This window comes from Lissotriton vulgaris, chromosome 6, assembly GCF_964263255.1.
Source record: "Lissotriton vulgaris chromosome 6, aLisVul1.2, whole genome shotgun sequence".
Classification (NCBI taxonomy): domain Eukaryota; kingdom Metazoa; phylum Chordata; class Amphibia; order Caudata; family Salamandridae; genus Lissotriton; species Lissotriton vulgaris.
The window spans coordinates 249,962,505-250,034,593 of NC_141694.1; positions in this window are offsets into that span (position 1 = coordinate 249,962,505).

Consider the following 72,089-nt stretch of genomic DNA (forward strand, 5'->3'; position numbering starts at 1 on the left):
CGGATGCGTGGCGGTCGGAATTTCCAACAGGCACGGTACTGCACGCCATTATATTATGGCAAGCAGGAAATGGCCTCACAATGGCGGTGAACCGGCCACTGATAGTGGCGCGTTCACCGCCATTTTATTTACCCCCAATGTTTCAAAATGATTCCTTCAAGACCACTTTCTTGTTGTGCAGCATGTCCTAATGCATATTGTGAAATATTCAATGAGTAAGAAACAAAAACATGGCATTCACTCAGCTTTCTTGATTAACGCAGAAAATATCAAAAGGAGTGACCCCACACCATTCTCAAAAGTTAGAGTCTCTACTAAAATTAGTATTGAGATCTTCAATTACTATTTTCCTTCGGTGGTACTGGTAGTTGATATACACATCTTAAGGTCTCGCATCCCCCAGGAGGTAGAGTCTCTTGATTTAGAGACAGTGGGATCTGTGAAAAAGTTCAAATAAAATTGTCTATGACCCCCTTTTATTACAGACTGTGGTGAGGGCAAGGATAAAATCTGTGAGATGTGTTCACATCTATTTGGTGATCAAAACCGTCGACATGTTTCAGCCTACTTGCACCGAGGAAGGTCGTCAGCTTACTTCAGGACCATGAAATATCAGATCCCAGTGATACCTGGTGGGACACTATCCCCCTGGAACTTTGGTAATAAGTGCAATGACTGAGTCAACTGGGACATCTGTTGCTATCCCCTAAAGACATAAATAAAGACAGAACATGAAAACACATTTTATAACAGCTACAGTAATAGTAATATCATAATTACTATATAAGTGAATCCCCAGGTGAATTCCGCATTTTGTGAAATACAAAAAATATAATAATTTTGTAGTGGCTTCATATGGCACATATGAAGCCACTACAAAATTATTATATTTCAAGTGAACGTTTCACACCCTTTGGGTGTATCATACTAGGTTGAAAGAGGTAATTGAAAATAGTAGATACTGCAGTGCTTAAAAGTGAAGAGATAATGAAAAGCAATTTTAATGTTTATTAATGAGGTGCTTGTTAAAGGAAGCTATATGTGTGAGGGGTTCAAGAATAGAACCAATTCCTGATACGATGGGGCGGCCAAGAGGGGAGATCAATTTCAATGCATTTTTGGGAGGGAGTGAAAATACAGTGGTTTTGGATCGCTTATGCATAGGAATCCGGTTTCCTTTTTGGAAACCTGCCCATTTATTTCTGCTACTTCTGCCATTTTCATTCAATAGATCTGTGCATTGTCTCTCATAGTCAGATGTTTTCAGCAAGACAATCCCTCCACCTTTTTTCTGTTGGTTTTATGACAATTTCGATGTTCTCAGTGAGTTCTTAAAGAGCTTGCTGTTCTTTGCCGGTGGGGTTATTGAATGTTTTCTATGTTGAGGCATCTAATTATTCAGTCTCTTTAAAAATGGCTTGTTCAAAAGTCAAATTTGTTACTGGGACCATGGTCTGATGCGAACAACGGTAGGTAGATTTTCTTATCAAGTGCATGTCACCTTCTTCTGTAACCTTCTCTTTTCCAGTGAAAAAGGCTTCACGTTTTAATTTTCTACAAAATTCTGCCATCTCACTATGGAGGTGAAATATGTCCAATGTAGGAGTCGGTGCGAATCCAAGTCCTTTGTTGAGAATTGATATCTGCTTGTTCCTGGGATTTGGTGTTTCGTCTTGCTCCTGGTCAGCATTCACAGATCCCTGTCTTCCCATCTGACCTCTTTTTTCTTCCTTCCTTCTCTGATTTTGGTCTCTCCCTAAACTGGGAGCCTAAACAATAATGCTTCCTTTGCCATTCTGTCAACCCTCAATAAAATAAATTTTAGAACCAAAACCTTTTTGTTGCTTATACAGTTAAAAGAAATTCTGACATTATCACTTTTACCAGGTTAAAGAATGTGAGACGAGGAGAGTGGCCAACTTGGCGGACTAGCATAACACTCTCTGTGATTGTTACTGTTCTTTCGCCAACAGATGCGGGTGGCATTGGAGACCACCTGGAGATCTCAGTTGGCCCACCTCAATGATTTTGGCCCTCGGAGTTGGCAGCTAGTACTCGGCATACTCTGGACGAGGGCGTCAAATGACGCAGGGTGACATGGTGGGGATTCAGCTGGAGCTGGAGCTTCTGCGCTAACTCCTGGCCTGGCAGCAGGGTGAAGTGGAGGAGCAACCACGGGGCCTTACCAGTGATCCCAGGAAATAAGGAAGGCAGCTCCGCTCTTGACAAGCTGTGAAGTGGCTGGCTGAGAGGAACTTCTTCGCCAGGGCGCATTGGCAGGCTACTGATAGAGGATTACAGACCACTGTGAGCCAGGGATGTGAGCACACGAACTCCCACAAGGCCAGTGGAGAAAAACTAGAGACATAATGAGTAGGGAGAGGTGGCCAGTGCCCCTTGGAGTGAGTTAGGACATGATCAGGGTACCCTGAATCAATGGATAGAAGCCTCGGCCTCCTGAAGATACGTCAGCAATTGGAGCCTAAAGATGCTGCTGTGAGTGATGACGGCAACTTCATGAGCCCCATCTGCTTTTCACAATTCAAGACACACTGCTGTTCTGCTGGGGCTCATAGATTTGCTGCTGTCACTGAGTTGGTGGCAGGGGGGCCATTTACCCTAATACAACCATGGCCCTTTAAGGCCTTTAGAATGCATGTACCCAGGAGGACCAGCCCCTAGAGGAAACGATTCCTGCATACCTGTTGTAGAGGCCTCATGTGGAACCATTGGTTTCTGCTATGAGTGGCTGTTCAAGTGGAGACACTTCCATGGGAGTGGCCACTGGAGTTCCTGGTGCCCCGGGTATTACAGGTTCTCCCTTATGCCCCTTAAAATGAATGCTGGCCATGGCGGCTTCCTGGCCTACATTGGTCCCAGCAAAGGCTGGCAACCTCCAACATTTTAGAGGCCCTACCTCCTCAGGCTCAGACCACTAAATTGGACCTGCTGGAGAGCCTACATATCCTAAAGGCCGAACTTCATGATGAACTTAGGCAAGACCTCAGACTTCGACTAAAACCTTGCAGAATTATGCTCTGACAAGGGGACAAAATCCAGGGGCTATGCTTGGATATTGATTTGGTGGTCCAGAGAGTTCTTTTTTGTGGGCTTTTTTTGTCCTCTTTTGCCTTATCCCCACTAACAAAAGAAAAAGAAGAGTAGCCTCCATCTTTCATTTCATGTCCTGGTATTTTCGTTGTATACTGCCCTCAACCAAAGACACTCGATTACTCAAAGGAGGGTCGTGGGAAGAAGATTTATACTCCATCTAGGTTTTCTAAAAACCTGTCGGACAATATAACTGGGAGACCTTTTAGGAAGTCCGAAGAGCATTACAGGCATAATCATAGGACCCGGAAAAATAAATAAATAAAATAAAAAAAAGGTCCAGAGAGTTCTTGACATGGAAACTAGACTAGATGGATTAGAGTGGGGGAATGCTGCCATTACAACCAGAAAAGACATCCTAGAGGGGCAGGTAAAGGAAGCACTTAACAACTGGAGGACCTTGAAAACAGCTCACTCTTGGCCCACGTCATGGGCATACCAGCAACAGAAATACACCAGGATCACCACAGTGAGAGAGGTTACCTGGGTTGACCTCATGGAGGTCGAACTCGATGGGCTGGAGCTATTCAAAGGGCCAGACTCCATTCAAAGGGACTGACCATAACCCCGCAATGAACAGAAGATCAAGAGTGGCTCCCGTACAAAGTCCTAAGGACTCATGGACTTTACTAGGCAGGAGGATGGTGAAAGGTAAAGAGTGACCAGGAGTCTGTTGGATCCCCAAGCCCTCTGAGAGGCAGTCTATGCAACAATGCACTGGGGCCTCTGGTGGGTCCAAGATTTTCGGCACAGCGAGGAGACAAAGGGGGCAGTGGGGAGACAATTCTTACACTACAGTATGGAGGGGCGAGTGGATGCTAAACTATGGGAGTTTTATTCAGGTTAGACGTGGGCAGAGGGGTCCAGCTCAATCACACTCCGCAGGCCAGCTAACCTGGGACATGGCAGGTCCTGCCCGGGGACTGCTTTTTATGTTGAAAGCAGATTTCCTTGCCTCCCTGCGGTTGGCAACAAAGGTACATAGATCCATCATGAGTTGTCCTTTTGAGGGGATATTTATCCCCTAGGTATTTCAGGATATTGCTCATCTAGCGTTTGTGCTGACTGTCCATGCTACTCATGTTTCACTACATTTTGATTTTTTGGGGGGGGGTTCCATCACACAATGAAACAAAACCACTTGATCAACTGCACGCTTATTAAAGGCTTTTCCAATCTTTGGTCTCAACTGGTTAATGTAGCCAGGCTCCATACAAAGGACCTAAAGTCACACAACAAAAGGGGGGCTATATGGAAGTACCTTGGGACATGCACCTGATATAGTATGATTTCAAGAAACGTATTCTTACCAGGAACTAAAGTGCTGCATGGGATCCCCAGAAAGACAGGGAGGGAGCCCATATGGGGGCCATTCTCCAATTGATTAAAGAAATGCCTAGCAGACGTGGGCTTGCGGTATGTCCGTCGGGAACTGAATGCTATTGATGCAGGATATACAAACATTTCTTATACAGATTTATCTCAATTATGCGGTAAGTGCACGTATTTACTCAAATTATAGGCATAAATGGCACAGCTTTCATATTATTTATTTTTTTCAAAAGATAAGGTGCTCCTGTAGAGTGATTATCAGAGTCTGGGACAAGCGTGTTACTTTAAATGCAACTAGTAAGGATGAATGGTGTTTGTAAATAGCGCCATTGCATGAGTCTTTTCTATTCAAGCAGTGGGTATTTATTGTGCTTCCTTGAAGGCCATTGTTATCTCCAACATTCACGGGAAGACTATCAAGATAGATTGTTTCACTGCTAATACTTTCGAAGCCTGCTGCCCTTGCACAAATTGAGTGCAGAACTATATTTTATTGCATACAAAGGTCTTCTCCTGTGACAACATGGAGACTTTGGTACTGAATGAGCCTAATATTCATTTTCTGAGCCTCCATTCAGAACATGAGTGCAGACCAGTGCAGACACGGAATACAGTACAGTAATTTGTTACTTTAATGCAGTTTGCTGAGATTTGCCTACGGACTGCTTGTGACACATCTACGGTTGGGGGTGCTTTTAGCCCAGACTACTTGGTGTCTCCCGTTCTTATTCTGTCCTGATGATGACCCTGTTCTAAGTAATTGTATAAGGGGTAGAAACGTACAACAGAAATTCTATATGGACCGTTTAAAAAAAAAATATATTGTGTCTATTGTACGAGTGCCATTTGTAGAAACATATTGTAACAATCATTCAATTCAATTCAATTCAGTTAATTTATATAGCGCGCTACATACCCAGAGGGTCTCAAGGCGCTTGAAGAAGGGTGGGGAATTACTTGTCGAATATCCAGGTTTTAAGTTGCTTTCTGAATGCTAGGTGGTTCTGAGTGAGGCGAAGGTGGATGGGAAGTGAGTTCCAGGTTTTAGCCGCCAGGTAGGAGAAGGATCTTCCTCCCATGGTGGTTTTGTTGATGCGAGGTACAGCAGCAAGGGCTTGGTTGGAAGAGCGTAGCTGGCGGGAGGGGGTGTAGAAGGAAAGTCGTGTGTTGAGGCATTCGGGTCCAAGTTCGTAAAGTGCTTTGTGTGCGTGGGTTAGGAGGCGGAATGTTATCCTCTTATCGACGGGGAGCCAGTGGAGGTTTTTCAGGTGATCAGAGATGTGGTCTTTACGCGGGATGTCTAGTATGAGTCTGGCTGATGCGTTCTGGATGCGTTGGAGTTTTTTCTGAAGTTTTGCGGTGGTACCGGCGTATAGGGTGTTTCCGTAGTCCAGGCGGCTTGTAACCAATGCGTGGGTGACCGTTTTTCTAGTTTCGGTGGGGATCCAGCGGAATGTTTTTTTGAGCATGCGAAGAGTGTTGAAGCAAGATGATGAAACGGCGTTGACTTGTCTGGTCATCGAGAGAGAGGAGTCTAGAATGACGCCCAGGTTCCGTGCGTGGTCCGTCGGGATGGGTGCTTTTCCAAGGGCCTCTGGCCACCAAGAGTCGTCCCAGGCGGAGGGGGAGGTACCTAAGATAAGGACTTCTGTTTTGTCTGAATTCAGTTTCAGACGACTGAGCTTCATCCAATCATCTACTTCTTTCATTCCTTCATGTAGGTTGGTTTTGGCGGTGTTAGGGTCTTTGGTGAGAGAGAGGATCAGTTGAGTGTCGTCTGCGTAGGAGATGATGTTGAGGTTGTGTTGGCGTGCTATGGCCGCGAGGGGGCTCATGTATACGTTGAAGAGGGTGGGGCTGAGTGAAGATCCTTGTGGCACGCCGCAAATGACTTCAGTGGCCTCTGACTTGAATGGTCGAAGGCGGACTCTCTGAGTTCTTCCGGCAAGGAACGAGGTGATCCATTCCAGTGCTTTTCCTTGGATTCCAATGCTTCTGAGGCGTTGTAACAGGGTGCTATGACAGACTGTGTCGAAGGCTGCGGAGAGGTCGAGGAGGATGAGGGCGACTGTGTCTCCATTGTCCAGTAGAGTTCGGATGTCGTCCGTTGCTGCGATGAGTGCGGTCTCAGTGCTGTGTTTGGCTCGGAAGCCGGACTGTGAGGAGTCGAGGGATTTGTTGGTTTCGAGGAAGGCGGCTAGCTGGTTGTTGACAGCTTTCTCAATGACTTTGGCCGGGAATGGAAGGAGCGAGATGGGGCAGTAGTTTTTGAGTTCGGTGGGGTCAGCTGTGGGTTTTTTAAGAAGGGCGCTGAGTTTGGCATGTTTCCAGCTTTCCGGGAAGGTGGCGGAGTTGAGGGAGCAGTTGATGACGTCTCGGAGGTGTGGTGCTATGATGGAATCTGCTTTGTTGAAGATGTGGTGAGGGCATGGGTCTGTGGGGGATCCTGAATGGATGGAGTTCATCAGGCGGATGGTGTCCTCAGTGGAGATTGGGTTCCAGTTATTAAGGATGTTCAAGGGGGGTGAAGGTGCGGCAGAAGGTTGGGTGGGTTGGTCTCCAGGTTGGTTGTCAAAGCTGTTGTGGATGTCTGCGATTTTGTCGTGGAAGAACGAAGCTAGGGAGTCGCAGAGGGCTTGAGAGGGAGTGATGTCCTTGGAGTTGGCAGTGGGGTTGGTAAACTCTTTGATGAGTTTGAATAGTTCCTTGCTGTTGTGGGCGTTGTTGTCTAGTCGGTCTTTGAATGCGGCTTTCTTGGCGGACCGGATCAGTTGGTGGTGTATGCGGGTGGCGTTTTTGAAGGCGTCCCTGGTGCTGGTGTTTGGGTCTTTCTTCCAGGCCTTCTCAAGGGAGCGACAGAGTTTCTTGGATTTCTTAAGATCATCGTTGAACCAGGGGGCGTTTTTGCTGCCTTGTTTGATTTGACGTTTTTTCAGAGGTGCTAGGTTGTCGGCGCTGTTGGTTAGCCATTGAGTGAGGTTAATGGCTGCTTGGTTGGGGTTCGAAGAGTGGGCAGGGGGGTTTTGAAGAAGCGATGAGGAGATCTGGTCGATGGTGATTTTGTTCCAATTTCTTCGCAGAGTAGGTTGAGGATGGTTGTGGGTTGTGGTCTTTTTGTAGATAAAGTGAACGCAGCTGTGGTCCGTCCAGTGGAGAACTGTGGTGTGACTGAAGGAGATATGTTTGCTGGAGGTGAAGATAGGGTCGAGTGTGTGACCTGCGTAGTGAGTGGGGGTATTAACAAGTTGTTTGAGTCCGAGGTTGGCGAGATTGTCCAGAAGGGTGGTGGTGTTGCTGTCGTTGCTTTTTTCCAGGTGAAAGTTGAGGTCTCCCAGTAGAATGTAGTTCTCCGAGGGGAGGGCGTGTGGGGTGATAAAGTCAGTGATGTCTTCACTGAATTGTGCACGGGGTCCAGGTGGCCTGTAGAGGAGGGTGCCTCTGAGTGTGGTTTTGGGGTCGGTGTGGATCTGGAAGTGAAGGTGTTCGGCGCTAGCGAGGTTGACGTCTGAGCTGGTTGAGATGCGGATGGAATTCTTATGGACGATAGCGATGCCTCCTCCTGTCTGGTTGGTACGGTCTTTTCGGATGATTTTGTAGCCTTCCGGGATGGCAATGGTGATGTCTGGGGCAGAAGAGGTGTTCATCCATGTTTCTGTTAGGAAGGCGACGTCCGGAGAGATGGTGTCTAGTAGATTCCAAAGGTCGATGGCGTGTCTGTGGACCGAACGGGTGTTGAGCAGGATGCATTTTAGGTGGTTGGTGTCAGATCTCTGTTTGGTGTTAGTGGATGAGGAGTTGGTCTTGGTGCCGTCATACTTGCAGGAGTTGCATGTGAAGGACCCATGGGTGTGTCCAGGAGCGGCTTGGACGCAGTTGGGGAGTCGACCGGGGTTAAGGGCTGTGAGGGTGGATGCGTCGTATGTAATGCGGGTGGGGTGGGTGGTACGGGGGCCAGGGGGTCTGGCGCTGGGCGCGGGCTTGGCGCGGACGGGCGTACACGGGCTTACCTTTGGCGCACCTTCGGCGTGAATGGGGCTCGACCGCTGCGCGTGAACGCTGCGCGAAAAGGCGTCAATCATATGTGGAAAGTGGGAGGGGGAGGGGCGAGGGGGGGGTCAGCTGGGAGGCGGGATCGGGGTGGGGCTCAGGTCAGGGAGGCAAAACAACAACACAAATACTATTAAAATGGCCGCAAGGGTTCTAGTCTCAGGGTTGGGGCTCAATGCACGTGAGTAGCGCTATGCTGAAGGTAATGGCGCTGGCACAATCAGGCACGAATTAACATGCAGCAGAGAAATATATTAAAATTGAAGCGCACCTTGGCAGACAAGCGCTACGGATAATTTCTCAGCACTGATATGCAAATGTGGAGCAATGCGAAGCCGTCAAGCGCAAGCGGTAATAAATAAATGGAAATGGAAAATCAGGTAAAGCAGTCTAGCGCTACGATCTGTTAGCAAGAAAATACAATTATTTCGGTACAATCGAGCAAGGCAGGTAAAGCACTTATCAGTCTGGCGGTATGGGCAGCAGGGAGCAGCGTTTGGAGCGACCTCTTCCGCGAAGAGCAGGGCGGTTCACATATTTTGTATATAACACATGCACACTACTTAGTCACTTTACTCACTTTCACTGTGCCGTTACTCTGCAGGAGCACCTTTTCATGTGAAAAAAGTTGAAAATATGAACACTGTGCCATTTATGCATATAATTTGAGTAGATATATTCAATTATCTCATAATTGAGATAAATTTGTCTGAGAATTGTTTTACATCGCTATTGCCAAGGAAGTCCAAGGCTACAGTTAACCCATAGGGACCATCTTTTTAGGTCTCGTCTAGCTATTGCGTAAGCGATGCTTTGTGAGATATTTAGAGGGGCTTCTGATAGTGCTCCCAAAGAGGAAGGCGGATCGGGTACAGTGCATGTGCGCCGGGCGCGCGCACCATTTTCCAGCCTGCGTGATCACTTTCGCGGCCGCTTTGATGTTCTCCGTGAGCTGCGCGGCCACTGAGAACATCAAAGCGGCTGCGAAAGGGATCACCATTTGCGCGCGCACCACTCGCGTGCTCCCCCCCATCACTTTCCCTGCTGGCATTCCCCCCTCCCTTCTCGCCCAGTCCTTGTCACCTCAGCGTGCACTCACCCCTCCTTTCTCCCCTTTTGGCCACTTTGATGCTCTTGAGCTTGTTCTTGTTTATTCTTTACATTTTTATGTTTGTTATGGGTCTATTCCTGATAAGCATGAAACACCAATACAAAGAATTAGGGCTCCCACGCACCACTCGCGTGCTTTCCCCCGCGATCACTTTCCCTGCTGGCATTCCCCTCTCCCTTCTCACCCAGTCCTTCTTGTTTGAGTCTGTCTTGCCCTTTGCCTTCTTCCTTCCTCCTCCATTTGTCCCGGCGCCTCCATTTCTCACCCCGCTTGGCTGCACCTCTTGACACCTCCCGGCTTCTGCTCATATATCAGCTGTGACGACGTTACACTTATGATGGGTATTCGCTGATTCATCGCTTTCCTGTCTCTTAGACTTCCAATTCCAGTGCTTAAAAGCCTCTTTTTCCACCAACACCATCTTGTCGGGCCTCCATCGCGTTCTTTTTATTGTCACTGTTATGACTCCATGGCGTCTTTCCACAGAGGTGTCCTTTCAGCCAGAATCTCTGCCTCCAGTTTTTCCCCATCCTCAGAGTCTATTTTACGGATTGCACAAACTCATCAAAATTAGCTTTTTTCTTCAGCCAAATGGAGAATGCTATGCAGAAAGCATGTCATGCCAGCTTTGCTGGCTTCTGAGCCCTATCATTCCAATATCAAACTGTGGAACCCTGAGCTTTGAATGTGTTGTTTCTCGTTTGCTTCCTTTCGTCTTTGTTTCGCTTATTTGTGAGCTCGGGCACTGCTTTTGGCTGACCCCGAATGACAATGTAAATGTGGTGCCGGTAAGGTGACAACCTCACTCCAGAACACCACAGACACTGTCTTCCTACAAATCATTGATTTCCGGTTTGCTAGTCTAATTAGTTGAAGACAGCACACGTTCCTGGATGAAAGGTCAACTCGGCACTTCATCCTTCCGAGGTCTAGTATTTACGGTTTTTGGTAAGAACAAAAACGGAATATATGCAAGCAACAGCCATAAAAGTAATTAGGGTTCTCTGAACCGACGTCTACTTTTTGTTGTTTATTCTTTACATTGTTATGTTTGCTATGGGCCTATTCCTGATAAGCATGAAATACCAATACAAAGAATTATTATTTTTTTTTTTAAATGAAAGAACAAAAACCGTCACACACCCACACACACAACCACTTACACCCACACACACAACCACACACACTACCACACACACAATCCCACACAGAACCACACACAGAACCACACGCAACCACACCCAAAAACACACACACACAATCACACCCAAGCACACCCAAACACACATCCACACACACACCCACAACCACACACACACACAACCACACCCACACACAACCACATATACAACCACACTTACACACACAACCACACAACCACAACCACACACAACCACGCACACAACCACACACACACCACGCTCACAACCAAACACACACACACACAACCACCCACACACACAACCACACACACACACACAACCACACACACACAACCACACCCACACAACCACACACACAACCACACACACACAACCTCACACACACAACCACACACACACAACCACACACACAACCACGCCAATAATTGGCATAGCCAATAGGTCTTGCCTTTGAGACCTTATATGTGTTTAGTCACGCAACAGTTGATGTTGTTGCACCAAGATATTGTGCTGCATAACTAAATACTTAGAAGGTCCCAAAAGCGAGACCTATTGGCGTAAGGTAAAATCTGTGATCAAGGAAATGCTGTTTTTAATTTGTGTCAGCAAAATATTTCTATGTAACTGCTGCTCTTTTTACTTCACATCACAAGATGTTTTGCATGTGTGAATTTTGGCACATGTAAGAACAAAGAATGCTGGGCTGTTCCTTGAGGTTAAGGATTGTGCATATCACTGTGGTGTGTAGGATGTTGTAGGGTCTCGTGGAGTCCTACGGTTGGGCATCCATTTTGTTGGATGTAATGCCCTCACACACCCTTTCAGGTGTCATGCTTCATCATCTGGGCTGCTCCTCGTTGGGTTGGCGGTGCAATACCCAACGGGCGACACCTCAAAGAGGGAATCTTTGGCGGAGATCTTTTATCCAACTGCCATTTAGGGGAAGTGCGGGTGTGGGGCCAGAATAGCGGAGATGTGTTAGTGTGGGTTAAAATAAAGCTAGGAGTACCAGGAATGAATTTATTTTGGGGGTCCCCTGCTCTAATTAAAAATAGGACTGACCGGTATTCGCTGGAATATTATGCTTCCAAATACGAATCACGGTTCAGTGTGTGCTATGCTCGGTCGACATGATTCTCGCTTTTTTGGCTAGCGATTCTTCAGGACCTTAAAATAAAGAATACATCTAAGGTTTCAACTGTCTACGTCAGTATGATTAGCTAACAGAAAAAAAATGTTTCCTGTATTATACCTGTGTTGAGCTGCATCTACCTGGATTGGGAGAAAAGGAGCAAATCACAACAGGTTTGAAATAAAACATCGGGTGATTATGTGCATTCCTTGTGTCATGCTAGAACAAGTGCAGCTAGCATGTGAGTTAAAAACTAATGAACAAGTGTTCGTGCAATTCCTCAGTGAGCGACATTGTGGGCATGCTCCTGTGGAAAACTTTACAAAGTTCATGGTTAAAAATCACAAATGTAGCCACAAAAACTTAGGTGATAGGGCATCTAACTCACCTAATTGGTTTAGTTTACAGACAACAACAGGATCCGGCGGGAAAAGGTCCTTCAAAAGGGTCTCGGATTTGTCCCGACCCCCAGAATAGACAGCTTCCAACAAACAGTTGAACTACAACAGTTCTTTCGTAAAATTAGACTAAAGGCTTTCTTTGAGGGGAAACCGAAGGTAACCAGTGAAGACTCAGGCTTCCGCAATGCCTCAACCTTCACACCGCACAGAGGGTCAGTCCCCAATGAGGTACTGACCTATGAACAGGCAGTATTGAAGGACATCGGAAGTCTCACTGGTCGCAACAACCACACCAACATCTCCAAGAAAGAAATGGAGTTACTGGAGTCTTTGGCCAGTGACTCTAAAATCACAATAAAACAGGCGGACAAGAGGGGTGCCACGGTGTTAACGAACACAACAGACTATGACGCAGAATGTCATAGACAACTGAGTGACACAAGTTATTATACACCCATTCCCCATAACCCGACTGAACAACTTAAGAACACCATATCAGGGATGGTTGAGTCAGCTGAATGCCAGTGTTGGATCAGCAAAAAGAGGCAGAATTCTTGGTAAAAAAAGACCCAAGGGTCCCTTATTTACACGTTCTCTCGACCAGCCACGCCCTCGCTGTCTCATCATCGTGTTTCAACATCCTACGCATGCTTCGAAAGATCTTCCGATGGATCCCCACCGAAACCAGGAAGACGGTCACCCAAGCACTTGTCACCAGCCAACTGGACTACGGAAACACCCTCTACACCGGAACCACAGCCAAACTACAGAAAAGACTCCAACGCATCCAGAACGCCTCCGCATGACTCATCCTGGACATCCCCAAACATAGCCACATCTCCGGACACCTGAGAGACCTGCACTGGTTCCCCGTCAGCAAGAGAATCACGTTCCGTCTCCTCACCCACGCACACAAGGCCCTCCACGACCTTGGCCCCAGGTACCTCAACAACCGCCTGACCTTCTACACTCCCACCCACCAACTACGATCGACCAGCCACGCCCTCGCCGCGGTTCCACGCATTCGAAGAGCCACCATGGGAGGAAGATCCTTCTCCTACCTGGCAGCCAAGACTTGGAACTCCCTCCCCATCCACCTCCGTCGTACCCAAGACCACCTCGCCTTCAGGAGACAACTCAAGACCTGGCTGTTCGAGCAGTAGCGGACCCCTCTCACCCAAGCGCCTTGAGACCCTCCGGGTGAGTAGCGTGCTATACAAATTCCTTGATTGATTGATTGATTGATCCACAAGGGGATAACACCAGTCCCAGGTCGCCTTATAGTCTCTGGGATCGACAGTGCTGGAACCCTTGTCGCAGTTTTGCGACCACTTCCTCCAACCGCTGGTGAGACATATCCCTTCCTACATTCAGGACACAACAGACATGTTGCGCCTATTACATGATTTTGAAGACTGTGCCCAAATAGACTTCCTCATTACTCTTGACGTGGCGGCCCTCTACACCAACATCCCCCAGAGGGCCACCCTTGACGTCATTGAGGAAGTACTCAATACAGGCCCATGGGAGTCATCTACACCTTCCACATTCATCATGGAGTGTGCAGAAAAGGCCCTCACTGAGAACTACTTTGAATTTAAGGGCCAGTACTTCCACCAGACACAGGGAACGATGGGGAGCACCTTCGCCCCAAGTGTGGCCTGCCTATACATGGCCGACTTTGAGGGTAAGCACATCTTCATACAGACAAATCCGTACCAGACTAACATAAAACTGTGGAAGCGCTTTATAGATGACATCTTGGTTTTCTGGGTGGGCAACAGAGAATCCTACACTGAGTTTTTCAGTTGGTTAAACACACTAAATCCATACCTTAAGTTCACCATGACGACATCTGCTTCGCAGATTGCATTTTTAGACCTCACCATCAAGATGGAAGGGGGGAGACTCAGCAGAACCATGTTCAGGAAGAGCACTGACCGCAATAGCCTCCAGCACTTCACAAGCCACCATCCCAGGGCAATTAGAGTCAATTTATCCTTTGGGCAGTTCCTAAGGGTCAGACGTAACTGCAGTAGTTTGGAGAACTACAAAGCAGAATCCACGATCCTCTCCAGGAACCTAACCGATAGGGGTTACCCCTCTAGGGAAATCACCAGAGCAAGGAAAAGGGCACAACATAACCACAGGGAGAGCTTGCTAGAACTAAATAAGGGAACCCTCAGACAACCAACCGAAGACATGCGTCACAACTTTCACACCAGCTTCCAATGAAGTGAGGGAAATTGTGAAACGACACTGGCAGATCCTGAACACAGGAACCCTTGAACTGGAACCACCGAGGTTAGCATTCAAAAGGTCCAAAAACATCAAGGATATTCTGGTACAGACGAGACCTAAGAAGAAAAAGACCACAGGAGTACGAACCACCTTGTGGCAATTACCCGCAGTCAAGGGACATTACCCCTGCGGCAGTTGTAGTGCATGCCCGTTTACTAAAACTCACAAGACAATCACTTTGTCAGACTCCTTCACTTGGGAGATGAGGGGACATACGAATTGTAATAGTGCCAATTGCATTTACCTCTTAATATGCCCATGCGAAGTGTACTACATTGGGATGACGACTCGCCCAATTAAGACACGAATTTCCGAACACCAGAGTAACTTCCGGTGTAAAAAGAGTAATACCAAGATGTGCAGACACTACATAGAATTGAACCACACACCTGATTCACTGCAATGTTTGGTCCTGGAAGCTAACACCAGAACATCCAAACAGACCTTGTTCTTCAAAGAACAAATGTGGATACATAGGCTTTCAACGGATAGCAGAGGCCTCAACGAAGAAATACCATGGAGTGCCTTGTAAATGAGACTCTCCACATGTTTACACAACTAGCTCATCATAGCAGACAACTCTTGTCAATAACGAATAATATGATTGAAACGATAACATGGGAGGGATAAGCAATGTGGCATTTTCCCACACTACAGCCACTACCTACACCATTTAGTGAACACCAGTTATGGATCACCTGCCCACACATGAGGGTTAAATCAAGGGTGCCTAACATGGTTCCACTTTAGAGCTCCACTCTGCTATGGCCGCCTGCTAAACGCCCATAGTCATTTGACCTGAGTAAGTCTAAGGCTATTCAATTCTATGTGAAGAAAAAAAACCCTACCAGTTAAAACCTTCGTGTTTCCCCTTTGGACACGAAACAAAACAACAGGCACCCAGTGCACTTTCTACTATGAAATTAACCATCATTAGCACACGAACCAAAGATAAGTCTCTTCTCGCCTATTTTCACCATTGTTCTTATTAGGATATGCAACACCATTAATTTACCATATCCTAACTACAATGGCCAGGTTATAACTTCATGTAGTCAAGATTACCACACGAGCCTTTAAACATTACCCCACTGTAACATGGCCGCTTTGGTTTTCCATTACGAACATGAGACACACATTTCCGCCGAGTAACGCGGCCACGTGACACGGGGCGCGCAATCAAAAGGCAAAGCCACCGGATCCCTAATCATCACCCGGATCCGGCGGTGAGGGGTAGGTGCCACAGGAAACTACACAGGAGCAAACAAGTAAGTGTACTACTCCGCTGTAACATGGTTGTTTTAGAGAAGGCATACACGCTTCCTAAATGGAGGACTCTCTAATATTTAGTTACCGGGCCATTCTGTTACATTGACCATGGAGACACATGCTACCTCCGGGGACTGCCCAGTCACATTCTCTTTACTGACATCGCTGGCCCCATAAACATTTAGCGACTTCACTTATGGACCTGGGACCGCAGTGACCTCACGGGCAGAGTACTTATAAGGGTTACGCTACCCTGAGATACCGTGGCGCCCGCCACACTCTACTGACATAACGGTCGGCAGTAAGAGTTAGCTAACTTCTCCCTTTGGTAACGCGAGCGAGTGTTTTTTTTTTATTATTATTTTTTTTTATAATAGCAATGTAAACGGGACAGATCTGCACAGGATTGTTACAACAGATACATGAATACTTTAGCGGGCCTTTCGCAATTACATTCAATTTTGGATCACAAATATTGGCCATGACATTGTAAACATATCGTTACCTCAACTGTACATCCTGACCAAGCAGTACTAGTCTGATTCCTCATCTTCCCCAGTGGTGCCTGGTGGTTCGCAGATGTTACCCCTAAACGTGTTCCACGCTCCCCATATCTTACCCCATTTTCTTGGGCAGCCACGGTGGATGTAGACTGTCCTCTCCGCCACCATCGCCCCATCCATATCCCTACACCAATTACGAAGTGTCGGTGGTACTGCCGAGCCCCACAGCTTGGCGATGTTGCGCTTTGCCATCAACATGCCCAACATTACCCAGTCCTGCTGCCGGTGGTTCAGGTCATTAGGTTCCCACACATTCAGCAAGCAGCGACGAGGCTCCGGCAGCAGGGAGATGCCTATTGTTTAAGAAATCGTGCGCATCACTGCCGTCCAATATGTCGTCATGAACCTGCAGTCCCAGATGGTGTGGAAAAATGTCCCCTCCTCCCCACATCCACGTAGGCAGAATTTATGCATGGCTCTTCCTATCTTGTGCAGGAGTGGTCTGCTGTAGTACGTACGGTGCAGTATTTTGAGTTGGACCAGTTTTAGTCTTGAGGGGATCGCGGCTTCACGGGGCGAGGCGAGGGCCTCCAGCCATTCAGAGTCTTCAAAGGGGCCCACCTCCTCAGACCAGTTTTGTTTCAGTGTGGCTGTCACGTCCGGGAGGTTATTAATGAGCTTCCTATATGTGAGGGAAGTGGCCTTGTCCTGCATGTGTTCGGTCAGAAGCCTATCTTCGAGAGGAGACGACTCCTCCAGGACGGTACCCGTCGGTATAACCGACTGTAGCGCATGCTTAATTTGCAAGTATCTAAACTTCTCCATCTGTGACATTTCATATTGTGCCTGTAGGTGGGCGAAATCTACCACCTTATCCTTCTTCCATAGATCACCTACCACCGAAATACCAATGTTGTCCCGGGCCTGGATTCCCTTACTATTTCGAAGGAAGCCCAACTTGCTTGAGTCCCACAGCGGTGTCATTTGGGTGATAGTTCTCAAGCATTTAAGACACCTGTTGGCCCTGTTCCATAACTGTACAGAGTGCTGTGTCGGGCCTATCAAGTCTGGAGGAGGACGAGGGCTGTAGAGATTACCTAACAGTCCCCTACCTTCCAAAGAGTGTCTATCAGCAAGGAATGCAGGCTCAGTTTGTGGGGTGTGTAACCAGAAATTAATCTGCTTTAGATGTGCCGCCCAATAGTATAGTTCTATATTTGGAAGTGCTATCCCTCCATCGTACCAGCTTCTAGTTAATTTATCTTGCGTGATTCGGGGCGGCTTCCCTCCCCACAGCAAATGGGATACCGTTGCAGCAACAGTTTTGAAATATTGTGCAGGGACCATTGACGGGGTATTTTCAAGCACGTAGAGGAAGCGGGGGAGCGCCATCATTTTATACAGTGCTGCCTTGCCTAAAAGTGTGATAGGGAGAGTCTGCCACACCTTTACATCGCGCGTGAACCGCTCCAGAAGGGGGCTGAGATTTAGGCTATAAAATTCGTCAGGGTCTGGCGTTATAAAGATACCCAGGTATTTGAATGCTGTTGTGGTAGCCCTTAGGGGCAGCTTAGTGGCAGAACAGGCGGCGGACCAGCAAGGACAAACAGGATTGACTTAGTCCAGTTAATCATATAAGCTGACACTCTACCGAACTTCTCGCACACATTTAGCAATTCGAGAATCGATTTTTTGGGGGAGGTGAGATACAGGAGGATATCGTCTGCGTATAGGGATATACGATCCTCCCATACATCAGTCCATCGGAGCCCCTTGATGGAGGGTTCCCATCTGATCCAGATCGCAAGTGGTTCCAGGATCAACGCAAAGAGCAACGGCGACAGTGGGCATCCCTGTCTCGTGTCTCGGCCAAGCGGGAAGTCTCGTGAGATGTGCCTATTTGCGACAACATGCGCTAGCGGTTTAGTGTATAGCAAACGAACCCAGGCACAAAATTTGGGACCAAATCCCATATGTTGGAGCACTGCGAATAAATAAGGCCATTCGACCATATCGAACGCCATAGTAGCGTCCAGCGAAAGGATGACAGTAGGGTCTTTAAGATAGGGGGCACGTGCTAGGACCGCATGAAGCCGACGGAGGTTGAGGGCAGTGCTCCGATGTGGCACGAAGCCAGATTGATCCGGATGAACTAGCGTCACGAGGTGAGGAGTAAGTCGTAACACCAGCAATTTGGTGAGTATCTTAGGCTCCACGTTGATGAGTGAGATTGGACGGTAGGAGGCACAGTCTGTCTTTGGCCTACCAGGCTTGTGGATCGCGACAATCGTGGCTAGTCGCTGGTCCCGTGGCAGCTCCCCCATTTCAAGACTGTCAGATAACATACTTAGGAAGAAGGGGGCTGTCGTTTGCACCAGTCCCTTGTGCATTTCAACTGGGAGCCCATTTGGCCCCAGCGCCTTGCCGGACGCTAACGCCTAGGTAGCCGTCTGCACCTCGTCGGTGGTAATGTCTGCCTCCAACAGAAGGGCTGCTTCCGGGGAGAGCTTAGGTATTGATAGATCCTTAATATATTCATATGCCTCTGCGACCGTATAGGCTGCCCGGGGAGCATAAATTTGTTCAAATTGGTCGGCTAGGAGATTGACTATACCATCAGGATCAGAGACCGGGGAACCTGCAGGTGATACTAGTTGTGCAATGACTTTATGCGCTCTTTCTTTCCTATCCAGCAGGGCTAACATTTTCCCTGCCTTATTTCCCAGCTCGTACACCCTATGCCTAGTGGCTTGTATCTTGTTTTGCGCCATTTCTCTCTGGTGGGCCAAAACTTCTGCTTGTTATAAGCGAACCGTACGGGCAGTTCCCGGAGAAGGGTAGGCCATCTGCTCTGCGATGGCCACGGCCAGTTCAGCTTCAAGTCTGTCCAACTCCGCCCGACGCTCCCGTTTATGACCCAGGATGGATGCCATTGCTTGTCCCCGGAGGACCACTTTATATACCTCCTATGGCATACTGGGTGAATCCACCAAGCCCTGGTTTTCTTGAAAAAAGTGTTTAGTGGTACGTATGAGGGTCGACTGAATGGGTGTGATCTGGAGGAAGCCAGCATGCACCGGGAACATGCGTCTTCGGCAGATCTGGTGATGGGTATATTTAAACAGTATTGGGGAATGGTCCGAGATGACCCTGGGGCGGATAGTGACCTTCTCTATACCCTGTAGGGCGTCCGCGGATACCAGGAAATAATCAATACATGTGAGACATTTGTGCACTGCTGAGTAGAAGGTGTAGCGTGTTTCATTCGGGTGCTTGAATCTCCAGCTGTCTGTAAGTCCCAGGGCATCTACTAGGCCAAGAAGACGTCGCCCACCCTGCGTTTCCAGCCTAACAGGGAGCCTGTCCTGTGAGCCATCAAGTACGTCGTTGAAGTCGCCCCCCATTAGGAGTGTCGCCTACGGCAGTGTCAATAGAAACCCCGTAAGGGCGGAATGGACTTGTGTATGGAGTGCAGGTGGTATATAGACAGAGACCAAATTGAATAATCGTCCTTCCCACTGACAGGTCAGTGCCGCGAAGCGACCATGTTCGTCAACTCGTGTTTGCTGCACCACCAGTGGGAAGTTTTTCCTAATAAGAATCCCCGTACCTCTGGAGCCCGAGGAAAAGTCTGCATGGGCCAACATCTGGTATCCCCATCTGTCCATAGCTCGCACCGCTGACCCAACCAGGTGCGTCTCTTGCAGAAAGACCACCGCAGGGCCACAACGTTTCAGGTATTGCAATACCAGGCCTTCTTCACTTTGTCTCCTAAGCCTCTAACATTCCAGGTAAGTAAGCATGGTCGAATTTTGCGAATCTCGTGTTCGAGAATTTTGCGGATTTGCGAACTCACAATCCGCAAAATCCACGAATTCTCGCGAATTTGCGGATTTCTTTTTTTTGTGTTCGTGCGGGTTTCTGCCAGTTCGCAAGGGTTTTGTACAATTTCGCAAACGCGAACTTACCTGTTGGGTCGCAAGTTTTGTGAACTTGTTGTTTCTACGTGTCCAGCCTGTTTGGGACACTCTTCTTCATCACTGCCACTCTCTGTCACCACTGCCACTCTCTGACTACTCATGCCACCCTCTGGCCCACCCATGCCACCCTCTGTTTCATCACAGCACCCTCTGGTTGTCCAGTCAGTGTACATTATTGTGGCAAAGCAAAGCACACCTTCCCTGCCTCAAGTGACCTGAATTAATTTGGGGCTGATTAATGTGTCACAGAATATTTTTTTAGCTGCCACCTGCTTCCTTAGTGCTTCCTGATTAGTGATCTTTTGCACTTGCTAAGTGCTTTCATTGTTGCAAAATTAGTTACAACACCTGCCCTGCCCCAACTGACAATAATGAATTAGGGGCTGATTAATGAATTTGAACTTCCAGCCTGGCTCCTGCTTGTCTCCCTTAGCTGTAATTCAGGACCTTTGTGGCATATGTGTAACTATTCTGAGGTTCAGAGCAGGGTCACATAATAGTTGCAACTGGCAACTGAACTCTGGAGGGGCCCCTCAGGAAGCACTACAGGAAATGGCTACTAATGATGAGCCTGAACTTTTGAACCTGGTAAGTAGTTTCAGTTTTGCTAAGATCGTATTTCTGCAATTTAGCGCTTATTCGCGGGGCGCGAAGTTGTTTTGGGAAGCCGCGAACTCACCCGAACAGTGCGAGCAAGCCATAAAATCCGCTGCTCGCGGATTTGCGGATTTTGCGGGAGATTCGCGAATCTCGCGGATTGCGAATTTACCGAAAATCCGCAAAATCCGGGAGCGAAACGGATTTTCCGCCCATGCTTACAGGTAAGTAGAGTGAGGGTTGTCCGTTGAGCCTGTAGCCCCTGCGAGGCAGTTTCAGCCATCATCTATAGTGAGGTGTATCAAGTATCTAGAATTGCATTTGGCCCGCCAGCCATCATCTACAGTGAGGTGTATCAAGAATCTAGAATTGCATGTGGCCCTTAGAGCTAAAGTATCGTCCCATAGTGCTGTCGCAACCAGATTGCATTGAACAAAACAAAAAGAAACAGTCATATACTTAACAAGAGCAGCAGACTTTAACACATAAGTTACCTTCCCATCCCATGTCCCACCCACCCTCCCTGCCTCCCTGCCAGGCGAACCTACAACTGCCCGTCACCCCAACTTTGCAGAGTGCTTTATTTTCCCTCCCAGAGCTGCAATACTTGCGTGTTGGGGGAAGAGTCCTACGAAGCAGCAGCCTTTTGGAGTCCCTCAGCCCCCCCCCAGTCCAAAACCTCAAGTCAGCTCGAATGTTAACGTCCTCAGTGCTGCATCATCAATTATGAAGAATTGTCTGCAATACGGCCAACCCTATTCTTCTTCAGGAGGTAATTCACGTTGGGGCTCCTGACTGCCGGGGCCCATATCTTCTGGGGAATCCTCCCCTTCTCGGCGGCGGTGCGGTCTTGGTCTCCGGTCCTGTTTGTTCACTGGATGCCAGCCCTCCAGCCATTCGAGTGTCGTCTCCGGCGAGTCGAAGAACCATGTCTTCCCTTCAGCTACCACGCTTAGCTTTGCAGGAAAGAGCATGGAATATGGGAACTCTTGCGCCCGTAGCAGTTTTTTAACTTCGAAGAAGCTACAACGTCTCCTTGAAACGGCTGCAGTGTAATCCGGAAAGAAGGAGAGGGTTGAGTTTAATATCCGGATAGGGGAGAGATCCTTGCCGCTTGTAGAATTGCGTCACAATCTCTAAAGTTGAAGAGACGTGCCAGTACTGGTCTCGGGGGCGCCCCCGGCTTCGGCCTTCCACCAGGCACTCTATGAGCGCGCTCGACCGAAAAGAAGTGTGAGAGTCCCTTAGGTTGCAACCTAGTTTTTATCAGCTCTTCCACATACAGGTCCATTGCCTGGGCCCCTTCCGTCTCCGGAATGCCTATAATTCTAACGTTGTTCCGTCTTGCGCGCCCTTCTTGGTCGTCCAGTTTGTCAGCAAGCATTTTGTTGTCTTTTTCCAGGCGGGCTACCAACACTTGGAGGTCTGATGTGTCCTGAACCAGGGATTTTGCCACTATCTCCACGTCCTTCACCCTATCCGCCATTTTGTGGAGGTCTGCTCGTAGCAGGGAAACATCCGCGGAGATCGTTCCAACCGTCGTCTGGACATTTGCAAGTGCCTTCATGATGTCCTCCAGAGTTACCTTCTTCCCTCCCTCGCCCTCCTGCGCTTTGCCATGAGGTGGCGTTGTATGAGATCCTTTCTCATAAGCATACTTGTCTAACTTGGCCTGGATAGGCTGATTCCTGGGCCCTCTGCCCGCCATTTTACCCTGGATTGTAGGGCATACCGCAGATGTAAACGCGGCGAAGCCACCAGGTAGGCCATTATTATGCTTCCAAACTGCTCCGCTCCCAGCGTCCCGGTCCCCAGGGTTTGTAGTTGGGTGGAGGCGAAAAGGTTCGCAGCAGCGTGAGTTGGTCGTCCAGGGGTGAGGGGGGAGGGGGGAGGCCGGACAGGCGGCGGAGTAGACACCTTCTTTATGACTGAGCAATCAATGGGTCTCACTGGCTGTCACCCCCAGGGTCCGCTTTCAGTCTAAATCCTCCGGGTGGCAGAGTAGCTCCGGACAAAACCGCGTTAATTGATAGGTGCACCCCCGAACTCCGATGTTCCCTGCAAACCAACCCCAGGTCCACTCGTGTTCGACATCCGGGTCCGAAGGCTCACTGCACAAGGAGTACCCCGAGTCCGTCAGTCCACTCATGGATCCAGCATGCCCCTGGGACCGGGCGCAGGGGGTGTATCAATGAGGAGCCAGCCCGCCACTACAGGTCATATGGTGGGGAGCAGGAAAGAGAAGTAGGTCACAAATATCACCGCTCCACATTCAGGCCCGCCTCCTCTGCCGTCCCGGAGGTCACGCCGGAGTTAGAAGCACATCCAAAGTGCCGGGGGGGGTTCTGTTACACGCAGCAAGGTCCTGCCGTCAGGGGAGGACACCACAGGGGGCAGCAAAGGCGGCGGGATCGCCGTTCAAAGTGCACAGGTGTCCGTGTGTCCGCCGCTGGCCGCCTCAACAAACTTAGTCCCCGGTCTTTCAGGCCCCACCAGGCCTTGCGCAGTCAGGCGGCGATATTTTCAGATGTTGGCTTTGGTTCGGAAGCTAGGAAGCACCGATGTGCGCCGCTTGAGGTCCGACATCAGGGGAACCTCTCGGTATACTCCAGTTCACCGGATTAATATGCGGATTTTGATTGCAGGGCTGCTACAACTCCGGAGCTCTCAGACTAGGCGGCCATTTCCTACGGCCGGTAGCCACGCCCCTCTCAAGCGTTTTTTTTTAAACGGGTAGATTACAGTGGCACTTTTAACACGAGGGACCCACAACCTTCCGCTGTTCTACCAGTGCTTTTATGCTAGTCCATCGTGTCTGAAAAAGACACGCACTAGGGATTCACTCTACCGGCATGAGTGGGGTCCCAATCACTGGGGACACCCCGACCATGAGGAGGGCTCTCACTCATTTTGTTATATCTATCTTGAGCCACAGAGCACATTACAGGGGTATTGAGCCACCTCCACCCACGATAAATACTTTCAGATAATCATAGCCTATTACACACACAACTAGTTGCAAACCTTTAACCACAGTTTCCTCCCATGACCAGCCAGATGTTGGATGAAATAAACCCGATGTATAACACGCCGTATACTGTTGTTGTCTGTAAACTAAACCAATTAGGTGAGTTAGATGCCCTATCACCTAAGTTTTTGCTGCTACATTTGTGATTTTTAACCATGAGCTTTGTAAAGTTTTCCACAGGAGCATGCCCGCAATGTCGCTCACTGAGGAATTGCACGAATACTTGTTCATTAGTTTTTAACTCACATGCTAGCTGCACTTGTTCTAGCATGACACAAGGAATGCACATAATCACCCGATGTTTTATTTCAAACCTGTTGTGATTTGCTCCTTTTCTCCCAATCCAGGTAGATGCAGCTCAACACAGGTATAATACAGGAAAACATGTTTTCTGTTAGCTTATCATACTGACGTAGACAGTTGAAACCTTGGATGTATTCTTTATTTTAAGGTCCTGAAGAATCGCTAGCCAGTGCATAAAAGCGAGAAACAGGTTGACCGAGCATAGCACGGCCCCACACCCGCACTTCACCTAAACGGCAGTTGGATGAAAGATCTCCGCCAAAGAGCCCCTCTTTGAGGTGTCGCCCGTTGGGTATTGCACCGCCGACCCAACGAGGAGCAGCCCAGATGATGAAGCATGACACCTGAAAGGGTGTGTGAGGGCATTATATCCAACAAAATGGATGCCCAACCGTAGGACTCCACAAGACCCTACAACATCCCACACACCACAGTGATACGCACATTCCTTAACCTCAAGGAACAGCCCAGCCTTCTTTGTTCTTACTGTTTACTTTAGGGCACAAGCTGAGGCTGGTTTCCTTCATAAAATGCACCTACCTCGATATTCAATTGGCCATCGTTTGTGTCTACATATCCGCCTACCAACAAATGTCAGTGCACACTTTTCCACCAGGCACACACACCACCAGCCTTCAGTGCACGCTTCCAGACACACACACCACCAGCCGTCAGTGCATGCTTTGCCACAAGGCGCACACACAACCAGCCGTCAGTGCACGCTTTCAACAGGCATACAGACCACCGGCCGTCAGTGCACACTCACCAGACACACACACCACCAGCCGTCAGTGCACGCTTTCACCCTTGCGTACACACCGCTGGCCGTCAGTGCACACTCACCAGGCACACACACCACCAGCCATCAGTGCACAATTTCTACAGGCACACACACACACCACCAGCCATCAGTGCAAGCTTTCACCACACACCACCAGCCATCAGTGCAGGCTTTCACCAGGCACACACACCACCAGCCATCAGTGCACGCTTCCACCAGGCACACACACCACCAGCCGTCAGTGCAGCTTCCACCACACACACACACCACCAGACGTCAGTGCACACTTTCACAAGGCACACACACCACCAGCTGTCAGTGCAAGCTTTCCCCAGGCACACACTACCAGCCGTTAGTGCACGCTTTCAACAGGCACACACACCACCAGCTGTCAGTGCACGCTTCCACCAGGCACACACACCACCAGCCTGCAGTAACACTTCCACCAGGCACATACACCACAAGTCATCAATGCACAGTTTCTACAGGCACACACACCACCAGCCATCAGTGCATGCATCACTTGTTAACGCATCCACAATTAACTATTGTAGCAATCGCAGTATGGCGCACTTTACTTTTAAACATGTCAGTGCACGGTTTTCCACCAGGCACACACACCACCAGCCTTCAGTGCACACTTCCAGACACACACACCACCAGCTGTCAGTGCATGCTTTGCCAACAGGCACACACACCACCAGCCATCAGTGCACGCTTTCACCAGGCACACACACCACCAGCCGTCAGTGCACGCTTCCACCAAGCACACATACCACCAGCCTTCAGTGCACGCTTTCAGACACACACCACCAGCCGTCAGTGGACTCTTTGCCATCATGCACACACACCACCAGCCGTCAGTGCACTCTTTCAACAGGCACACACACACCACCAGCCATCAGTGCACACTTTAACCAGGCATACACGCCACCGGCCGTCAGTGCACACTTTCAGCAGGCACACACACCACCAGCCATCAGTGCACGCTTCCACCAGGCACACACACCACCAGCCGTCAGTGCACGCTTCCACCAAGCACACATACCACCAGCCTTCAGTGCACGCTTTCAGACACACACCACCAGCCGTCAGTGGACTCTTTGCCATCATGCACACACACCACCAGCCGTCAGTGCACTCTTTCAACAGGCACCCACACACCACCAGCCATCAGTGCACACTTTAACCAGGCATACACACCACCGGCCGTCAGTGCACACTTTCAGCAGGCACACACACCACCAGCCATCAGTGCACGCTTCCACCAGGCACACACACCACCAGCCATCAGTGCACGCTTCCACCACACACACACCACCAGACATCAGTGCATGCTTTCACAAGGCACACACACATCACCAGCTGTCAGTGCATGCTTTCACCAGGTGCACACTACCAGCCATCAGTGCACGCTTTCACTAGGCACACACACCACCAGCCGTCAGTGCATTCTTCCACCAGGCACACACACCACCAGCCTGCAGTGCACACTTCCACCAGGCACATACACCACCAGCCATCAGTGCACAATTTCTAAAGGCACACACACCACAAGCCATCAGTGCACGCATCAATTGTTAACGCATCCACAATTAACTATTGTAGCAATCGCAGTATTGCGCACTTTACTTTTAAACATGTCAGTGTGCGCTTTTCCACCAGGCACACGGACCAACAGCAATCAATGCACACTTCCAGACACACACACCACCAGCCGTCAGTGCATGCTTTGCCACCAGGCACACACACCTACAGCCTTCAGTGCACGCTTTCAACAGGCACACACACAACACCAGCTGTCAGTGCATGCTTTCACCAGGCACACACACCACCATCCGTCAGTGCACGCTTCCACCAAGCACACACACCACCAGCCTTCAGTGCACGCTTCCAGACACACACACCACCAGCCATCAGTGCACTCTTTGCCATCATGCACACACACCACCAGCCGTCAGTGCACTCTTTCACCAGGTGCACAGTACCAGCCGTCAGTGCACGCTTTCACCAGGCACACACACCACTAGTTGTCAGTGCACGCTTCCACCAGGCACACACACACCACCAGCCTGCAGTGCACACCTCCACCAGGCACATAGACCACCAGCCATCAGTGCAGAATTTCTACAGGCACACACACACCACCAGCCATCAGTGCACGCATCAATTGTTAACGCATCCACAATTAACTATTGTAGCAATCGAAAGTATTCAATTTACTTTGAAACATGTCAATGCATGCTTTTGATTTGCGGGCTGCTACGACTCCGGAGCTCTCAGACTAGGCGGCCATTTCCTACGGCCGGTAGCCACGCCCCCTCAAGCGTTTTTTTTTAAACGGGTAGATTACAGTGGCACTTTTAACACGAGGGACCCACAACATTCCGTAGTTCTACCAGTGCTTTTATGCTAGTCCATCGTGTCTGAAAAAGACACGCACTAGGGATACACTCTACCGGCATGAGTGGGGTCCCAAACACTGGGGACACCCCGACCATGAGGAGGGCTCTCACTCACTTTGTTATATCTATCTTGAGCCACAGAGCACATTACAGGGGTATTGAGCCACCTCCACCCACGATAAATACTGTCAGATAATCATAGCCTGTTACACACACCACTAGTTGCAAACCTTTAACCACGGTTTCCTCCCATGACCAGCCAGATGTTGGATGAAATAAACCCGATGTATAACCTGCCGGATACTGTTGTTGTCTGTAAACTAAACCAATTAGGTGAGTTAGATGCCCTATCACCTAAGTTTTTGCTGCTACATTTGTGATTTTTAACCATGAGGTTTGTAAAGTTTTCCACAGGAGCATGCCCACAATGTCGCTCACTGAGGAATTGCACGAATACTTGTTCATTAGTTTTTAACTCACATGCTAGCTGCACTTGTTCTAGAATGACACAAGGAATGCACATAATCACCCGATGTTTTATTTCAAACCTGTTGTGATTTGCTCCTTTTTTCCCAATCCAGGTAGATGCAGCTCAACACAGGTATAATACAGGAAAACATTTTTTCTGTTAGCTAATCATACTGACGTAGACAGTTGAAACCTTGGATGTATTCTTTATTTTAAGGTCCTGAAGAATCGCTAGCCAGTGCATAAAAGCGAGAAACACGTTGACCGAGCATAGCACATACTGAACCGTGATTCGTATTTGGAAGCATAATATTCCAGCGAGTACCGGTCAGTGCTATTTTTAATTAGAGCAGGGGACCCCCAGAATAAATTAATTCCTGGTACTCCTAGCTTTATTTTAATCCACACTAACACGTCTACGCTATTCTGGCCCCACACCCGCACTTCACCTAAACGGCAGTTGGATAAAAGATCTCCGCCAAAGAGCCCCTCTTTGAGGTGTCGCCCGTCAGGTATTGCACCGCCGACCCAACGAGGAGCAGCCCAGATGATGAAGCATGACACCTGAAAGGGTGTGTGAGGGCATTATATCCAACAAAATGGATGCCCAACCGTAGGACTCCACGAGACCCTACAACATCCCACACACCACAGTGATACGCACATTCCTTAACCTCAAGGAACAGCCCAGCCTTCTTTCTTCTTACTGTTTACTTTAGGGCGCAAGCTGAGGCTGGACCTAGCACTCATTAGGAGTGGTGATTGCCCTTATCCTAATAACTCCCCCTTTTGTTAATAACTAATTTTGGCACATGACCTGTGAGGCAGAGTGTTCCAAATCATGGCTTATTTGCAACTTTTTATAAAGGTTCCTAAAGAAAAAGGAGCCAAACTCGGATTGTTCATAACCCGAAGCCATTCCCAAGCAGACCACTGTGCACTGTCCTATGCTGAATAAGATACTAGTCTCAGCCCAGTTACCAGCACATCAAAGTTCACATCACTGAAAGCACCATCGCAACTGACGTTAATTGGAGCCTCAGCTCGGTTTCCTTCATAAAATGCACCTACCTTGATACTCAATTGGCCATCGTTTGTGTCTACATATCCGCCTACCAACAAATGTCAGTGCACACTTTTCCACCAGGCACACACACCACCAGCCTTCAGTGCACGCTTCCAGACACACACACCACCAGCCGTCAGTGCATGCTTTGCCACAAGGCGCACACACCACCAGCCGTCAGTGCACGCTTTCACCAGACATACAGACCACCGGCCGTCAGTGCACACTCACCAGACACACACACCACCAGCCGTCAGTGCACGCTTTCACCAGGCATACACACCGCTGCCCGTCAGTGCACACTTACCAGGCACACCCACCACCAGCCATCAGTGCACAATTTCTACAGGCACACACACACACACCACCAGCCGTCAGTGCAAGCTTTCACCACACACCACCAGCCATCAGTGCAGGCTTTCACAGGCACACACACCACCAGCCATCAGTGCACGCTTCCACCAGGCACACACACCACCAGCTGTCAGTGCACGCTTCCACCACACACACACTACCAGACGTCAGTGCACACTTTCACCAGGCACACACACACCACCAGCTGTCAGTGCAAGCTTTCCCCAGGCACACACTATCAGCCGTTAGTGCACGCTTTCAACAGGCACACACACCACCAGCTGTCAGTGCACGCTTCCACCAGGCACACACACCACCAGCCTGCAGTGCACACTTCCACCAGGCACATACACCACAAGTCATCAATGCACAGTTTCTACAGGCACACACACCACCAGCCATCAGTGCATGCATCAATTGTTAACACATGCAGAATTAACTATTGTAGCAATCGCAGTATGGCGCACTTTACTTTTAAACATGTCAGTGCACGCTTTTCCACCAGGCACACACACCACCAGCCTTCAGTGCACACTTCCAGACACACACACCACCAGCTGTCAGTGCATGCTTTGCCAACAGGCACACACACCACCAGCCATCAGTGCACACTTTCAACAGGCACACACACAACAACAGCTGTCAGTGCACGCTTTCACCAGGCACACACCACCAGCCGTCAGTGCACGCTTCCACCAAGCACACATACCACCAGCCTTTAGTGCACGCTTTCAGACACACACCACCAGCCGTCAGTGGACTCTTTGCCATCATGCACACACACCACCAGCCGTCAGTGCACACTTTAACCAGGCATACACACCACCGGCCGTCAGTGCACACTTCCAGCAGGCACACACACCACCAGCCATCAGTGCACAATTTCTACAGGCACAAACACACACCACCAGCCGTCAGTGCACGCTTTCACCAGGCACACACCACCAGCCATCAGTGCACACTTTCACCAGGCACGCACACCACCAGCCATCAGTGCACGCTTCCACCACACACACACCACCAGACATCAGTGCACGCTTTCACAAGGCACACACACATCACCAGCTGTCAGTGCATGCTTTCACCAGGTACACACTACCAGCCATCAGTGCACGCTTTCACCAGGCACACACACCACCAGCCGTCAGTGCATGCTTCCACCAGGCACACACACCACCAGCCTGCAGTGCACACTTCCAACAGGCACATACACCACCAGCCATCAGTGCACAATTTCTAAAGGCACACACACGACAAGCTATCAGTGCACGCATCAATTGTTAACGCATCCACAATAAAAGATTGTAGCAATCGCAGTATTGCGCACTTTACTTTTAAACATGTCAGTGTACGCTTTTCCACCAGGCACACACACCACCAGCAATCAGTGCACACTTCCAGACACACACACCACCAGCCGTCAGTGCACGCTTTGCCACCAGGCACACACACCTACAGCCTTCAGTGCACGCTTTCAACAGGCACACACACAACACCAGCTGTCAGTGCATGCTTTCACCACGCACACACACCATCATCCGTCAGTGCACGCTTCCACCAAGCACACACACCACTAGTCTTCAGTGCACGCTTCCAGACACACACACCACCAGCCATCAGTGCACTCTTTGCCATCATGCACACACACCACCAGCCGTCAGTGCACTCTTTCACCAGGTACACACTACCAGCCATCAGTGCACAATTTCACAAGGCATACACACCACTGGCCGTCAGTGCACACTTTCACCAGGCACACACACCACCAGCCATCAGTGCACAATTTCTACAGGCACACACACACACCACCAGCCATCGGTGCACGATTTCACCATCACATACCACCAGCCGTCAGTGCACACTTTCAGCAGGCACACAAACCACCAGCTATCAGTGCACGCTTCCACCAGGCACATACACCACCAGCCGTCAGTGCACACTTCCACCACATGCACACCACCAGACATCAGTGCACGCTTTCACCAGGCACACACACACCACCAGCTGTCAGTGCACGCTTTCACCAGGTACACACTACCAGCCGTCATTGCACGCTTTCACCAGGCACACACACCACCAGTCGTCAGTGCACGCTTCCACCAGGCACACACACCACCAGCCTGCAGTGCACACCTCCACCAGGCACATAGACCACCAGCCATCAGTGCAGAATTTCTACAGGCACACACACACCACCAGCCATCAGTGCACGCATCAATTGTTAACGCATCCACAATTAACTATTGTAGCAATCGAAAGTATGCACTTTACTTTTAAACATGTCAGTGCATGCTTCCACCAAGCACACACATCACCAGCCTTCAATGCACGTTTCCAGACACACACACCACCAGCCGTCAGTGCACTCTTTGCCACCAGGCACACACACCATCAGCTGTCAGTGCACGCTTTCAACAGGTACACACACACCACCAGCCATCAGTGCACACTTTCACCAGGCATACACACCACCAGGCCGTCAGTGCACACTTTCACCAGGCCAGCACCTAGCATTCCCCACTATTATGCAGCTTCTTAATTAAGAGCAGTGGTGGAATTATCTGTGATGGAATACAAAATGAATTATAAATCACAATATAGTTTTGTGATGTGGTCTGGGTGAAGAAACAACACAGACCTCTCAAATGATAGCTTAACACACGAGTGTCCACCATAAGGAAAGCATGGGACAGATGCAGTGCATCACAAGGCTGGGTAATGTACTTCCCCCCCTAGAGAAATATTCATTACAATGCAACTTTCATTTCTGTACTGGAGGGTCAAACATTTAGCAGCTAGATAGAAGGGGCTTGTATGAGAAGGCAATTCCTAAAACCTTTCTGCAATGCAACACAGACCTTGACCTCCCAGAAAGAACGACTTCACTTTGCCCAAATACAGAATTGGATAACACCCCCCCTGATGGTGGAAGGGACGTGGGGCACAGAGGCTCTGGAAGTGGAAGTGCTAGGTGTGCTGCAGCACCCTCAAAATAACCATGTTGTAGTTCAGAAAGTGAACAAGCTATAACCTTCAAGTTGAGTTTTTATCTTGTCACAAATTGCTGGTTATTCTTTTAAGATAGAGAGTGGCATTTATTTTTCTTTTCTTTCTCTGACTGCAAATAGAGAGAATTGTTTTAAGCGAGCTATGTGACAATCTTCATCCGCCCTTTAGAAAAGCACAAAAGACACTTTTGGTCGTAATTATTAAGTGGATCAAAACAATCAAGGCACTTTACTTGGTGATTATCAAATGATAACTATCTATTGAAAACCGATTTCCACACATTATCATTTGTGGACTATATAGTTTTATCAGTAAAACTACATGTCTGGTCAATTTAGTGGCCAATTCAATGGAAATTGAATGTGCTGTCTGTAAATCACAGTGAGGAACCACACTAACTTTAGTAATATGTTTGTGGCATTTTGTATCATAATTCCCTCCCAGCTATATAGCACACCCTTAACACTTGCCTGCTGAATGGGAGAGGCTCATTTGCTACATTTGTTCTATGTGTGATGCATTGCTGACTAGTTCATAATCCTAAAATTGATGGCAGCACCCCCACTCTGAAAATTGTTCCAGCACTTCTGGAGGGTCATTTAGTGATGCTCTGCACATTTGGTGAATATGTCAGTCAGTCACATTTTCAGAAGGTGGATCAACACTGCTTAAAGGGATATTAGTATATTCGATCCCCTTCCTGTAATGTGATGCTCCAACCGATGTGAAGGCTTTGGTGAAGCATGAGTGGCTTATGAGGCTATAATCCTTGGGGGCCATCAAACTGACTCTTGCTCCTAATTAAGGCTCCCAGTTTTCCGTTTTTGCTGATTTTTACAGATACATACAGACAGAAAACAATGTGTTTCTTGTCTCTATTTCTTTTTTTTTTTATGTTTGAAAGCTTTATTAAAGAAAAACAAATATTACAAGAAGGTGATATCAGCAAAATAGGAGAAAGGAGTATATGATGGGATGAATTAAACAGAAGCAGCCAATATCACAATAAAAACAAAGCATTTTGAATTATGGGGGGTGCGGGGGGGAGGGGGGGAAAGGGAGAGGAAAATGTTATTATCACTGAGGATGGATAAATAAATAAGATAAAAAATACAATGGATATCAACAAAAAAGTACAGTAGAAAACATCATATGTAACAATTACTGGAATGAAGAGCAAGTAATATCGGAGAACAATATAAAGCTAAAAACACAATAGCAAAATTGAAAGTATCATAAAAAACATCATAAAAACTACAGGCAAGAGTATATGTATTCAGGGAGGTTTGAAATTATCCGAAGAAAGTGGAGAATAAGTCTTTTTGGCAGATTGATCTAAGTATAGAGTAAGAGGTAACCAGTAAAGGTCAACATTTCGGAAGGGTTTGCAAGAGGAAGCAAAGGCAACATCAAGTCTGTGTGCCTGACATACAAAATTCCACCAGCAATTTAGGGACAATTTGTTCAAGGATTTCCAATTAGAGACAATGTGTTGTAATGCAAGAGCTAGCATAAGGTCAAAAAGACCGTGGGAATGTGGTGGGAGATCTAAATCTTCTGAGAGGCTACCAAGAAATACTAAAGGGGCAGAAAAGTGAACAGAAATGTTAAAAATACGAGAGAGACGAGAGAATATCTGAGACCAAAAAATATGAGTTGAAGGACAGAAAAAGAAGAGGTGTAAAAGATCTGCAGAAGGGGCATTACAGGTCCAACAGTTAGATACAGCATTGGGTTGAAAGCGAGAAATAGAAAGAGGAGAAAGGTATAGTCTGTGATAAAAGAAAAATAGGGATTGAGTAAGAGAGGCAGTACGGGAAACCTTCAAGGATCTGGCCCATATTTTGTCCCAGAGAGAAGTCGACCAAGAAGAACGTAAGTCTGTTTCCCAGGACAATTCCAATTTCGATTTGAGACGATCTGGATTGGGGGCTGAGAAGTACCGGTAAATGATGGAAGCTTTAGGAACAGTAGAAAGAACGGCGAGTAAAGATGAAGACGAAGCTGCGAGGCCGTCAGAAGGAAGAGAATAATATCGATCTAGAATCGTTTCCATGAGGATAAGGAATTTCTTTGCAAAAGAAGGAGGGCAATGGAATTGAGAACGGAGTTTAGGAAAAGAGCAAGGGGATGAACCATCAAAAAGATGATATACCCAAATGATACCTTTTGCTCTCCATGAAGGCCAAGCAATAGGTCTGTTATTTATTAATATAAGTGAGTTGTACCATATAGGCGATAGAAGGAAGGATTCTTGTGTCATCGAGGTAGGGGAGACTAAAGGACGGAGAAGAGAGGAAGTATGTTTGAATAGCAGGGGATTAAGGCATGGGGCTTTGGAAGTGAAGTGAATTACCTCTTGTAGAGAATATGGAAGCAATAATTCCTGTTCTACAGTAAGCCAGAGGGGATAAAAAGGGGAGGGTTCCTGAGATAACCAGCGGGAGGCCTGTCGAAGTGAGAAGGATTTATGATAAAGGCGAAAATCTGGAAAGTTGGTTCCACCATTAAGTTTAGATTTACGCAAGTGTAAAAGAGATATGCGAGCTTTTTTCTGTTTCCAGAGAAATTTGGACAACACCGAGTCAATGCGACGGAAATAGGAGAATGGGATGCGAACGGGAAGCATGGATAATAAGTAGATCAAAATGGGGGCAATCATCATCCTGATGGAGTCAAGACGGCCCCACCAGGAGAGAAATAGTGGGTTCCAAGAAGTGAGTAAGGAGTCAATTCTGGATATAACTGCATTCATATTGAGTTGAATAGAGGAAGAAATAGAGGGGGAGAAAAGAACACCCAGATATTTAATTTTTGTAGAATTCCAAGCGAAACCAGTGGTCGTGAAGAAGTGGGGAAGGCAGAATTTAGTTAAGGGAAGGATTTCTGTTTTGTCAGAATTTATTTTGTAACCCGAGACCAAAGAAAATTTCTCGAATTCATTTAATAAAGAGGGGACAGAGGTGGTCGGATCTGAAATAAACAAAAGAATATCATCAGCATATGCAGACAATTTAAGATGTTGTGTACCATATGGGAAACCAGAGATGGATGGGTTATTACGTATAGAAGTAAGGAAGGGTTCAAGTGCCAAAATAAATAAAAGAGGTGATAAAGGACAGCCCTGACGGACTCCACGTTGGAGTATGAATGGGGAAGTGAGTTGACCATTAACGAGAACAGAGGCTTTGGGCATAGAATAAATCAAGGAAATGAAAGATATAAATTTAGGATTAAAGCCATGCCATTTTAGGGAAGCCATGAGAAAGGACCAGTCAACCCGGTCAAAGGCTTTCTCAGCGTCTACTGAAATGGCTGCAAGGGGGATTGATAGGGAAGGGGCTTTACTTAAGACATTAAGGAAGAGCCTAGAGTTATCCGATGTTAAACGGCCCTTAACGAAGCCACATTGTTCTTTCCCTATAAGATGTGGGAGGAGCGGGTCAAGACGAAGAGCTAGCAATTTTGCAAAAATTTTATAGTCCACATTGACTAGAGATATAGGTCGATAATTTTTACAGAACTTAGGGTCTCTGCCATCTTTAGGGATAAGGCATATGGTAGCGTCCTGAAATGAACCCTGGGCTGATCCAGTAGAACAAAAAGATTGAAAGAGAGATAGAAGTTTAGGTAAGAGGAGATCTGAGAAGTGTAAATAAAATTCAACTGGAAAACCATCGGGTCCTGGAGTCTTGCCTTTAGTAAGGGAGGATAGGGCAGAGGAAAGCTCCGAAAGAGTGAGATCAGAATCAACCGTCGAAAAATTAAGGTGGGAAGTATCTGGTTGAGGTAAATTGTCAAAATAAGATTGAATTAGTTCTGGAGTGGGAGGATTTTCCGGAGTGTATAAAGTCTTATAAAAGGAATGAAATTGGTCTAAAATTTCCGCGTCGGTATGAAGTAGAGTATTAGAAGGAGAGTAAATTGAATCAATGTTAGTTCGTTCTTTACGGGACTTTAAATAATTAGCTAATAATTTGCCAGATTTATTGCGACCTCCGTAGTAACGGGCACTGCTCCGAAGGAGAAAAGAGGAAGCAGAGTCCGTAGTGAGCTTATTAAAAGCAATCTTAGATTTAAGTAATTCAGGAGACATAATCTTAGTAGAGGAAGTATAGAATTGATGTTCCAGAGATTTAATATGTGCAAGGGTAATTTTACGTTTTTGAAGGAATTTTTTCTTTTTCCTGGAGACAAAATCAATAATGAAACCTCGAGCGGTGGCCTTGAAAGAGTCCCAGAGATTATGAGGGGGGGTATCAGGGGTATGGTTGAGATGAAAAAATTCAGAAACAAAAGAACGAAAAGAGGAGGAAAAAAGAGGATCAGTAAGAAGAGAAGGGTTAAAACGCCAGCGAGAAGATTTAGGAGTCGGAGGAAGGAAATCAAAAACAGTAACAATAGGGGCATGATCAGAAATAACTATAGGCTCAATTGAGGAGGAAATAAGGTGTTGAGAGAGAGATGAAGAGAGAAAAATGTAGTCCAAACGGGAGAAAGAAGCATGAGGAGGAGAGAAAAAGGAGAAATCCATAACATCTGGGTGTGTGAGTCTCCATGAGTCCACAAGATGAGTTTGAGTGAGAGTGTCTAGGAATTGTTTATGTGGTTTGTAAGGGGAAAAACGAACCGAGGATCTACGGTCTAAAAATGGGTCAACGATCTGATTACAGTCTCCACCTAATAGGAAAGAGTCGTCTTTATATTGAATACATTTTGCTGTAATGGAGGGCCAAAAAGAGGAGTCAAAACATGTAGGGCCATAAACATTGAATACGGTAATTGGGATATTATTAATTCGTAGTTTAGCTAAAACCCATCGCCCCTCATCATCTTTTTCTTCTAGAATTACTTTACACTGAAGGCGTTTATGAATCAAAATGGCTACTCCATTCTTTTTTTGAGAAGCGGGAGAAAATAAAACAGTTCCAACCCATAATCGCTTCAGTTTCAAAGATTCAATATCAGAGAGGTGAGTTTCTTGAATAAGAACAATATCAGGATTGTATGAGGAGAGGTGGGAGAGTACTCTTTGCCTTTTGATAGGGTGATTAAATCCTTTCACATTCCATGAAACAACTTTGAAGGTGAAAACGTATTAAATTGATCAAAAGCGAAATATGCAACAACATACTGTATAGATAATAATTCAAACTGTAAAGAGATAATAGCCGTAAAATTCGTCAAAAAGGTAGAAGGAAGAGCAGGTAGAGAATGAAGGAGAAAAGAAAAAAGGGAGAGGGAGAGGGGAAGGAACAGGGAAAGATGATCAGTAGGGAAGGAAGAAGGAAGAAAATAGAGAAGGCATAGAAGACAGTACAAATCCAAGAGGATGACTGTATCGAACATACCTGGAAGGGGAAGTATACACAAAGGGAAGGTGGGGAGGTGGTGATGCGTTACAAGACGGACGGACCAGGATCAGGAGCAGGACCACATCGAGAACGCACAAAAGGAAAATGGGATGGGACAAAACGGTGGAAGGAGTATCTGATACATATCCGTCTGGGGAAAAAAGGAAAAATTGTTAACATAGAGAGCATGTGACGTAAAGGTATAGGTTCAGAGGTGAGAAAAAGAAAGTAGAGATACATAGAAGACGCAAGAGAAAGATAACAGAGAAAAGATATGCAAAGTAAGAATGTGGGAAGTTGAGAGAAGAAAAATGGAGAAGTGCATGAAGTCAAAGACAAACTAATAGAAGAACAATCATATAGACAGTAAAAGTTCAATTTCAGCCACTGTTCGAAGCAGAAGAGGAGGCATCCATCCCTTCTTCACTATGAAGAAGAAGAAAGTTTCTTAATTCTCCAGGTTCTTGAAATGACCATGTCTTGTTCCGATAGGTGACTCTGAAAGTACAAGGGTGAAACAAGCCATATCTTGCTCCCAAGGAGCGCAGAGAGGGACGCATAGCCAGAAATTCCTTACGTCTGGATGCAGTGGCGTTAGAAAGATCCTGAGATAAATACACTCGTTGACCTTGCCAATTGACTTGTTTTTTATTCCTCGCAGCTGAGAGAATCAAGAGGAGATCCGTGTATTTCAGAAAGAGTATGATAACTCCACGAGGTTTTGAGGAAGAATCCGTTCTGGCCCCCAGTCTATGAGCACGTTGAATACTAATGGAAGTAGAAGGTGGGAGGTCCAGAAGTTTCGGCAGGAAGGTGGTAAAGAAAGACACCGGATTGTCCCCCTCAAGATTTTCCGGCAAATTGTAAATACGGAGGTTGTTCCTCCTATTGCGATTTTCCAAATCTTCTGTGTGCTTTTGAAGTGAGAGGACAGTTTTTTCTAAGGCGTCTATACGTTGAGTGTTGGACTGAATGTCAGGGAATTGCTGTTCAACAGTAGAAAGTCGGGCATCCATGTTTTCCCACTTATCCTTTAGAAGCTGCATGTCTGTACTTGTTTTTTCAATAAATGGACGCAATGCTCGCAGCTCTTCCAGAATTTGATCCGTAGGAGAAGTTGAAGGATTGTCTTCTGGTGTAGGAGAGTTTTGCTTGAGGCGTTTGCCCGCTGGAGCAGGTGGGGAAGATTTACTGGTAGTGGTATGAGCCAAAGATGATTTTTGAGAGGTCATTTTTATAGAAGAATTGGCTTTACGTGTACCAGATGAAGAAGACGCCCCCGATGTGTTCACCGATGGTATGAAGACAAATTGCGGTTTACGTAATCTGACCATAGGAGTGAGTGGTCGTACCGCTAGAGAGGCTCAATTCCCTGAGAGGCGACTGAAGGTGCGTTTGGAATGTTCCGGAAATATCTCCGAAGAGAGGGTGAAGCATCAAAGTGATTGATGTGAGAGAGCGTCAGGGAAGTAGAGCAAATTAATCAGTGAACACAAAAAAGAATGTGACTAAAATGTTAACATGCTGAAGGGCATCCTGAGAGAACTGAGGCGCAGGAAAAATGAACAGAAAGTTTCAATATAGCGCCATGAGGAGGGACATGTAGGAGAAGAAGTATTGTAGGACTTTGACCATGTTAGGTCATGAAAAAAGCAGTTTTCAGGGGTGAAGCTTCGTGAAGAGTGCGTATTTGTCGTGTGCTCCAAGGTAAAATAAGAGGAGAGAAAAACGCAGCAAAATAGTCTCTGATATAATAGGTACTGCTCACCCCTGAAATGGAATCAGCGTCGTGAAGGTCGTTGGTGTCTGGTGACACTTCGTGTGGCGGTAAAGCCTGGCAGCCGAGGCTCCGAGATTCGGGAGAGTCTCAAAATGGCGGCTCCGTGAGGGGCTGGGAAAACATCGCAGAGAAGAGCGAAAACGGCACCACAAGCATTGTAAAGCCGCTCCGCCGACTCCGCTAGCCTTCCGCAGGAGAAATCCAGCAACTGGGTGCAGGAGCGGTCCCGGTTACATCGGGAAATCACGCCGTGAGGTGATCGATGCGGCGGAGCTCCGTACCTAGCCGGCCATCTTGCGCGGCATCCAAGCCACGCCCCCCTCTATTTCTTTTTTAAAGTGGACAAATACTGAAAATTGTGCTTCTTTTGAGTGACTCTCCATGCTGTCTTTCATGAAGAACAGGCCAACATCTGAGCAGATAGACAGCACGGGGAATTAAAAAACAGGATAAGAGTTCCTTAAATATAGACATATGTTAATATATATATGAAGTATATATACTTCATATTATATATATGAATAATATTAACCTGTGGGAGTAGCGGTTTATTCTATTCAGCTGCTTAATTTACGAAAATGCGATAGGCATCAAAGTATCCGTTAAATAAATGTGGAAATGTATTATTGTTTTCCCAAAACACACAATAAACATGGATAAATACCAGTAACATGGGCAAAAAATAAATATGGATAAATACGGATGGAAATGCTAAAAAAATAAATGCCATAAAACTGAGAGCCCTACTCCTATTTGAAAAAGGGCAAAGTCCCCACCGCTTTCACAGTGGTACAAAAGACTGGTTCATTCTTGCTATGGTATGGTTAATGCGCAACATGAATTCATATACAATGAGAACCTAAATGGAAACCTATACTCACATTGAGCAGAAACCCACAGAGCTCGACACTCCATCCTCGATGGAGATTCTTGGGCTTGTTCAACCTTCTTTCTTCCTTGCTTCCCTTGGAGGAGGAAGGGTAGGTTGGAATGTGGCTGCGGGTTCAGAGATTCAAGATGGCGGTGCAATAAAGAGTGCAAGGAGAAGCCACAACGATTTGGGGAGCATAAGGCGTATCCGGAACCAGGCTAAACGCGGTGGATACGGGTGAAGGACAAACCACGGCAGAGGCGGCGTACGGCTTGTGCAGAAGAACGGAAGGTCGGACTCGCGCACAAAAGAAATAAGCATAATCCGAAGATAAACAAAGGCGGCCATCTTGATCACAACCTGAAGTGCAACAAGGAGGCGTAACAAACGGGGACTAGCCCAGCGAAGCACCCCGCCTGAAGGTCCACAACCGTGAGAACGCGGAAGAGCGGAGCAAGCGGCCACACACGGAGGTAGGAGAGGTGGTGTGGTAGAGCGGGAGTGAGGCGAAAGCTAGGTGCAAGCTGTACAGCGAGACACGCCCCTGCAACGGAAGCGCGAGAGCAGTTCCCAGCCGGCGCAAAGGAAGCGGTACAAAACGAAGCTATGCCTGTCCCGTTCACTCGGCGAGGTGCCAGTGAAGCGGCCGGTTAACGTTGAGGCAGCGTCCATCTGGAACGGGGAGAACTAACGGCGGCGGCCATCTTGGAAGGGGCAGGGCACACCGCTGCAAGAGCGAGCCCCAGCCCCAGCCGACGCAAGACAGGCAAGAGAAACGAAGCACTGCTGGTCTTCTTTGCGAGCGCCGTCCTTCGAAACCGGAGAAGCACCAAGGTAGCGGCCGGCAAACAGAGAAGCGCCCATCCAGGAAAGAGGAGAGCAAAAGGCGGCGGCCATCTTGGAAGGGGCCGACCACATCAGATCACACCACAGCAGACTGAGGCGCGGCTGTACACACCAACGCAAGCACACCGCAACAATATGGTAGCGCGAGCAGGGTATACACCAAAACTTTGAGCACGAGCAGGCACACGCGAGAAACGGAAGTGCGACTCAAGGCGCAAGAAAGGGGTGGCGGAAGTGAGGCTGTGGACAAAGGCAGCCATCTTAGAAGGGTGAAACCGGCGGGGGACACCATAAGAGGAGGCCACCCACAGGCAGGCAAGCAGAGATAGCGGAGCTTTCAGCCTCGGTGCGAGGGTCAACTGGAGTGCAAGCAAGCACCTGAACGCACCACTGCAGCCTCCTAGTCAAACAGGGCGGCAACCATCCGGCAACGTTCTGGTCACACCCTGCCACTGCCAATGCGAGTAACAGCGAAGCGGGCGGCAACAGAAGGAAAAGAGCGCTGAGACCAAAGACCAGGAATCAGCACTAACCCACAGCAGAAGGTAGGGGACACCCAGCTCTGGACGGCAGCCCTGGCGTCCGGGAAAACCAGAACCAGGTCGATAAAGTGGCCAAGCAGGTTCACCTTCGGTAGCACTGTAAAGGCTGACACAGCCACGAACACTAAAAACATCCCACCAAAGGGAGCACATCAGTCCAACCTGCAAAAGAAGGAGAGACTGTCCATATATCAAGGAAGAAGAGGTCTAGAGATGATGAACAGTGATACCAAAAAAATTAGGAAAGACCTGGAATCACCGATCAAAATGAAAAACCTGCAAAACACAGAGACTGCGATGGACCTGCTCGTCAAAAAAATAACCGAAGCCAACGACCTGGCCAAGGCCACAAAGATCTCCATGGACAACGTCCAGCTAGAACTTACAGCCATACGTGCAGACCAGAACAAAATAGCAAGTAGAGTAGCGGAGACAGAGAGAAGGATCAGCGACATAGAAGATAAATCAGGCATCATGGACAAAGACATATGCTACATCTCCAAGGTCTCCAGCGACATGCAGAGAAGGCTCGCAGAGCAAGAGGATAAAAACCGGAAAGGGAACATCAGGATCCTAGGCATACCAGAAGACGAGGAGGAGGGGGCAGGCTCATGCGCAGCGCTACTTGAGACACTGATACCCAAGCTGACTGGCCTAAAATTTGAAAGAGCTTTGGAGATCGACAAAGCTTACAGAATCCCCGCCACAAAACAAGTGCACATGAAAGGACCAAGAACGATCATCTGCAAACCCCTAAGATCTAGCCACACCGATGCCATTTTCGCCTTCGCACGCAAAGGCCAAACCCTCGCCTGGAAAGGCAAGAAGATAATCTTCACCCAAGACCTATCAAGGGGCACGGTGGAAGCAAGGAAAGGGTTCCTTGCGCTAAGAGACACTATGAAGAGAGCAAAGATAACGTTCAGCTTTGTAGGTCCAGCAAGAATGAGGATAACAGACGGGCAGGATACACGTGTGTTCGATGACCCAGCAGAACTACGTAGGTACCTCAGGAAGCCAGAACAGGAGGAGATGGAACAAACAAGTCCAGGAACGGCAAAAAGAAGAGCCTCATCAGACGGCTCAGAGACGGAAGATAAGGGAGCAGCAGGCGGCAGATAATAACTTCCTCGGAAGAACAACATCTACCTCAATGGAAAAGAGACCTACCTCATCGGAAGAAGGAACTACCTCAACAATGGAAGTAGGAACCTTAGACACTTTAAGAACACAGAACTTTCCTACCTTGCAGGGAAACACCGATCTCATCGGAAGAAGGACTACCTCACATTGGGAACACAGGACCTTGGACACTTGAAGACCAATATCCTTTGCCTAAATGCGCAGCACGGGAGGGAGGCTGAGATGGTCTTTTTCATGCTTTTAGAGACCCGGGGGGCGGAGGGCGGGAACCGTTGCTGTCGCACGTTTACAGTACGTTGACGGGGGGAAGGGGGGCGGGGGCGGAGGGGGGGAGAGGGCCGGGGGGGAGGCCATGTAGCACGGACAATCTTAGCCTGGTGGAAGCACTCGTTTTCCTTTCTCTTCTTTCCTATATCCACACACACCCACTCATCCCATCCCACATCCCAGGGGGGCACCAATGACTGGGGGCAGTTAGCAAACAAGCAAAGAACAAAGAGAAGCAACATAGATCCCTCTCTAAGGTACAGCGACAGAACTATCACACCATGACGACACCTGACACTAAGGGCCAAGCACAGATAGCCTCGGACATAAAAATAGTGTCACTTAACATCAAGGGCCTCAACCACCCCGTCAAGCGACGGAAAATACTAGACTACCTAAATAGACTGAAGGCTGATATATACGTCTTCCAAGAAACTAGAGTGTCCTTAGAGGACGCTAACAGGCTCAAAGCCAACTGGATAAGCGAGGTGCTATGCTCACCTGCAGTCAACAAAAAGGGAGGAGTCATCACCATAATCAGTAAGAAAGGGAAGTTCCAGGTTCACAACAATGTCGCAGACACTAAAGGGAGGAGGCTTCTTACATCTATCAAAAGAGGCGACGAAACAATACACATAGCAAACATCTACGGGCCAAACGCGGTGGACAAAAAATTCTGGGAGGACCTAGAGAGTGAACTAAGTAGGATCCCACTGGGCGAACTACTAATCACGGCAGGAGACATGAACCAGGCGATGGATAATGCCATAGACAGACATCCACACAGACCCAGCCACACCTCACAAGATCAGAACACACTCAAAAACCTATGCACCAAACTCGCACTAGCGGACCCGTGGAGGCTACAAAACCCGAGTGCCAGAGAATACACCTTCTATTCGAACCCCCACAACTCATACAGCAGGATAGACTACATACTCATGTCCGACACACACACACCTGACAGACACAACTGAAATAGGACCCATAACAGTCTCGGACCACGCACACATATCCCTCTCCTTAAGTGGCAAGCATAACGATACACCAAGCAGGAGGTGGCGCCTCAACAGTGACATACTCGAGAACCCCGCCAACATTACCGAAATAGAGGTAGCGATCAAAGAATATCTCCAGTATAACGACACAGCAGACATAGAGGCAGCAACACTATGGGACGCACTTAAAGCTACAATAAGAGGGAAACTCCTGAATATTAAAGCACGCATGAACAGGGGCAGGAACAAAAAAATTAAAGAACTGGAGGAACAGATTAAGGAGTTAAAAAGGAATCACACGGCTAACTTAATGGACAGGAATACACTCACAACACTAACAAAGAAAAAATATGAGCTAAACAGAATCCTAAGCGAGAGAGCATCCACATGGATCAACAAATATAAATCCATAAACTTATGCTCGGCCAATAAAGCAGGGAAAGCCTTGGCTGGTTACCTGAAAGCCAAGCAAAGGCAGCACTCAGTCGCGGCAATCACAGACGCTGACAACAAGACACACACAGCGAATAAACAGATCCTCGAAACATTCAGGAAGTTCTACAAAGACCTATACACTGCCGATACATCGCTGGAGGCAGACGGCGGGGCAAGCCTGCTAGAGAAGCTCGACTTACCCAGAATAAGCGACGACCAAAGAGAGGCCCTAGATCAAAACATAACCAAAGCGGAAGTAGGGAGGGCCATAGACTCACTAAAACCAAACAAGGCCCCAGGACCGGATGGCTTCACAGCTACCTTCTATAAACAATTCCAACCGTTACTCAAAGACACGCTGGTCAGAATATTCCAAACGTGTGCGGAAAAAGGCAATATGACAGACTCAATGGCAGAGGCAAACATTATTGTTATCCCCAAAGAAGGGAAAGACCCCCAGTTCCCACACAACTATAGGCCAATTTCCTTGATTAACGTGGACTGCAAAATCTACGCTAAAATCATAGCAGCGAGACTAAACGCACATCTCCCCTCTCTCATACACAAATCTCAGGTGGGCTACCTGAAAAACAGACTCTCGCAGGACAACACCAGACTGCTATGCCATTTAATTAATCGCACGGCCAACAGTGCGGAAAAGGCTGTCATGATCGCATTAGATGCAGAAAAAGCCTTCGATAGAGTCTCATGGCCCTTCCTTAACCAATGCATGCTCAAGTTTGGACTTGGCAAGAAGTACAGGGGCATGGTCATGGCCCTCTACAAAAACCCCCGGGCTCGAGTGGTGGTAAACGCAGCCACATCGGACACACTCACACTAGGCAGAGGGACAAGGCAGGGTTGCCCCCTCTCACCGGGGTTATTCCTGCTGGCCCTAGAACCACTCCTCCACATGATCAGGTCAAACCCCCGGATCACGGGGGTGCAGATAGAAGGTCAAGCATTCAAGCTAGCTGCATACGCGGATGACATTCTGATCACCACAAACAACCCACAAGAGTCAATTGAGGCACTCGTGCAAACAATAGAAGAGTATGCACATGTCTCAGGCTACAAACTCAACAGGGAGAAATCCGAATGCAAACCTATGAACTGCCACACCACCAAGGCTGTCCTGGGCACGTCCGGCCTGGCATGGCAAACGAAACCCCTGAACTACCTAGGCCTCCTCTTCGGAAGGGACCTAAGATCAACACTAGACCACAATGAGGAGGCGATGTTAAAAAAAATTAAGTCCAAGCTAGACACATGGGGCCCCAAATTCATAAGCTGGTGGGGAAGAATTGAGACAATAAAGATGATGGTCACCCCCATGCTAAACTACCTGCTCTCCATGCTGCCTCTCACACTCACAACCGATTTCCACAAACACATAGACAAAAGCATCAACATGTTCCTCTGGGGAGGAAAAAAACCAAGAATCAGCTTAGCGAAACTCAGACTTAAAAAAGAACAGGGCGGACTGAACCTCACAAACTACAAAGCCTTCCAGACGGCATGCCTTGCCAAACAGGGAATACACTGGATAGCCCCCACACCAGAATACATGCCGGTATGGCTGAATCTGGAAAGGAGTATTCTAGGAGGTGCAGACCCAATTATGGCCCTCACGGCGCACAAGCACCCAGAGGCCAAAAATGCAATAATCCGCAACACAAAGACAGCGCTGCTGAGAGTAGACAGGGAAATGGCAGTAGGTATCAAAGGCACCAAATGGGAATCACTGTGGCATAATACCAAAGTCACATACAAGGGGAAAACACTAGACAGCAAGGAATGGTATAGCAGAGGCATCACAACGCCGTCACAACTAGAAGCAGGGAACAACCCACTCACCTACAAGGCACTACAGCAGACAACCTCCCTACCAGACAAGGAGTTCTACGAATTCCTAAAAATCAAAGCAGCTATCACCAAAGCAAGCCTCTCGAAACTGACACCCACTATCATACAATACGCACAAACCTTAAACAAGACAGGCCACCAAACAGCGCAAATTTACAAGTTAATAACACCACGCACCACAACTCTAAACAATGAGACACTGGCCTTTTGGGAGGAGACCATACAAAGACCGCTAAATGAGGAAGAAAGAGCCAGACTATGGACGTCAGCGTCCAAAAACAAAATCACACCACAACTAGCACAAACCAAATACTGGTTACTCCACAGGCTGCACTGGACACCAGCGAAACTAGGGAAAGTTGGAGCTAGCGAGAGCAACACATGCTGGAATTGCCAGAAGGCAACAGGAGATCTATCTCACATGATATACGAATGCCCCAGAGTCAAAACCTTCTGGAACAAGGTCTATAACGTCATAGACACAGTCACGGGAAGCAAGACACAAAGAGGACTAGCGGGGATAGCCACTGCCTTCCTAGCAACAGAACTTCAGTCCAAAGAAGTACGAGACCTGGTCGATGTACTTCTGACGGCTGCGGTGAAAACGATCTTGGGTAACTGGAAGGACACCAGCAAAGCCACCTTCAAACGCTGGTTCAATTGGGTAACCTTCCTCCGGGGGGCAGACAACATCACTGCCAAGCAAAAGACAGCGAATCATACTGCCAAAGACAACATGTGGGAAGCTCTCGACGCCTATCTGGAGCAGTGACCCCCCCCTCCTTTCCTTTCTCTCTTCCTTTCTTCTCTCTCTAGGCCCCACCAGGCCGCAACATTGCAAGAACAGTACAAGTATTACGAATGTTTTGCTTTTGTATATGAAAAATTTACTTTCAATAAAAAATATTTTGAAATCAAAAAAAAAATGAACTAGGGGTTCACAGAATGGGGGGGTGGGACAGTTGGGGTTAAAGTGGGAGCCTGCCTCATTGTGAACTGAACAGAGTTCTATACCACTTGATCTAGGAACATACTGTCAATCCGTAATGTTTAGCGTCAGGTGTCAAATTCTATTGATTGAAAATTGTTCAGCTGAGTGAAGGATTTTCTTTTTAGCTTTTAGGCATTCAAAACCCCAATTAAGAGAATTTCACCCACAAAACCTTTTGGGACGTTTTAAGGTATTGCTGACAAAATGCAAACAGTATTGCTCTGATCTAGTAAGGACTGGATATTCTATGCCCATTGGTTGAGAGAATGAATGACTGTTTTTTTTCTATAAATTACTTAATACACTTAATATACATATAGGTATATATTTTATTTTTCTTTAACTGTATTTTCAGAAGAGGAAAACAACAATAACTTTGGAATTTTTGCATTACACATAAATAACAAAGGTTCCATAACATTTCTCTAGGTAACATCCTTGCCAAAGTCAATAAACCTAAGCAGCCATACACAAATGTATCTAAATATTGTTCTATTTAAAAAGTGTATTATTTTTGTACTTCAAGGCCAATTTTGCAAAATACCAATTCCATCTGGGGCAGCCTTCTTTATACTGTTATTCTAAACCCCCATAAAAGGAAAGGTTGCACTGAAGAGATCAGGTGTGTTTTACTGTTTAGTTGGCAAGCTTTTAGGACCAGTGCCAATTTAGGGGAGAAAACTAAAGAAAACATTAACGCTTGTGGATAACAAAATACTTCTCTGTTTTCAGGATGAAGCCCCCAAAGTAGAGTACTGGCATGTCTACACATAATAACTATCACAAATTTCTATATAGCACTTATGTTTGTATCTCTTCCTTGAGTTACTTTACAACTTGTACATCTGCAAATGTTCCCTCCTTTTATTTAACATGTATATATAACTCTAACCACTAGTATATGTATTAGACCTTTGTACTTACTGCCATTCCTATGTGCTTTTAGAGTTTATCTGTTTGTATCTCTTCCTTGAGTGACTTTACAACTTGTACATTTGACATTTTTCCCTCCTTTCGCTCCACTTGTACATTTGCATTTTTTTCCTGTTTATATCTCTCATATAACTCATGTAATCCAAAGTCCATATGTAACGCAACTTGATCTTTTGTAAAGCGCTCTGACACCTTCGGGTAATGTCTGCGCTATATAAAATTGCATTAAATAAATAAGAAATAAAATTATTATTTCCACAGTCTTGCTGCTTCAGGGCACTGTAAGTAAAAAGTGTTACTACTACTGAATCTAATGGTACTCGTATCTATCTATTAAAGAGAAAAGCTGAGTTGCCCCTCCCTACATAAAATTACTAGACTAAGCAGAATTAGTTAAACTTGCAAAGGGATTCTGAGAAGACCTAGGATGGCCATCTTAGTTGATGGCCTTTCCCTGGTCAACTGCTTTGCTGTTTATGGATAAACCTTCCCATCACCTTAGGGACATACTTTAACCAATGCCTTTTCCAACTTACCCGGACGAAAACCACAGGATCTCTCCTTGATCAAGAGCACCTACTTCGGCTAGGACCAGGGCAATTTATAACTAGTCATCCTTGGCCCCGTCTGTAGTTTAAACCACTGAAAATCCCACATAGAGAACTTTTAGTTTTCTTCTTCTGCTTAATTTCAGACCTGCTTAATTCTTGACTCACTTCCAACCTCAGCTCACCTTGCGAAGGCTGAGGCTGGTACCTCCTTAATGTGCTATAGGATGCAGAACCAGATGTGCAGTGTCAATGGATCATGACCAGGTCATTGTCCAGGCTACACCAATACCCTCTGTTCTGGATCATCACAAACATAAGCAGAGCTCTCATAAATAATGAACGAATAAATATACATCTGATCACACAACTGAACTCCTGGCACAGCTACCTTCCCTACTGCACCCCATTTAGTCAAATCTCAAAACTATCACCTGATACTCCATATGCATTTAGTAATCCCTTTCGGTCCTGGAGCCAGGTAGTGCTCCATAACTCTTTACCATGGAAACATCAGATCAGAGAGGCACAAGTCTCCAAATACAGTGCTCTGGACCCCTGAGCATCTCTATCCTGTATCCACTTCAATATCCAAATAAGTAAAAAGGCTAAAATATGTCACTGAGACAGGTTTGGAGATGAGGCAATCAACTCTTTCAATAATATTCTTCCTTCAGGCCATAAACCATCCGGAAGACCAGAAAAGGATAAGAGTAGGGGAGGAGTAACACTACCCTACACAATAGTGATGTCCTGCACTAAATTCCAAACACAATTTTCCTGTTCTTTGAGGCATTGCAACCTGATGTTCCATTTTTAACTTAGCTAGGGTCTACCACTTCCCATTGATACCCCATAAAGCAACCCCTACATTTCACAACAATACTGCCTAGACCTTCTGGATATAAACATTTGCAAAATACACATACCCAACATGAGAATTGCTTCCTCACCCTTCTGTCTGCTCTTGTCACACAAAACACGTGTCCGCGTTCCTTAGGGTCCTTGACCGGCGGCATGCCTGTAATAGCTCTTCTCTCCTCTTGAGAAGGGCTCAACTTAAATCATCAAAACTCCTTTAGTTCTGGGACATTGTTCCTTGCTGCCCCGCCTCCCCCCTCCAAAATGGACCATCACTCCCCTACTAAAAAAGAATATCTCCTGGCCCAAAAATACTTGTAAAATATTAGCCTATCTTTGGCCTCTTCATGTAGAGGGAGGTGATGAGACAACCCCAAGAGCACAAAAGAATAAAACACCTTTTCCATGACCGCCAGCCCAGAAACTGCCCTTCAATGGGTACTGAAACCGCCTTGGTGAACATGAGGCGAAGGCAGCTCTTTTAGTCCTTAATCGTTTCACTGCATGTGTCACTGTGACTCACACACTCTGTAGGGAAGGCCCTAACACTAGGCATGTTATCTAGTACTGCACTGCAGCCTGTTGTATCATTTCCCAACAACCAATATGCAGAATTAGCGCATGTGAATCGTGCAGCATCCCTCAAGGATCATCTAGCTCATGGATGACTCCTTCTTGAGGATCCATGCCTTCTGTTCAACATCTACACATGTCCCCTGGCCCTGCTCCTAGATCGGAACATGGGGTACTTCCAAGTACACCCCTAAGGGTATAGGCATTCACTACAAAGTGTGGAATGGCTGGCATTACACTTCCCTCAGACTACATTGCTTGTATCATAATGTTTTACCCCAATTGCTGGAGGGGCTTTGGGAGAGCCAGTGCACATTTTGTGCTCATGTCCGTCTGTCCGTCCCTTTACGGATGTCGTATCAACACTGCTTAAAGATAAGTGGATCTACTCAAATTCACGTGTGTTTGGGACCACTTTGTCTACCTCACCAAATGTGAGGAACTTGGGCATCCTCTTTGACACCGATCTCATTTTTGCCCCGGCCTCAAGTCAAATCATTAGCAGAGGGTGTAGCTATGCAGGCTCTCCTCTGTGGAAACTCTTCCTCATACTATAACCATGCCACTGTATTGAACTGACGGCAGCCAATATCCTGGTATGTGGCAACTAATGCAATATCATCTGTTCAGCTCTTACCAGTAAATTCATCCTCAGGTTCCAAATGGACCAGACCCACCAAGAAACCAGAATGCGTCTAAGCCTTTGTGAGCAGGATTACTTCAAGCCTACACTTAAAGCTCTCTGCATGCTCCCAGTTGGAGCCAGGATCAAGAGTAAGGTTGTAAGCACTGTGCACAAAGCACACTGTAGTAACGGGCCTGGATTCCTGCACAAATATGTGCCCCATTGTGGCACAACCAGGCCATCCACTCATGCTCGGTCCACCTAATAAGCCAACGATTGTTTAAAAAGTCAAAACACAACACAGATCACTGGGGATACAAGAACCTAGACACCGGATGACCCTCAGCCCACATGCGATTCAAAACTGCACTATTCAGACTGGCCTTTAACTAACCCTGTCCGGAGCTGGCGGAGCCGCTCTATGCAGAGTTCCACGGAGTTGGGCAAAAAAGTCCGTGGAACTCCACTCCGCGCCTCCACCCCCGCTAATTAAATATATATTTTTTTACAAAAAAATAAGATATAAATAAAGACACTCACCTCATACATGGAGTCTCTGGGCTTCCCTCCTCCACCTTGCCGTGGTCTCTGCAAACCCCAACGTCATAGTAGGACTGTGCACGCATGATATATTTATTTAGGGGTGGGTGGAGGCAGGGAGCTAAAGGTGAGGGCGCAGGTCTTAGAACTCCGCTCCCCTGCGGAGTAGGAGTTTTGCCTACGCTCCGTGTTCTGGGCAGAACGAGCAGTAGGCAAAAATCCGCAGGCTCCGGCAGCAGGGTGGTGTTCTCTGCCCACCCTTACCTTTAACCATCTACATCATTTAGGGGTCGCAGCTGCGACCCCTGGCTTGCCCCTTTCTACCTCTGGCACTGCCTTTGCGATCCCTTAGCTCAGGGGTGGCAAAATCAGTACCTGGAACACAGGAGCAGCTCGTCAGTTGAAGATTCATTTTCCTGGTTTTCTGTCAAATTCTTTATTACAGAAATAGAGGATGTTGCCTAGAGGCCAGAGCTGCTGACTTTGGAGCTGGGGTACCAGGGGTCTTATTTATGAAGGCCTTGCGCCACCGGTGCGTCACTTTTTCCCATTTTAAAAGTGACGCACCGGCGGCGCAAGGCCTTCATAAATAAGGCCCCAGGTTTGAGCCTCAGCGTTGGCTTAACAGCCTGTGATTCTGGGCAAATCATTTAATCTCACCGTACCTACTAAAAAATTAATTTGTCCTTGTGTAATGTAACTGGTGCTCATGGAAAGTGCTCCAATATCCCCGGGTCGAGTTCGCGCTATATACATGCGCAAAAAAAAAGTGTTATTATTATTATGTTTCTTATATAGCGCCTGAATCAACCCCCGAAGGGGTATCTCCGCGCTTGCCTTGGGAACCCGTCCTGGCTTTTCCCTGTGAGATAGCCCCTACAGGGCATCCCCAAGGTGAAAGCCAGGCATCCTTAATGCCCAGAGTTGCAGAGTGTGAACCCATAATTAGGTCAGGCACCGAAGCGAGAATTATCGAGTCCATGGACATTTGAGCTCAAGACCCTGCCGCGTGGGGAATTGAACCCTGGTCCCGGGTCTGACCTCTGCTTCAGAGTCTGCCTGCTCTAACTAGTGAGCCACACTTGAATATGACCGTATGTGACAGCTAAGGTAAGTAAAAAATGCTTTTAAATGTATGTTGTATGCATGCTTGCAGGTGAGTGTGTTTAATAAAATTGCCAAATGGGGTATGATGTCCCTTTTCCTTCCCCCAGGCATTTTGCTGAACTGACACCCACGCCACATATAGAGGGGTCGTCAGCAACAAATGCTGTACCCTGTCTAGTTAAAATCCAACTCCCTTTCTTAGCAGCAAGCTGTTAGTGCGAAGTTACCGAAAGATGACTTGCACTGCTTTATAAAACCCTTAAAATATAAATGAATTCGAAATGACATGCGGGTTTTATACAAGCTGCTTCAACTAATGAACCGTTGAACCGGCTATGCTTCATTGCTAGTTACCGCTATTTTGGCTGCATCATTTATTTCATTTATACACATTTCATTGGGTGGGTGTAAGAAGAAGATTTTCTTGTGCAATGTAAAATGAATTCTTTTTTTTCTCTATAACTCTTGAACTGGCACATTATAAAAGTACTGGTGAACAATACTGCCATCTACTGGCTGCTGAGCAAGATTTAATCTAAAATGTTACAATTCTTACCTAAAAGTTAAAAAACTAAATACATGAATAAGAAAAAAAGACCTATATCGACCAAACACTGAAAGAAACACTGAGAAAGATTAAAGGTTTGGCTTTTGTACAGTTAATGAAGAGAGAGGTATGTATCCATACGCACAACGAACATGCACACAGTCCATCGCAACAGTCCATCACAACTACAGACATCCATTACCGTGACTTCCTCGTCTAAGCACTTACTTGAGGACTAATTTAAAATGGAAAATGTTCATTTGCATTATTTACTCAAAAATATATTTACTACCACAGATAGGCTAATGCGTTACTTGTTTGCTATTCACCCTTGCTATTCACCATTTCGGAGGGAAGATTAACACAATGTAGACTTCCATTTTTCCACCGCTCAAATCGGGGGATACAGGACTGGCACATCCTGTTTGAAGACCAATGACATGGCGACCAGACTGCGGACTGCACCCCTCCTCTTCCGCAGTACTTGTTATCCCTGAATGGACTCTGGCTGGCCCTCCACGAGACCATTTTGTGTAGTGTGTTCGGCATTGCCCTATACCCCTCCAGCTGCAGAACTGCACTGGATGTGCAATAGACATCCAGTGACGTACTGCTGTGTCATGTCTTTTATCACCTCCTACCAGTGACGTACTGCTGTGTCATGTCTTTTATTACCTCCTACAGCTGAATTTAGTATAAAGGTACTCGTAATAACTTTGCACCCATTGCTGGAGATCTCTGCCACCGTATCGGAGATCTCCCTATGGAAAAGTGTAGAAAAAATGATTAAAGATTATTATTATAAAAAAAATGTTTTAATGTATAAAATAAAAGTGTATAAAAATAATTTATGGTATTTAAATACATAAGGGATAACTTAAAAAAAAAAAAAACAAAGAGTATATTCACAAGAACGTGTGATAACTACCCCAAGAGTTGCCTAACGCAATTTTCAACATCGCAGCCTATCGCGGGAAAATAACCCTGTGGCAACGTGGAATGGACACATTGTAATACACCATCTTCCCTTCACATCACAGGGGCACTGTCAACACCTCCTGCAGAGCAGTCCCAGACACTCTTCACCGATGACGAGGAGGACAACACCAGCATAGACACCCAAACCATCCAAGACATCATTGACCTAATCCGCGACTCACCTCCAGGATCAGGGTAGCCCAGGCACATCAAGGAGACCCCACCCACTTCCCAAAGCATCCAGCAGGAGGCACCCACAGCCCCGGCACTCCCCTAAGGCCCTCAGGAACAACACATGACCTTCCAACGCCGTGTGCTGGAGTGCCAGAGGGAGACCGCAGAGCAGGTGCGGTTGGGCTTCGGCATCATGGCAACCAAACTTGATGCCATCCTTGGGTGTGTAGGCCCGCTCCATGGTCTCCAACGAGCCCTGCCTGACATCGCTGGAGAGAAGAACACCTGTCCGCTCAGAGTGGCAACAGCTAAACCAGCCGTGAGCTTGCACACATGCGGAGGCTCATGGAGGACATGGTGTGGATGGAGGTGGAAAGGATGGCAGCCACCGCTGCACATCAGCGGAATGTAGCAGGGATCTACCACGCCTTGCAGATCCTCATCAATGCATTGTTGCCACAAGGCGTGGGGATGATGAATGCTGCTACCCCCACATGATCCACATCTCCGCCCCCTGGTGTGTCTCTGCCCCCCAGTGCGGCAGTCCTATCCACTCCGGCACCTGATGTGTCAAGTGGCAAAAGTGTGGCTCAATGATTAGAGCGGCAGACCCTTATGCAGAGGTCTAGCCCGGGACCATGGTTCAATTCCCCGCCACAGTGGGTCTTGGGCTCAAAATTCCACGGACCTGATAATTCTCGCCTCGGTGCCTATTCCAATCATGGAGTCCCACTCTGCAACTCTGGGCAATAGCTTGCTTAATCTCCACAACGGCCCCCACAACGCTAAGGATGCCTGGCCTCCACCTTGGGGGTGCCCAGGAGTGGACGCCTCACAGGGAAAGACAGGACGGGTTCCACAGCGGTATTCGTACAAGCGCCTTGAGACCCTTGCGGGTGAGTAGTGCGCTGTACAAGTATCAATTTACATTTTACATTTACCCAGTGCGACCGACAATCCACCTCCAGACCATGATGTGTCAGTGGCACACAGTGCTGCAGCCGGTACAGCAACACTCCCTGGTGGGGCAGAGCACACATCCGGGGACAAGGACGTGGATGTGCCTGTGATCAGAAGGACCCAGTAGCATTCATTTCCACCACCTGACCTGTTTCTGCTTGGTGCCGCACATGGCCTCATGACCTTCCACTGACCCCATATTCACACAGATGTACTCACCTCGGACTACGACATGGACTGCCATATCCTGTTTGATGACCAATGACATGGCGACCAGATGGGAACTGCACCCCTCCTCTCCCGCAGTACTTGTTATCCCAGGATGGACTCTGGCTGGCCCTCCACGAGCCCATTTTGTGTAGTGTGTCCGGCATTGCCCTATACCCCTCCAGCTGCAGAACTTCACTGGATGTGCAATAAATATCCAGTGACGCACTTCTGTGTCATGTCTTTTATCATTCATGTATGTATGTGTGGATGAATGTAGGGTCAGTGATTTCCCTTGCGTCAATGATGCTCATCCAGTGGGATGCCAGTCAGAGGGTGTTACATAGCAATTTGTTTTACGGGTCCCATGGACACCACAACAGGGACATATGCATCAGCCACTTTCTTGCCCGACATGGACTGAACCACGCCCAAAGCCCCTGAGTCATTGTTGCAGGCCCTACCCTGGTATGGCATACGCCAGGCCTGACCACTCCACTTACGCTCCAAAGGGAGGGCTCATTGCTAACCATCGCAGGCGTACTCGCTGGTGGTGTACAGGTCACTGGTCTAGTTGTCAGAATGTCACAGCCACTCCCTGAGGGCAGGTTTGCAAGCACACCACACCCATCCGGCACAGCGTTACAGGCCATGTGACCCCGCAAATATAAGGGGCCCGACAACATCACATACCCCTCTGCCAGTGGTGACTGTATGACGGACACGAGGCCTTGAGGCCGGCACGGGCCTACCACCATGTGGTGCTGACTGGGGTTGAACAGGGTTTGTGGCACACTCTGCATTGGGACGGCACTGGCACCCCGCCACGGGACTGTGACTGTGGGAGCACTGAGTCATTGCCACCTTATGCTGCTGAGCGGGTGTGCAGCCTGCGATGATGCCCCGTCCCGGCGGTCCAGACTGCTCAGGATTTGTCTGCCTTACCGGTGCATAGACAAAATATCGATATTTAAATATCGATATACAATTATATCGAAGTTTAAATATCGAAGGGACATAATATCGAAGGTAAGTAATATCAACACTCTTAATATCGATATTAGTAATATCGAAGTTTTAAATATCTATGTCAGTGATATCGATGTAAATAATTTCGATGTTACTAATATCGATATTTTAATAATTTTTGTGTATATTATATTGTATTTATTATGTTTTTTAATTTTTTTCATGTAATTTAATTACATTTTGTATTTTAGTACCGTAGCGGGTTGTGGGTTTATAGGGGAATAGGGTGGGAAGTAATTTAATGATGTTAAATTAATAATTAATTAGTAGGAATAATTAATTTTAATTAATTGGTAATTATTTTTAATTACTTTTAATTAATTAATTGATAAATATGTTCTGTAGCGGGTTATGGGTTTATAGGGGAATAGGGTGGGAAGTAATTTAATTATGTAAAATTAATTATTAATTACTAGTTATTATTAATGCATTTTAAATAATTGGTAATTAAATTTAATTAATTGGTAATTCATTTTAATTAATTGATTGATTCATAAATATGTTCTGTAGTGGGTTGTGGGTTTATAGGGGAATAGGGTGGGAAGTAATTTAATTATGTAGAATTAATTATTAATTAGTAGGAATTATAAACTAATTTTAATTAATTGGTAAATATTTTAATTAATTGGTAATTAATTTTAATTAAATCATTAATTGATAAATGTGTTCTGTTGCGGGTTGTGGGTTTATAGGGGAATATGGTGGTAAGTAATTTAAATGTAATTAAGTAATAATGTTTTTAGATTAATTGATTTGTTAATTATATAAGTGTTAATTAATTGGTAATTAAATATTACAAAATGGTATTTTTTAATAATTTTTTTGGGTTAAATATATTTTGCTAATCATGTTTTCAATAATTATGTGTAGGTATTGTAAATGGTTTATATTTATTTAATAGTTCATATTTTTATTATTAAAAAAAAGCATTTATTTATAAGTATATCATTTTAACCCCTACGCTTTCCAACACTTTCCCTACTGTTGCACTCTCTGGAGTTGGAATAGTAATTGTTACCCCTACGCTATCCAACACTTTCTCTACTGTTGCACTCTCTGGAGTTGAAATAGTAATTGTTACCCCTACGCTATCCAACACTTTCCCTACTGTTGCACTCTCTGGAGTTGGAATAGTAATTGTTACCCCTAGGCTATCCAGCACTTTCCCTACTGTTGCACTATCTGGAGTGGGAATAGTAATAGTTACCCCTACGCTATCCAACACTTTCCCTACTGTTGCACTCTCTGGAGTCGGAATAGTAATTTTTACCCCTACACTATCCAACACTTTCCCTACTGGTGCACTCTCTGGAGTGGGAATAGTAATTGTTACCCCCGCTATCCAACACTTTCCCTACTGTTGCACTCTCTGGAGTGGTAATAGTAATTTTTACCCCTACGCTATCCAACACTTTCCCTACTGTTGCACTCTCTGGAGTGGGAATAGTAATTGTTACCCCTATGCTATCCACCACTATTCCTACTGTTGCACTCTCTGGAGTGGGAATAGTAATTTTTACCCCTACGCTATCCAACACTTTCCCTACTGTTGCATTCTCTGGAGTTGGAATAGTAATTGTTACCCCTACGCTATCCAACACTTTCCCTACTGTTGCACTCTCTGGAGTTGGAATAGTAATTTTTACCCCTACGCTATCCAACACTTTCCATACTGTTGCACTCTCTGGAGTGGGAATAGTAATTGTTACCCCTACGCTATCCAACACTTTTCCTACTGTTGCACTCTCTGGAGTGGGAATAGTAATTTTTACCCCTACGCTATCCAACACTTTCCCTACTGTTGCACTCTCTGGAGTAGGAACAGTAATTGTTACCCCTACGCTCTCCAATACTTTCCCTACTGTTGCACTCTCTGGAGTGGGAATAGTAAGTTTTACCCCTACGCTATCCAACACTTTCCCTACTGTTGCACTCTCTGGAGTGGGAATAGTAATTCTTACCCCTATGCTACCCTACACATTCCCTACTGTTGCACTCTCTGGAGTGGGAATAGTAATTTTTACCCCTACGCTATCCAACACTTTCCCTACTGTTGCACTCTCTGGAGTGAGAATAGTAATTTTTACCCCTACGCTATCCAACACTTTCCCTACTGTTGCACTCTCTGGAGTGGGAATAGTAATTGTTACCCCTATGCTATCCAATACTTTCCCTACTGTTGCACTCTCTGGAGTGGGAATAGTAATTTTTACTCATACGCTATATAAAATGTATTCTTTTTAATTAGTTTTATGTTGTTATTAATTGTTATTAATATTATTATTTTATGTATATAAATGTATTAGTAATTTATTATATTTTTATTTATTTATAAGTTATTAAAATAATTAATTTAGAGTTATTGTTAATGAAAAATATACTATGTATTATATCTGTATTATTATTAATGTGTATTACATTATGTATTAATTTTAAATATAATATATATTTAAATATATTTATTACATTTATAAGTATCATTTTGTTAATATTACATTTTTATTTTAATAAAATAAAACGGTATTTTAGAAAAAACGATATTTTTGATATTCTATAAAAAATGTTCTCGATATTTTTGTACTTACCTTGTTAGGTATAGGATCCCGATATTTTTGTCATCGATATTTTTGTTGCGAACATTCTGTATGTCGATATTTTTGTATTCGAGATATTGTCATAGATTCGGTGGGACCTGCCGTCTACACACGAGTGGCGTAAGGTGAGCAGTGAGGCCCAGGTGTGCATGGGGGGCATGCTCCGATTGGTGGCGTGAGGGGCTGGGGTGTCTCTGCCTGGGTGTGCATGGGCGGGCAGCGACGTTGTCTTGTGCAAGTGTGTGTACTGGGCCAGTCATGTATCTGAACTCTGTTTCAGGTGACAGCTCTGACTCTGATGTGTGACCTTGTGTACTGCTATGCATACCGGCAAGTGGTTGGAGACACACCAATGGCAGCAGGTGAGCAATGTGGCCTGGGTGAACAGGGGCGGCACTCTCTCTCTCTCCCCCTCTCTTCTTCTCTCTCTCTCTCTCTTTCCCTCTCTTCTGCTCTCTCACTCTCTCTCCCCCTCTCTTCTTCTCGCTCTCTCCCCCTCTCTTCTTCTCTTTCTCTCTCTCTCTCTCTCTCTCTCTCTCTTTCTCTCTCTCCCCCTCTCCCTCTCTTCTTCTCTTTCTCTCCTTTGCTCTCTCTCTGTCCTTTGATGTGCGCAGGACACACCTTCTCATCAAGTTTTTTGTCTTGCAGGCTGTGACCTACAGATTGTCCCGAGGGGAGCCGCCATGTGTCTTCTTTTAAGTTCTATGTTCATTTGGTTAATTTCAATAAAGTTTCATTGGTTTCTTCAAAAGTGAATGTGTGATGCTCATTTCTGTGACGACACTTGGATGTCATGAGTTGTGATTGTGCAACATCAGGCGGATTCTTTCATATATGTTTAGATGTAGCTGATGTGGCATGTCTTTGGTTGGGGGGTGCCAGGGAGGGGTGGTCCTGGGTGTGGTGTCAGTGGGTGTTGTTGCCCTCTTGTGTATCTGTGCTGCATGTACAGTTGCTCCATAGCATCTGTTTGTCTTCAGGGGTGGCTGTGGGCTGGGCTCCCTTTTGTGGTGCAAGCTGTGGTCCGACTTTACACCAGGTCAGAGCAGGTGTTAATCTCCTGCTGCTAACGCGCCTTATCACGTGTTTTGTGTTCTTATCAGCGATCTGGCTGTTCATTGTGAATGTTGAGGAGTCTTGTTGTTGCAGCTTTTTGCACGGGAACGCCTACTCTGCATCTCATTAGCAATAGTTGCGGGGTCCTCTGTGGCAATGTTTTTTGCGCCTGCTATCGCGGGAAAACTGGTGCTGTGGGCTGTTAGCACCAACTTGTGAACAGGGGGGGTACATTTATCACGACTTTGGCTGCGATGAAATGCCGTTAATTTGGCAATAGCTCCTTGTGACTATGCCTCTAAAATGTTTATTTTCATTTAGAAGCTAGTACATTTTGTTAAAAGTTTAATATGGTTTTTATTTAAATGTATTATTACATTTCAAAATGATAAAATAATCAATAATTACATATTTTTATCTTTGAAACATATATGTATATACATGTATATCTATACATAGTCACACACACCTGTATGTTAAATTTAAGTGTCAAGTCAATACCATTTGTTAGCTCTTACGGAGTGTCATTTCATTTCCCTGCCTCCATTGTTTTGTATGGGAGTGTGCTGCAGTACCAGTGGTTGGCCATGTGTGGTGCTTGACCTACTCCAAGGCTGTACTAGGGTACAATTACATTTACACTTGTTTTGACACCTTGAGGGCTGTAGTAAGTGCATATTGTAGCTATCACATCTTTTGTGTGTGTATCTTATATATTTCCCTTCTTTGAATTTCAATATAGCTGCGCCTTATCTTGGGAAGAGTCCCATGTTACACATTCTTTTCACTGGATGCCTTAACCTACAGCCCTTAAAATTAGTAGTAGTAGTAGTGCTTTATTGTGTGATTACTTAAAATATTTACAATTCCATCAGAGCACCAGAAAACACATTCAGAATTAAATACACTAATATAAAAACTCAGACCCTGAGGTCTCTAATAAAAGCAGGCAACGTGTAGGGCATGAGTCCGTTGGTCTAAAAGTTATCAAATTAAACATCACAAAATATTAAAAACAAGCATTTGCAATGCAATAGGTCTCGCATTTACAAGAGTTTAAGCTATTGCCGTTGTAAATCACAATGCCTTTTATTTATGGTTTAAAAACGAATACAAAAATAAAAGGCATTGCTCTTTGCAATGTCAATAGCTAAAACTTGCGTAAATGCGAGATCTATTGCATTGCAAATGCTTGTTTATTTTACAGTTGGTCCCTGACCATGATTTATGAGAGGGGAAACCTTGAGTGAGTCACGATGCTCCTCCCTAAACAATGGTAATAATATTCATTCAAACATTTTAGAACAGGAAACTGGAAGATTTGAAAATAAAATCACGGTAATGCATTTTCTTCATTGGCTTCTATTGAAGCAAAATCATAATAATATGGGAGGCAGCTGAAATAAAGCCTTTTTTGGCTGGTAAAATCAGAAGTTTCCTGGTTAAATCGGGTCTGATGGCATGTATGTAATGAACAATATTACACTCTGCATATCAGGGTGTTTGTTTTACCCCGTGCTCTTTCACTATGTGTATGTATGCTGTAGACAAAGAGGTTTAACTAGATCCAGAACACAAGGGGTTAAATCCGCGCAGTCACCTGAGATCATATTGAATAGGCTCTGTTAGCACTAGTCACTGTTGTGCTAGTAAAGTTGTAGTAACTTGGAATCAGTGATTACTGGGGTTAATGCAAAAGTCACAGGAGTAAACTTCGGTCCATAATTAGTCCCAGTAAAAGAGAGGTTTAACAAGACAGTAGTGTTTAAGAAAAAAAGAGAATAAAGGGAACATTTTTAAAATTATTAGAGCTTGTAGAGCTCCTGCTGTAAAGGGGGTGATGAAGGCTCAAGGACTGATCACTTCTCTAATGATTACATGGCCGAGTAGCATATAACAGTGGGGCTTGTGGCCAAAGTGGACTGGGCCTTGCCTTGAGCCATATGCCACGGCAAGAGCTAAGGATCTAATGGATTTCCTTTGGATTTACAGAGGGGACACAAGGTTGCACTTATGCTAGTTATATCAGAGTAGTGGCCTGTAAAAGGTTATCTTACCAGAGACCTTAGGCAATCTACCTAAGTTCACTTCCAAAAGAATCAAGTCTGCAGGAAAGAACCATACAGGCAGAAAAACAGATTATAGAGTATTGGCCAAAAAGTTTACTGGAGTAATTTCACATTCCAGATCATTGTGACTTGGTTAAAAAACACACTAGGAGGGACTTAAAAAGAAAATGCTAAATTTTATAGGACCATTGTATCTAGTTGAGAGCCTAGTTCCACACACTCATTACAAGCAGAGATGGTATTTAATTTCAGAGAGCGGATGTTACTGCACTAGTTCTGGAAAAGAGTGGAGCAGGAACAGACTTTTTTGAGGCATCTGCGTGCCTTGTACAGGAATGGAAACAAACTTACTTTCCAGATCCTTTCCACTTTCAAGAGGGTTCCAGACATGCTAATATATCTTTCCAGACATTTTAACTGCACCGTTACAAAACTTTGTTTGAAGGATTAGGATCAAAAGTAACAAGCAGCAGGTACTCTAGCACAGAGTACCTGCACTTCTATTTTTCCATTGAAAGTTCTGAATAGAAGTGAACCGCCGTCTCTCCGGGACTGACTGAAGCAGAACCAGCTTACTCCTTACTACAGCACATCACAAAATGTCCCAAAACCACGGTTCCTATCAGCAAGAGGCAGCCAAGGCAGAAATCCGAGACTGGGCGCGAGAACAGCAAAAATAAGCTTAAGAACAAGGTACAGCAGCAAAAGAAGCCAAGGCCTGCTTACAAGGCTTACACCCGGTCTGCTATTGATCAATATCCGCTCTGCTATCGTTCAATGTCTGGATGTATCTCGCCTTGGCGGGCTCTGCGCCAACTCAGTGTGGACCAGTGCAGAGTGAATGGTGAGGTAATTTGCGTGCCAGCCACAGACAGGAGCTGATTGAAGGCCCGGCCAATGACGAACAAGCTGTCTCTGTGGAGCCGACGAGGGAGGGAAAGTGAAAGCACGCGATGCGCGCACTGTGTAACGCCTGCCGACGGGGACAGGAGATGGGTATGCGTACGGAGTGCACATCTCCTGTCCGCGCGTGCCACCTCCTGTCTTCCTTCGGCAGTGAAACCGGTGGCTATAGGTCTCACCAAGGCGAGCAGCGCATGCGCTGCGTCGCTAGGCGAGACCTAACTAAATGGGAGTAAATATTTCAGGTATGATTTAGGAAGCAGGCATAATAATCAAAGTGCAAAGTGCCAAACGGTCAAAGCTTATCGTGTGGCACAAAGACCAGCTGCATGAGTCGCAAAACTTCATATATCGCACTAGCATTTAAAGACGCAGCAGGGGTAGGCATTTCCAATATAATTCCAGAGAGTATGGTGCTGAGTTGCCAAAGCTTATCTACAGACTCAAGATGGATTCCAACAAAGATCAGCAGCGAGTGACAAAAGTGCAAGCTCGCTAAAGTGACGTATGCAGATCCAAGAACAATTGTAAGTAAGCATTTCTTTAGGACCATTCACTAAAATGCCATATGCCGGTGCAAGAGCAATTTGTAAACATGCATATGTCTACAAGAAGCAAGGAGCCGAGTAGTAAAACTGTTCACTAAAGTGCCACGTGCTCTTGCAAGAGCGATCTGTAAACATGCAGAACATTCAAAGTGCAAAGTGCCACAACGTCAAAACTAATCAAGTGAGGCAAAACATAGACCTGCTTGGGGCATCTGCTTGAAGGACAAAGGTAAAATATCATTAAAGTGCCACATGCTGATACAGAAATAATCATGGGCAGTCATTTCATCACAGTACAAAGGTGCCAAAAGTGCCAAGAAGCCAGACCTGTTTGCCAGCAACTTTTGTGATCAAACATAGCTTCTTAAAGACATAATGCAGATGCAGCTCTGCTTATAGATAATCATTTCTTTCAAAGTGCAAAGTACCAGGTTATTAAGCCATATCAATCAATGTCTTTCTTAAGTTCCTACTCAAGGCTGCCAAGTGGCTGTCCCCGGGGGTGGACGGGCATCTTGCAAACGCCTTCCAGCAGTAGTAAAAAACTTGTCAATCTGTGCTAGTTCCGTTGGGATATCTGATGTCAAAATAAACGTCATTGCCTCTTTGCATGTTATGATACCATTTTGCAGGATAATTGCCCTTAGATAGGCTTGCCTCTGAAGCAGCACTGCTGGGCAGCAACATACAATGTGCACTGCCGATTCTGAGGGGTATTTGCACAGCCTGCACTGCCCTTGTTTGAGGAATATTCTTCCAATGGAACCTATATTCCCATATGGGCATTGTTAGGAACCTGGACAGCACAATGTTCTTTAGAGCTTGTCGTCCCAAGGCTGCTTTCAGATATGGCTGGCAAGAGGTGGCTTCATGTGATGTATAAGCCTCACTGCTCGCGAGATGCTTCTGATTTCTTAATGTCCTGTCCCCTGGATATGCTCTTGTCCTGCTCTTTTAGTGTCCTCTTTAAGTGCTGTGTTGTTGCAAGTGTTCAGATGAACACTCTGAGTTCAAGTTCAATGAGCCTCTAGCGCTACCGAGGTACCTTGACCAGCTGCTCTATTTATCCTGAAATATCACACACAAGGAACCTCTCATTGAGTCAGGATCCACCTCGGCCAGGCGATGGTGATATTTGATTATATCCTTTTTGCATTCAATATCCATTTTCAGGCCAAACTCTAGGCGGATCAATGTATGCGGGTTGTCTTCCAACTATTGAATATTTTCTTGTATGCCGCTGTATAATAGCACTCTAGCGGCTCAGTAAGCATACCGGGACAAGCGAGGTGTGCATAGCTTAAAGTGGGTAGTAGTTTAATCCGTGTTACTCTTTGTATGCCCTCCGCTGAATGACTTTGGTAAGTTGTGATATAATTTGGATAATGCATACATGGTTTTGGCTGCTTTCTCTACCAGTGTCTTGGCCTGCAAAGAGGTTTAGCCGGTGTCTGATAACCAAAACCCCGAAGTAGTTATATTTGCAGCTTGTGCTTATTTTTAAGGGGCCCAACTGCCATTCCAGCTGATATTTGTTGGCTCTTTGGCAAAAGACCAGGACTTTGGTTTGTGCAGCGTTTGCATGTGAGGTGTTTTTTGTATTGTATAAATGGAGTATACCCAGAGCACTCTTCGGCCTGATTTGTGCTCTACCTAGTAGCACAAGGTTGTCGCATACTGTATGACAGGTAATTTCATGTGGCCTAACTTAGATAGGAAGATGTTTCCTTTCAGCAGCTCCACACCTTATTCAGCTGTGTATGAAGTTAACAAAGTGGGAGCAATGATGCATTCCTGCATCAGACCTTTGTTTATATATTTTTGAAGTGGCATGGTTTTGAGTCATCTTGGTCTGGGACACAGGTGTTGGTATACAGTGCGGTAATAGACGCCATGAGTTGCTTTGGCATTCCCCCCTCTGCGAGTTTGGTACAGAGGATATTCCGGTCGATTCCATCAAAAACTGTACTATATCTATGAAACAGGCATAAAGCGGGCATGGATGTTTTAATGACCTTGCCACCCAGGTAGGTAATAGCAATCACATAGTCAACCGGCGCCTCGATTGGATCAGACTGGGGGATCCTCCAGCGAGACTTCGGTAGGACTAGTGCTGCCCTGGTGAGGAGCTGGCACTGCATCCCGCTGGGCTTGCGCAGACTACAGCTCGGTCCGCGACTCCGGAGGAAACAGGGCGCTCTCTCTGAGTCTAGGGCTGGTGGTGAACCAGCCTCCCGCCCGCCTCTGATGCTGAGGATGTCTTACCGGGCTCGACCTGCCTCATGAGGCTGCGTTGCTGCCGGGGCTGGGCCCGCCTTTGCCCCGACCTCAGATGCTGCTCCTCCTCACAGCGCCGCAGCGAGAAGCCAGCTGATGCATTCACAGGCTGGGGCTTTTCCTCGAGGGTGCAGAGGAGAAGATCCTGCACCCTGCAACACATGGTGGACCGCGATGGTCCTGTCTGCAGGGAGTATGCGGGGGGCGCCTTGCGGGGCATCTCACCTGTGAGCAGTCTGCAGGGAGTGTGGGGGGGCGCCTTGCGGGGCATCTTGCCTGTGACCTTGACCCCCGGCTCGCAGGACGCGACTTTCTACATTTTTCTGCATTTTTAGTTTTAGTTGAGTCTATGGCGGCGGATCCTACGTGTGCTGGCCTAGCCACTTGTGAATCTCCTATCTCTGCTCACATCTACAGTTGTTGCCAAATTGAACGGCTATCTTGACTTTTCTGTGCTGTCCCATCCATTTTGAAGACACGTGCAGTGCACAGTGGAGGCTGTCTTCACATGCCCTAGTCATAGAAAGGGAAAGAGGACTGGACTATACCTTCACTAAAACAGAAAGAGGACTGAGCCAGAAGCTCACCACATGTAAAGAAAGAAGACTTCAATAGCGGCCATCTTGGCATGGGCATAGGTTTTATAGCCCTCTCTATCTATTCTACTTCAGAGTCCTAGTAAACCTCCCACCTTGGCTATGGGCATATGAGTAACAGCCCTTACATGTGTTCTCGCTGTCTTAAGACTTGCCGCACAGAGCAGGAGCACTCTTCCTAAAGCAACCCTTGACAGTAGGGCAGACCCCCGGATACACTCCCCACACAAACCGACTACTGGGGCGGTAATCTCATCACTCTCCCCAGCATGGCAGAGCCCAGCCTGTTCCCCACGGGTAACAACTACTATACCATTAACTATCCTCCTAATCTCTCCAAATCCGCCTCTAAATCCCTCAAACACTCCATCCTGAAAAGCCAACCCAAGACCTTGATATCTGATCACTGTCTCTGTGTGAACCGTGGCACAGTCATCAACGACCTCATCTTCCACTCCACGAAAACGTCTCTCTGGCATAATGCCTTCTCGAGCCTCCTCAAAGTACAGAAAGCCAGGAACATCCCTCACAGAAAAAAACTCACAATGTCTCCATCAGCAATCCTGAGTTCTGACCTCACTGTCCCCTTATATAACAGCGGCATTATCCTGATTCAAGGCCCTCCCAAAGACCTCATCAAATTTGCGGTCCTCTTTACCCTCCTCAAACAATATACTCACAACCCTTCAAAATCCACGCTCCCACCCCTCCACCTATTACCTAATCCGCCAATTGTACCTAACCTTTCACTGACCACACATGCCAGGGATCAAGTCACTGGGCGACCCGGCCTAGTCACACATGCCAACCACTGCACGCCCATTCCAATGAGCTTAGACACACAAGCGATCCCCGCTTCGTCGGCTACCAAAACGCCCCTTAGGACCCACAACTCGAACCAATCTAGACCCGCTAACATTCATCCTGCACTAGCTATCAGAAGCGCCCCCCAAACCCCTATCCTCCTGCCCGCGTAATCCTCCCGGACTCTGGGCTGTTAACACATACGAGGGCCCACAGCACCACCTTGGACATGTCCAATAGGGCCATGAACTACTAGCTAACCTCATCACTAAGCGGCTAACTCAGTCAGACAGAATCGCTCCCACCCTTTCGGCCCCCTGCCTGCAAGGTCTTTCTTCTCTCAGGGTCAATCGACCTAGCCCCCTACACTCCGACCGAACCTCTCACCTGAAATCGGCCCGTGGTCTGCCACGTCTCACCCCCAAGTCACCAGTACACCCTATCAGAATCATTCCCTTGCAACTGGCCCCCTGCCTGCCTGAACTCACCTCTCTTAGAGATATTAATAATCTCCACTGCAGAGCCACTGAATTAACCCTAAGAATCCATAAGTCCATACTGGACCTAAAGCACCTCCTTCACATCACCGAACTTTCCTTCTCAAATATCCGGCTCTCGCAGAACACAACTCCCCCCCTGCTAAGCCACTCCTTCACCCACTTCCACTATCCCTAAGACACTCGCGCCCCCGCAAGCAACCCTGCCACCTCTCAGATGAAGATATCTTTGCACTCCTCCAGACCTACAAACCCACCCCTGGCACGCTTATTCCGCCAGACCTCCCGGAAAAAGAAGTGGCTGACCTCCTCATTAGCTATGAGTCCGCCTTGACAAACGCATGGCCCTCAATCCTAAGGGAAGAACACCCTATCCGCTTGGTGGCAACCAACCCCAACAGATCTGCCACCCTCCGGGTCAGAGGGGTGGTCAATAGCAACCTAGCTAGTGTCCCCATCTCTGCATCTACCCCTGACACTCACCCCTACCCTTCCTTGAACGGCCTCCTAATAAACTGCCGATCAGCAGTAAAGCATGCATCTGATGTCGCCAACCTCATCCTGAGACATAAATCAGACTTAGCGATCCTGACGGAGTCTTGGCTCAAGGAATCCTCTTCGCCCTACCTAGACCTCTAAGTCCCACCAAATTACAACATCGTAAGGATGGACAGGCACTCAAAGAAAAAAGGGAGTGACATTGCCTACATCTACCGCTCCAAACTCCTGGTTATGGAACTGCTGTTGGTAGTCCCTACAGACTCCTGCGAATACCTTGCACTCTCCGTCTCCAACAACACCTCTCAACTGTGCAAACTTCACATATTTTACCACCCCCCAGGCAAGAATGACACCTTCCTGGACCTCCTCATGGAAATCGTCACAGCCAAGGTCTCTCCAAACTCTGACATTTTCCTTGGTAAATTCAACTTACACTGGAACAACCAAAAGGACCCTCAGGTCAATGCCATCAGTGACTTCTTGGCCGACCTAGCCCTTACCCAAGCCTGTTCTCTCCCTACTCACTCAAAAATCAGCGGTCAAAATTATCTCTATTGACCTGTGTGATTGGTCAGACCACCACTTCATCACCTTCCTCCTGCTTAGCTCTCACAAGGCATGGACACTGCAACCAGTGATTCCCAAACGTTGGGTTAGAGACACCAAGAACTTCGATCGCGGAAAACTAGCAGCGCATTTTGAGACCGACCTCCCCCCTCAGTACATCTCGGTCGAAAACCTAGTGGATCACTATTCCTCAACCATATCCGACATTCTCGATGACCTGGCACCACTGAAATTAAAAAGAACCCAGATCAATGACAGGAATCCCTGGTTCCGCGGATCCAACAAGGAGAGGAGATCCCTTCATCATACTGAACAAAACTGGAAACAACACCCATCAGCAGCCCATCTAAAATTCTCCGCCAGGCCATAAATGCTTATAACAAGAAATACTCAACTATAAAAAAGAATACTTCAAAACCGAACTCGAGAGTGCCAAAAACCGACCTTGCAAGTTATTCCACTTGCTCAAACACCAATCCAACAAACTAGCGAAAACCGCCAAGGAAACACCCAAACCCTAATATCAAGTGAGAAATTTTCTTCCTTCTTCTGCGACAAAATCTCTGCCCCAGGATATGAACTTAAATGCACAACTCACCGCCAAAATCAAAATCTACCAGATACACCTCCTCTCCACGCGCTATTTTCCCAGACCTCACCCAAAAATCTAGCTCACTGGTCCAACTTTAAACTCTACGACGAACACTCTATCTTGCAAAATTCTCATCTCTTAAACCCGAACAACTACTTCAATGATCCTCTCCCCTCTAACTGCCTATCACCCGACTCGCAGGCTATCATTCCCTCCTGGACCTCAATAATCAACGCTTCCCCCCAACAGGGCTCTATTTCTGACTCACTCAAGGCTGGCCAAGTTGTCCCTATACTAAAAAAAACTACCTTGGACCCTGCTTCTGCTGAGAATTACAGGCCCATATCCAACATCCCACTCCTTGCCAAAGTTCTAGAAAAATGTGTACAACAGCAGTTGAGCCTACATCTTCATAACTTCCACCTGCTAGATGACTTCCAATCCAGTTTCAGACCTGGACACAGCACGGAAACCACCCTCCTCCACATCGTGGATGACGCCCTCCAAGCCCTCATACAAGGCAACACCTGTCTCCTAATCCTTCTAGACCTATCTTCTGCCTTTGATACAGTTAACCACGAAATCCTCCTTCAGCGACTCAAACTCAGGATGGGGTTAGATGGCACCATTCTTGCATGGTTTACATCCTTCCTCAAAAACCGCTCTCAGAGAGATCTCATCAACGGCAATCTTTCCGCCCCCTCTCCGGTCACGGTTGGAGTCCCTCATGGATCGACCCTCTCCCCTACTCTCTTCAATCTTTACCTTGAACCACTCACCGAGGTATTACGTTCCGCCAATATCTCCTACCTTATGTACGCAGACGATACACAGATCTACATCAAAATCTGCTCCCCTGAGGACATTCGCTCCCTGAATGAGGCACTAAAGCTGACAGTCCATTGGCTCACCGCCAACCAGCTTAAACTCAACGCAAATAAAACTAAATTTCTCCTAATCTCCCCCCGCAAAACCAACCAGGACATCCAGGAATGGATCCAGAGCATCACAGCACTAAATTGCCCTCCCACCATTGTTGGCTCTGTAAAATCCCTTGGAATAACCCTTGACAGCAGCTTGAACATGTGCAGCCATATAAACTCGATGGTCAAGACGGCCAGGTTCCACCTGAGCTACCTAAGAAACCTAAAGCCCTTCCTTGAGGTTTTGGACCTCAAAACGGCAATCCAGACTCTAGTCATTTCCAGACTAGAATATGGATGCTCCGCTCTCGCAGGGCTACCCAAGAACTCCCTGGCCCCACTGAAAGCCTGCCTCAACACCGCCGCCAGACTCCTAAATGACCCAAATAAATTTGACCACATTTCTCCCCACCTCAAAACTCTGAACTGGCTTCCTCTAGAGGCCAGAATCCAATTCAAACTGGCGGGCATTAGTCACAAAGCTCTCTACTCCAATTCCCCTGCTTTTGTCACCCATAAACTTGTGATATCAGGAGGAGTCAGAAACTCCCAATCTGCCAAAGACCTATTGCTGCAACCAGCCCGCTTCTGCAAGAAAAAACCTACAATCGGGCCTTCTCTGGGGCCGCGCCAATAATCTGGAACTCCCTCCAACCCGCCATTAGAAGACTTCTGTCCTTGGCACTCTTAAAAAGGAAACCAAAACCTTCTTAATGGGCAAATACCTCGTCTGAGGACTACATCGCAATCAGCGTAGCTACTTGTTTCAACCCTCCACCTTGACATCATCCACTGCTCTGCAAAGGATACCTAATACTGCACCACTGGGATTCCCACCCAAGAGTTGAGACCGCAGGCCTTCTTCCATACGTTTCTTCCTATTGTTATCTCTTTATCCTGCTATAGCTTGGACCTTACATTGCGTGCATTTCTTGTATAATGTTTAATGTATCCCCATCTTACCTTAAACTGCGTGCTTTCTTGTATAATGTAGAATGCATCCCCCATCTTACTCAACTGTTCCCTCCCTTCCTAACGCTTTGTATGCCACCCTCAAACCTGTAAAGCGCTCTGATACCCTCACGGGTCTGGTTCGTGCTCTATAAAACCTTAAAATAAATAAATAAATAATAAAATCTATGGTAGAGGAGTTCGGCCTGAGACCTGTTTGATAGTGTCGAATGATGTTGTTCTCATTAGTCTAGACCTCCAGCTCATGTAGAAGCATCTTCGCCCTTAATTCTGTTTTGGTTTTATATTTGTATTTTTTATATTGCACTGATTGACTGTTCATTAATCTTTGAATTCATTTATTTTTCAACAACTATGGAATTTGTTTAGAATCAAATGTAAAAACATTTATCTATCCAAAAGATAACAAAGTGTATGATCTCAAAAAGGACACTTTTTTATAAAAGCTATGGAGTGTTTTCCTCCAACAATCTGGCTGTAACTGTGAACTTCACATCATCAGCCCCAATGTATTTCGGACATTGTGGTCCTTCACCAGGGGGATACCAGAAAACCGGAGTGTTGTAAAGTTCTAGGAAGGTCGAACAGACTGGCTGAACTCCCTGTCTCTGTTGTTTTCTATGGGAGTATGTTGAGGTACCAGTGGTTCGCTAT